The 71509-nt window shown below is 40.8% G+C and overlaps 4 protein-coding genes across 13 annotated transcripts in view; 2 read left to right on the top strand and 2 right to left on the bottom strand.

Moving 5' to 3' along the window:
• thnsl2 (threonine synthase-like 2) overlaps positions 1–744 on the bottom strand; it is a 13511-nt gene extending 12767 nt beyond the window's left edge. For both annotated transcript variants that reach the window (XM_024263278.2, XM_024263280.2), the window contains exon 1: positions 649–744. The gene's annotated coding sequence lies outside the window, so the exon portion shown is untranslated. The remainder of the gene's footprint in view (positions 1–648) is intronic.
• Positions 745–1608: 864 nt separating this feature from the next.
• On the bottom strand, positions 1609–17841 carry tbc1d13 (TBC1 domain family, member 13). Its single transcript, XM_024263270.2, has 12 exons — positions 17471–17841; positions 12598–12671; positions 12480–12520; positions 11331–11392; positions 7973–8072; positions 7174–7256; positions 5161–5320; positions 4770–4980; positions 3868–4031; positions 3111–3271; positions 2981–3038; positions 1609–2911 (listed from the first exon to the last, which is right to left on the bottom strand). Exons 1-12 carry the CDS (start codon positions 17491–17493, stop codon positions 2846–2848), a joined length of 1203 nt encoding a protein of 400 aa, XP_024119038.1. The 5' UTR covers positions 17494–17841; the 3' UTR covers positions 1609–2845.
• Positions 17842–23604: 5763 nt separating this feature from the next.
• Positions 23605–40031, top strand: zer1 (zyg-11 related, cell cycle regulator). Of its 7 annotated transcripts, none has more exons than XM_024263241.2 (17): positions 23605–23746; positions 27796–27904; positions 28850–29064; positions 29136–29286; positions 30851–31305; positions 31523–31696; positions 31770–31884; positions 32169–32315; positions 32384–32557; positions 32748–32963; positions 33440–33481; positions 33563–33682; positions 33986–34101; positions 34561–34749; positions 36789–36886; positions 36969–37071; positions 38389–40031. In XM_024263241.2, the coding sequence occupies exons 3-17, from the start codon at positions 28898–28900 to the stop codon at positions 38474–38476; spliced, it is 2355 nt and encodes a 784-aa protein (XP_024119009.1). In that variant the 5' UTR covers positions 23605–23746; positions 27796–27904; positions 28850–28897; the 3' UTR covers positions 38477–40031. The 7 variants fall into 7 exon arrangements, with proteins under 7 accessions (XP_024119009.1, XP_024119013.1, XP_024119011.1 ...); XM_024263245.2 differs by having other exon boundaries at positions 27796–27938; XM_024263243.2 differs by having other exon boundaries at positions 27743–27904.
• A 1773-nt stretch (positions 40032–41804) lies between these two features.
• On the top strand, positions 41805–65608 carry LOC112140334 (endophilin-B2). Of its 3 annotated transcripts, XM_024263238.2 has the most exons (12): positions 41806–42266; positions 44677–44818; positions 46827–46838; positions 49579–49707; positions 51483–51616; positions 51697–51789; positions 52906–52968; positions 54450–54473; positions 54548–54637; positions 60222–60322; positions 60435–60651; positions 64766–65608. In XM_024263238.2, exons 1-12 carry the CDS (start codon positions 42204–42206, stop codon positions 64871–64873), a joined length of 1176 nt encoding a protein of 391 aa, XP_024119006.1. In that variant the 5' UTR covers positions 41806–42203; the 3' UTR covers positions 64874–65608. The 3 variants fall into 3 exon arrangements, with proteins under 3 accessions (XP_024119008.1, XP_024119006.1, XP_024119007.1); XM_024263240.2 differs by lacking the exon at positions 54450–54473 and having other exon boundaries at positions 41805–42266; XM_024263239.2 differs by lacking the exon at positions 46827–46838.
• Positions 65609–71509: the final 5901 nt, after the last annotated feature.

Genomic DNA, 71509 nt, shown 5'->3' with positions numbered 1-71509 from the left:
AAACTTTGAATTAAAAGACTTTTACAATAGGTCAAAAGATGATTAGAAAGGGGTGTAGCACTTTAGTCTAAAAGAGTATTCAGTTAGTATACTTCCTGCATAGTCTAGAATACTTTATTCAAGTATTCTTTAAAAAAATAAACTTCAAATGTATTTTTTGCTGAGGGGAGAAAAGTTTGAAAGATGTTTCTTGGTGATGTTTTCTTCCTTTTAATAAAAATAGGCAAAATCGGTTGCTGGGAAAAAGAAATCAAACATCTGCAGGCTTCTCCATCATCCCCAAACCTGAACCGGTTCTGATTCTCTGTGTGATCCAAATCAGGAATGGGGCAGGGGAACCAGCTGTACTAAGACTCAAGTACTTTTCCTCAGTATGTGATACCAGATAACTGTTAGCAGATAACAGACACTCAGAGTGATCTCATGAAGACATTAAAGTCCATCTTCTAACTTCTGTTTCATAACTGAAGCTCGAACTGCTTCAGTGAACTCAGAGAAACCCGCTAAACACAAATGAACCTAAGCCTGCAGGTTAGCAAAGCGGCACGCGCGCTACGAGCTCGCGGATACGGCAAGCGAAAAGGATCAAACACGTTTATATTCACGAACAAAAAAAGTAAAAGTCTTTCGCAGAAGAAGCTAGCTTACCTCGGCTTGAGTGACAGGTCCTACGCTCTGACGCGGCCGCTCATTGGCTAGTTGCTAGTCAAGGGGGCGGGGCTTACGGCACGTGCACACGTTTGTGATTATATATTAAGTCTATGTTTGTGACAAAAAAAGAACGTCAAATGTAGAAACTATATACATATATAATATGATAATATATTAATGTATATCAATGGTAAAAAGTCATTGTTTACAGAGTAGGAAAGCATTAAAAGTACAAATATGTCAGCAACCACCCTAAAAAGCGACGTTAAAAAGTTCAAATACAACAAAACACACAATAACAGTTTAATTACTGATTTAATCATCTCAAACTATCATTTTCAGTTCACTGTGGGTTTATTTTTATTTTATTCAATGCTTGAGATGAATTCAATTCTACTACCTTTTAAGCAATTAAATTCTTAACAAACTTAACATTTTTTGTCATATTCTGTATGCAGATTAGTTAATAGGGACTATCGTATTTATAATAAACTATTTTTCAATCACCTCATAACTAATTATCTTAACTTTGACTTATCTGTTTATGTCCAGATTGATTTAATCAAGTTTGGAGTCTGTGAATTTCAAAAATGGAGTTTGTGGTTGATGCAACCTAATCTAAAACTTGCTGGTCTCAGGAACATTTATATTAATCATTTTTTATCCTTCATGAACTATTGCAGTTCTGATCCGGATCAGACTGATTTTATGACATTTTCCTGGTTGCTTCTCATTGCCAGAACTTTCCATTATCATCTGGACTGATTTTTTACTACAAAAACTCAAGCCCAACCCGACATCAAAATACTTTTACTTTGAAACAGGCGGGTTCCAGCATCTTCTCTGCGTCTCCATCAGAACCTGAACTTAGTGGGGGTGTGGACCATCAGGATGTTCTGTTTGCTTTTCCAGATAATCTCACATAGATGTAAGAAAACAGAAAAAAAAATCCCATAATGCCCTAGGGAAGCAGAGGGGTCAGCATGCACTTCTGCTTAGTTTATTTCCAGAAGGATTAAAACGTTTTTTTCTCCACCGTTGATTTTAATGCACATCATAAGCAAACATATAAAAACATTCATGGAAGTTTCACCACTTTTTTTTTTTTTTTTTACAAAATCTTACAAAATTTAAATCATGCAAATAACTGACAGAAGACGGAGACACTGAACATCTCATGCGCACGCACCAAGCTGTCAGAAATACAAACACCATACAAAGTGGAGCAGGGTTTTTTTTTTTAAGAACTTTGGGCGCATAAATACTTTCAGAAGTCTGCCTGCTTTCCTCTGCATCAAGGTTGATTCCTGAAACCGGTTCAGGTGTTTGGACTGGCCTTCATTGAGATGCTTCAATGTTGGAATCAGGAAATCCACGTTCGCCTTCGGAGCTGTTCCTTACATTTTAGTTAAAAAAAATATTCATTTTATGTTCTAATTTATAATTTGTTAATAAAAAATTCTACATTTGTTTAATCTCCAATTGTGGGAAAGTTAGATTAGAGAAAATTGGATCAATCCTGAAACAAATCCTCAACCCTTTAATACCTGAGGCGCCGGCGGTGACTCTTAAAGACAAAATCTTAAACATACTGTAACTTTTCAACCGTTAACACGATCATTCCTGCAGATTCTGAAGGAGAAAAGTGGCTTTTCTCCTTCAGAATCTGCTAGAATGATCGTGTTAGTGGTTAAAAAGTTGGAGCTCTGTGTTAAACGGTTAATTAAAACTAAATTAACTCCAGAATATGGCAGTTTCATGATTTCTCCTCCTTCAGAATCACACTTTAACTGTTTTTTCCTCCTATCAGAGGAATCCAGATCTGGATCAGACCAGAACCGGCCAGAGCTGGGGCATCAAACGGATGTCTTTGCTGGCCCTGGTGAGGAACGTCAGGTTCTTCAGACATAAACATGTGACTGCTATCGGGGGTCGCCCTCTGACCTCCGTGTGTCCACGTCCAGGTAAGGCAGACGCGTTTCACTTACAAATGAACCCTTAACGAACAGAGAAGTCTTCCTGATGGCGTCTGCTCAGGGAGTCTTGGTCCAGTCTCAGAGTCGACTGCAGAGGTTCATCTCCCCGCCCAGACGTTTCTGCACGTCCAAAAACCTGTGGGAGTCTCCATCCAACCTCTTCAGGTCACATTAACGTCTTTCACATAAACCTCCACCAGCAGCACAACCCCAGCAGGTTAGGAGGTGTCCTGCAGCTCCTTGGCTTTGGTCAGGATGGTGTGCACGTCTGAGATGGGGTAATCCTGAGGGTTCAAACACGAGGATGAGCTGCGCGTGTGAACACTCGGACTGAGGGCGGCTCTGTGACGTACCTGCAGTAACCTCATGTTCACCGTGAAGTCTCCTGCCAGCAGGTCGCTGCGGATGAGCCTGCAGACAGAGGTCAGAGGGATTCAGGTGAGCGGGAAGAGCAGAGCGGACCGGGGAAGTGCAGAGCCTCACATCAGCATGGCGCAGCACACCAGGATGAGGAAATGGAAGCGGTCCTTGTCAGAGAACAGCGTGTCCCAGATGCGGATGACGTCTGGCAGCAGGAACTCCTGCGAGAGCAGCAGGGTGAGCCAGCGGAAGGTGAAGTACTGAGGCTTGATGTTCTGCTCCTCCTGATGGGCACAGAGAGGACGGACAGCGTCAGAGAGGATCACTCACATGGGTTTCACACCTGAATGTTAGAGAACTTCAGAGATCAGAGGCCTTTTTTCTGCTCTGTGTTCAGGAATTCAGACCTTTCCTGTCAGCTGTCCGTCCCAACCACAAATGTACGCTTCTTGTTTAAGACAGTAGTCCCCAAACTTTTTCTTGTGAGGGGCACATAACTTTTTTTCTCACTGATATGGGGCCGATGTCCAGTTCTGTCTGCGATTGATGCTAGCAGTGTGTTCTCAAAGCCAGATTGAGGGAAAAAAAATCCTAATGCATCTCTGATAGTGTTTGGGGGCCGGGCCAAATGTGGAGGTGGGCCGGATCTAGCTCGCAGGCCGTAGTTTGGGGACCCCTGCTTTAAGTTGTCTCACGGTATCTTTTGACAGACGTTCCATGTCCTCTCACGCCGGGTTTACAGCATATGTGGAAGAGCTTTGGAACAGAGCGTGATCGTCGTACTATGAAGAGATTTGTGGCCGACTCAAACACACACAGGGTGGTGCAGATCCTGTATGTGACTGTAGTCTTACTGCATGCATTCTGAGGGGGGTCTCACCAGCTTGAGGAAGAGCTGAGGGTCTTTGTCCCGGAGCATGGAGTAGACGCTCTCCATCTTGTAGGTGATGCCGCACTGGGAGTCGTCCAGGCTCTTGATGAAGTTGTCTCTGTTCTCTGACATCAGGTTGGTGAAACAGAAGAAGGTGTCTGCTTCGGCGTGCTCTGTGGACCACAGCAGGATGCATCAGAAACACCTTTATGCAAACTGAACAAAAGCTGATTTTATAGAGCTGAGTTCTTACTAGGGCTGGGTTAATAAAATCTCTTTAAGCTTTACAGATCAATAATCGATTCATAAAAATATAAATCAATTTAGCACATAAAGCTGAAGTCCGCTAGCTTGATGCTAATCTTTAATAGAATTTCCCATAGGATGGGACGCTCAGTCGACCTAAATATACATTGCTGACTAAATAAACAATTTTATAAACTCATAGATAGGAATTTTACATTACAACTATTTTAAATAAATATTTTTAAAGTAACATTTGTGATTTAAAACATCATTTTTTCCTCATATTTTCTCCTTCCTCTGGAATAAAGTGTACTTCTATAGTGTGATCTCCACCTAGTGGCCAAACTGAAACGTCCTCCAGGAGAATCAGAACAATGTTTACAATGTTAATGATCTGAACATTTTAGTTAGAACTTCTCCTTTATAGTAACACTGTATGATATTAACAATCTCATTATTTCACTGATACATTTACAGTATGTGAACTGGATCAGATTAGTATAAATAGATTAAAAACATATAGTAGATTATCTATGTATTTCTAAACAAATGTGTATAAATGTGTAAACTCAAGATTGTATTGAATTGAAGAATTTAAAAAAGTTGTGCATCCAATCAAATCGTTTCTGGAAATCATAATCGATAACCACCAAGTTCTTACTGACCTTTCCACTCCGTGTTCGGGTCAGTGACGAATGTGTAGTAGATTGGCCCGACGATCTCATTCATGCCCTGGACGTAGGCGATGCCGGGGTTGAGTTTGGCGTAGATGAAGAGAATGCGCTCCACCACCTCCCAGTGGGCCTCACTGCCGCTGGGCAGAACCTCGTACTCGTTTGACGGGTACAAGTTAAGAGCCTTCCCTGGAGAGCTGACCTGCAGGAGGACACAGCTGCAGGTCAGAGTCTGGTCTTCAGCTGCAGAAGCTCTTCCAGAACCCATTTCATCTCTGAAACAATCCCGCTGGCCTGTTTCCTGAGGGGGGGCTCCAGCACCTTGGCGTGCATGCAGCCGAGTCTGAGCTTTTATTGTGAAAAACAAGCACCCGTCACTCACATTGGTGACGCCGCTGCGGTTACGGTTCACCGTCTGAGCCTTCAGGGTGGTCTGCTCCACTCGCCGACGCAGCGTCTCGTAATCGTTTTGGGGGTCCAGGATCAGTTGGCTCGGGTACTCCGTGGGGCGCTGGAAGAACGCCATGTCCGGGTACAGACGCCTGCAAACGTGAGTCGTGAGTGACTGAAGTGGCAGACACATTCAAGGTAGGTAGACCAGTGCAGCGCTCGGTGCATCAACGGGAGAAGTTAGATTACGTTGAAGATTTTGTGTTTAAGCGACACCGGCAACACCGGCGACACCTGAGGTGTTAAAGCTTAAAGACTGAAAACTTAAAACTTCTATAACATCTGTACAGGTTTTCTTTGGACCTTTGCAGCTTTTTTATCAAAAATTGATTCAAAAGAAACATACATTTGTAATGTTTGAGCTTAAATTATTATTAATAAATTCATTTTTATACTCTAAAAGTTATGGGAGGGGCCATCTGCTGCAACAGCTCCACCCACTAAATTTAAATACAATGGAACAAATATACACAGAACTAGAAAAGTTGCATTACTGACAATAATGCTAGTGGGAATGCTTTTTGCTGAAAGTAGTTGCTGAAGATGCTGAAGCTAAAATGGTGACGCAATTTACTTTAGTTGCTGAAAATGCAAAAGCTATTTGCAAAATGTTAAATTTTCTAAAGACTGGAAACTTTTATAACAGAACTATAGAAAAGTGCTGAAGTTGACCTAAATTTCTGAAAAAAATTGCAGCAAAGTTGCTTTAAAATCCCTAATACATGATAATTTTGCAAACATTTTTAGTGTTGCTTAAATATGAGCTAAACTACAAATTAGCCCCAAATAAACTAGCTCGTTGGCTAAATATTTGCTGAACTCCAAAATAGCCAAAAATTCCTCAGTAAACCAAATTTGTCTAAACGTTAGCCTGTTGCTAAAATAGAAACTAAACTCTAAACTATCTTATAAAAACCTCAGTAGAAAATAAATAAGCTCAAACAATAGCATGTTGCTAAAATATTAGCTAAACTCCAAAGTAGCATTAAAACCTCAGTAGAGGCCAAATTAGCCAAAAAAGAAATGAAACCTAACACATTGATTGAATACTAGCTAAACTCTAAAATAGCCAAAAATTCCTCAGTAAACCAAATTTTTCAAAATGTTAGCATGTTGCTAAAATAAAAGCTAAACTCCAAATCTTCGGAAAATAACAATAAAAGATAAAAACATAGTCCATGAATATATTTAAAGGTTTGTTGATAATCTTCTTAAAATGTTGAGATTCGAAGACTTTCTCATTCATTTCCTATGGGGCATATTTAGCTCTATATTTCAAAAACTATCAAGTTTATAAAAACCAAAAATACAAGGAGGAATGTCCTGAACAAGCTGAACATTTTGATATCAAGATTGTTGAAATCACTGAAAGTGTGATTGAGTTTTACTTCCTGAAAAAGTACAGAAAGGAGCAGAAGAATCTCTACAGTGTGAATGATTAGTAAACATTCACTCATGCATTCATTCATCTTCCAGACCGCTTCTTCCCTTTCGGGGTCGCGGGGGTGCCGGAGCCTATCCCGGCTGCTGACGGGCGAAGGCGGGGTTCACCCTGGACAGGTCGCCAGTCTGTCTCAGGGCCTCAATCACACACTCAGTCACTCTCAGACACATCTAGGGGCAATTTAGAGTCACCAATTAACCTATGAAGCATGTTTTTGGACGGTGGGAGGAAGCCGGAGTCCCCGGTGAAAACCCACGCATGCACGGGGAGAACATGCAAACTCCACACAGAAAGGTCCCAGCCGGGAGTCGAACCGGGGCCTTCTCGCTGTGAGGCGAGAGCGCTAACCACTGCGCCACCGTGCAGCCCAACATTCACTCAATAAAAAGGAAATAAATATGGAATTACATGAATATAAATATAGAGATTTCTTCTCCACAGTTCTTATTGTTTTTGGCTCAGTCCTTCATGATTATCACAGAAACTGATCTTCCTCTTCACCTGACATCTTTGTCGATCTGCAGAAGGATCTCATTATCTTTGAAGTAGGTGTTCCACCTGCTGTCTGGATTTGGGTTCAGAGGCTGAAAAGAAAACCACAGTAAAGTGAGACACATGAGAGCTTCAGCAGAGGAACTACTCCAATACTTGCACAAAACAGTGTTTGTAAAAACAAGCATTTTTTGGAGAAAAAAAAGTTTTGCGCTTAGAGGAGGTGGTTTTTGTTAAGTTAAAGCTAGCTTGATGCTAACGTTTGATAGAATTTCCTATAGGACGGCTAACTTTAACACCCGATCGACCTAAACATACATTCTGACTAAATTAACATCTTTATAAACTCACACACATAAATTTTCTAAACTCTTTTAAGGAAACATTTTTAAAGTAGTATCTGTGGTCTGAAATATTGTTTTCTTCCTTATACTGTTGTCTCATTATTTCACTGATACATTTACAGTATGTGAACTGGATCAGATTAATATCAATAGATTCAAATCATATAGTAGATTGTTACTGTATTCTTAAACAAATGTGTAAACTCTAAATTGAATTGAAGAATCGAAAGAATAAAAAATATCTGAATCAAAACGATTCAGGCTCTTGTGAATCGAATTGTTTCTGGAAATTCTAACTGATACCAGCTCTATCTTTTAGTTCCATTGTTCATACAACTTTCCAGCCCCTTTTTTATCCATTGACTTGATGTTCATCTGATGGGGATGGGGGTTTCAGGGGTTGCTGTCTGCTCCACAGGGCTTTTCTGGATAAAACCTGACAAAGATGCAGGAAAAAGACTCACGTGATCCTCCATGGTCACATCTTCTCTGGAAAGACCCAGGTTAGCTTTGGCGATGCCCGGCTGGATGATCATCTCTTTCAGGAACTGAGAGTACAGATCTCTGAGGACAGACATCAAACACAGAGCAGAGGACCGTTTCAAGAAGCAGGTTTTGTCAAAACTCTGAGTTATTGAACCCAGAGTTAAGAAAACTCTGGTTTCAGAAACAGAAGTAACTGTGAAAGTGAGTGAGACCAAACCCATTTCACAAAGTGGGTTGAGATTATCTCTGAGTTCATCCCTATGGCAACTGAGTCAGTGAATGAAACCTGGTCTGGAGCAGGTTTTCTACATGAAACTTAGAGTTCTCTGCAGTCTCCGCCCCTTTTTAAAGTGAAGGAAGTTCAAATATGAGTTCCTCATTGACATTTAGAGAACATTTACATTAGAGACGTCACGTTTCCACCACGCAGAAACCAAAACGACATGTTCATTCATAGAGGATCATGAAGACGAGGAGGCTGATTAATCCAGAGGGAATGTTATTTATGTCGGGAGAAGATTTTGAGGACACGAGTCGACTGACTGATGTTTCCCAATTCATTTTTTGAGCAATACCGTATTTCCAGAAATGAAGAATTTAAATGGCAATCTATTTTTTTTCTCTTTTTAAACTCTTAACAACAGAAATCTTTAAACCCAAAACACTGGAGATGTCTGTCAAAACATCTACCATGCTTAGGGCGACATATCAAACGTTGCGGTGGTTAGCGCGCCTTCCTTCCATGGCAAATGTTGGGGTTCACTTTAGCATCAAGCTAGCCGACTATGGTGAAGTTTTATTACGGTAAAAAAAACTGTCAGTGATAATTTAACTCTTGAGAATGAAAGTTAAATAAAAACTTATTTTAACATATTCCAGGCAGCTCCAATGTTTCTTTTTTGCGTGCAGTGACATCTGTGTGTGTGTGGGGGGGGGTTAAGGAAAACGGTCATTCATGCGATTACAGAGATTACTGGTTAAAATATTAACAGATCAAGAACCATTCCTAACTTAACAAGTGACAAATGAACCTTCCTGATATTATTATTTATTCATTATTTGAAATGATTCAAATGTAGACGTACGCATTAACTCTGCAGATATTTTCTCTCTGTTTTACCGCTGCAGCTGTGTTGATCTTTTTGTGTAAATTGTGCCTGAGTTGGTATATGTTTGTAGGAACACATCAATTTCTGTCACTGTAAAATATGAAGCCCTATTGGTGTTTGTTCTTGTTGCCATGGTGAATCCTGCTGGCTTTGCTCCATTTTTTATGGTTGCGATGCTCGCACCTGATTCTGAGTCCAACTACTCAGAGTTGATTGAACAAACTCTTTTTCAGCTGTTCTGAAACCGATAACTCTGAGCTTGTGAACTCTGAGTCAGTCAACTCTGAGTGCAGGTTAGAACTCTGAATTTGTTAAACCTGCTTCTTGAGCCTCAGTAACTCAACACTGTTACTGTGGTGAAAACTCTGAGACCAAAACGTTCTCCCTGATGTTTTTCAAACCCACGATCAGATGGACGTTTGGCCTCTTCTGGTTTATTACAATCAAGACTCTTTCAGCCTTCGTCACTGACAGAAACTTTGTCCTTCCTCTATTTTTGTAATCAAGACCACGTCAACAACAGCAAGTGAACTTTCCTGCTTTGTTTGGCTGAGATCCAAACACCTAAACCTGAAGTAAGATCAGGAACCACAACTCTACAAGCTGGAGTTGAAGAGCAAATGAAGAAAAACCCAAACTGTCTGCAGCCTAATACCGACCTTCTGGGTTTGAGGAGGCAATCCGTTTCATCATTTAATCAATATCCCTGATATCTGACCGTTTGAAGCCTAAGTAGTAATGTCAAAACGACAACTGTTAACTAGCGTGAGTTTAATTTTATTTAGTAATGTCCTAAATGTGTAATAGTTTACTAGGGGGCCACATTTGTGCTTACTGGTTAACTAGTAAAACTCTAAGAAGGCCACTAGTAAACTAGTCACATGCAAATTTTCTTCAAGTTTACTAGTTAGGCTTCTTTAAAGCTCCCTAGTTACCTTGTGCAACCAAAATATCACACTAGTGTACTGGTAACATGCAAAATACTAATTAGTTGACTAGTGAGACGTATACAAGTCTTACTACTTAACTAGTGAGAGAAAAATGCACTAATTAACTAGTGCAGTGCAAAAAGCCAACTGGTTAATTAGTTCACATTTTTAAATCACACTAGCTAACTAGTATTGTCTTAAAATGTGGAATAGTTTACTAGTGGGCCACATTTGTGCGTACTTGTTAACTAGTGACATTTCAAAAAGGCCACTAGTTAACTAGTCACATGGAAATTTTCCACAAGTTTAATAATAATGCTCCTGTAAAGCTCACTAGTTCACTAGTGGGACCAAAATATCACACTAGTTTACTAGTGTCATGAAATGTGCTAACTAGTTGGCTAGTGAGACATACTTCAGTCTTACCAGTTAACTAGTGAGAGGAAAAAATGCACAAGTTAACTTGTGCAGTGCAAAAAGCCCATTGGTTAATTAGCTCACATTTTTGTCTCACACTAGTTAACTAGTTGTCCTTTTACTACTTAGGCTAAAACAGCCTGAAATCAAGAATATGGATTTAATGATAAAACAGTTGCCATAGGGCCTTTATACCACCGACCTATCAGAACTCAGCGATCAGATCTATCCCCCTCCCTTCTAAACAGCAGTTGGTGGGGCCTCCAGCAGAAGATCAGAGAGAGCGATCCATCATAAAAGAATGATGAACTCTCCGTCTCTTCTTGACCATTTGATTCTCTTTCATTTTACTGTATTGGAATAAGCTTAAAGCACACGTACATTTATTTCAAAAATTGGATTCTACACCAACGTTTATATTCAACAGTAGAAGAGAAAAATGATGGCGGCACACCAAAGTCCTAATGATAGAAAATGTTTGATCTGACTTTCTTGTATTTTTGATTTAGGTAAACTTGCTACAGCAGGACGATCTTTTAGACACTCAAATTATTTCACAGCAAGTGACACAGCAATCGTATCTGCTGCTGTCAAGACTAAACCAAGTTAAAGTTATAATAATTCAATTGTTGTAAATATCTAAATGGTACATTTTATAAATAAATGGCTTAACCCCTTGATGCCAGAATGTATTTCCAGCTATGAAAATATAAATTTCACTTCTGTTTTGGCTTTTGAGAAGATCCTAAATTAATGGACACAAAAACAGATGACTGACAAAGAAATTATCTTCATTTTCTGAGGAAACAGTATGAAGTTTCTGTTGGTTTTCCAAACCAAACAAGAGCTCAGAAGGTGTCGAGGTTCAGAGGGAGCTTTACCTCTGCTTCTTGAGGAACGACTCCCATAGCGTCTGATCCAGAGGAAGGTAGTTGAGCAGGATCTGGGAAGCAGCAGATGACACAAAACACAGGAACTCCTTCAGTTGTCATTGTAACACAAACTCAACTGCCCTCCATCAGCAGGATTTCTCTATGCTAGAATGAGAGCAGCCTCACAGTTTTCATGCAGGAAGCAGCCAGAGCCAAAGGCTGCTGTGTTCAGCTGTCAGACTGAGCAGATGCTACGCTGCGTTCACACGGCTAATGTGTGTCCACCACCTCTTAGGATGTGCGTCGAATTCACTGCTGGATGCTTGTCCAAAAATGTGTTCAGAAACTTCATAAAGCATGTGGGAGGGGTTACTTTCAAGAACTTTTATAGTCTCATCGTCTACATAACTCACGAGTCAAAGTCAAGGCCCGAGGGCCGGATCTGGGTAATTCTATCCGGTCCTCCACATCATTTTATTTTATTGCTATTAATGACCCGATTTTATCTTGGGCTCATTTCTAACTTGTATAATTTCAACAAAATATATTTTTATGGAGAGTAAAATATTAAAAGTTATTTAAGGTTTAAGTTGATTTATTCTGGAATAATATTCCTTTTTATTATTCATAATTACGTTAAAAAGTTACAGTTTTAAAGTTTTAATAATATGCATTTTGCTAGCTTTTTGGACTATTATGGCATTTACTAAGATTTTTTAGGCTGTTTTGGAGTTTAGCTAATATTTCAGCTAAATGCTAACTGTTTTGGCTACCCTAAGTTTCTTTTTGTTTTTTTAGGCTGATTTTGCAGGTGATGCTATAAATCTAGTTTTGAATGGCGTACGATGTGAACACCATTCAAATGATTTCAGGAGGAGAGAAAGTCTTCCACCTGAACATCTGCATTTATGAGGACAACAACTCATGAAACAACAGCAAAGTATAACATGAGCGTTCTCCAAGTGTCCGTTAGAGCGATGTAGGTCAGAACAGTTTGCTTTTGGGCTTAAAAGAGTTCAGAGCAGAATCTCAGAACATCCATGAAACCTAAATGAGCTGACTGTCAAACTTTCAAACACCGAAAGGAAGAAGACATGCGAGTCACATTATCAAACACTTGTGAGATCCACGTCACCCAGCGCAGCAGCAGAAACTAACCTTCCAGCAGAGCGCCCGGATCCCTCCTTCAAACGGGATCCCTGAGTCCATGAGAGCACAACGGTCAGTCAAACTCACACAGACACGGGTTCACTCAGCGACAGAGAGGGGACGTTACCGTTGAAACACAGCTCCCTCAGCGTCTCCAAGTTGATGTGTTTTTCACTCAGAGCTGCTTTGAATTCCTGGATTCTAGGAAACAACACAGTGAAAGCACAATGAGAAGCTCAGCCGATGACCAACAGTCCATGAGGGAAGTTCTCCCACGCTGAAAATCTGAAAGAATAGTTTGATAGAACAGACTTCTGCTCAGCCTGTGCACCACCCAGACATGAAACAGAACTTTTCAGGTAACTGTAATGCTACATTCACTCTGGGTATGTGCTGCACATTCAAGAACATGCTATGTGCTAATTTGTGAATCCGCCATTACCTGGTGGTGTTCACACGGGACCACCGGAGAAGCAGGGAACGACTTCACGTGTCCGCCATTTATAGATGGAAGAGGCTCATCTTGGTTCAGCACAAACCACAATTATTCATTTCTCTTCCACAACCAATTTTCAAACGGATGGCACTAGAGTTGACACGATTAGTCGACTAATCGACGACTAATCGACTATTACCCGTGTACCTCTCTGTCTGTCTTGTTCTGGATTGGACTGAAAAACAAGAATTTCCCCTGTGGGATTCATAAAGTAATTTTGAATCTTGTATTAAAATAGTCAACGACTAATTTAATAGTCGATTAATCATTACTTTATATTATATAGAGTCAGAGTGAAGTAAAGTTGAAAGTTATAATGGCATTCTGCTAGCTTTATGGACTATTTTGGTATTTATTAAGATTTGAAAGACTATTTTGGAGTTTAGCTATTTCAGCTACATGCTAGCAGTTTTGGCTAATTTAGGATTATTTTCAGTTTGTTAGGCTAATTTGGCATTTAGCTAATATTTTAATTAGCTATCAACTTCAGTGTTTTCAGATATCAATTTCAGTATCTTCAGCAGCCAAATTCATCTTACAGCATTCACACTAGCATCATCACAGGTAATGCTGTATATCTAGTTTTGGTTAGTTTAAAGCTGATGATGGTTAAGATGTGTGCTTTACAACCAGTTTGCCCACGACCTGATTAGTTGACTAATTGGAAAAAAATAATCGGTGATAAGTCGACTATTAAATTAATCGTTTGTGGCAGCACTAGTTGGCCCTTCTGTGCTATGACAAGGACTCTGTCCACACACCACCACCAAATCTGAGCTCCTGATTGGTTGGACGAATGGATGGATGGGGAAAAAAAAGTCACCAATGATTAGCATCAGTGTTTCAAGTGTTTAACTCTTTAAAGGATTTTTATTTCTCATCCTTAACTTCAGAAAATCGTTTTTGGATGTAAAACAATCTGTAAAAATCCTGATGGTTGGTTGAGTTCAGACTTCCATGAGGGTGCTCAAAGGAGGCTGGTGAAGATAAAAGTTAAAACTGCTGCACAGCCCTTATCAGCGGCCTGATGAAAGAGTGTCCATCCAACCTAAGAGTGGATAGTCGAGAGTTCAAACCCAAACAGTTCCCAAAGCCTCCCTGCTTTACTTTACTCTCAGTTTTAAGGGGTTTGAATGGGGCGTTAGACCACCACATGATTCCTCAGAGCGGGGGAGCCTGCAGCTCACCACTCCCCCATGAGGATGGCTCAAATGCGTACAACACATTTCCCACAGCCAGGTGTGTCACAACTGAGACTTTAAGGTCCCATTAAGTAGGGGTGTTGCGGATCACAAAACTCACGGTTCGGATCGTGTCACGGTTTTAGGGTCACGGTTCGGATCACTTTTCGGATCAGTAAAAAGTTAAAAAAAAAAACACAAAAAAAAACACCACCAACAACAACAACAACATGAAAGCTAAATTAATTTTTGGAAACGTTTCAAATCATATATTCAAAATGAATATAAAGTACTTCCCTTACACAAAAGTTCAAAACTTTTGCTCACTGAGGCCTATTTATTAAAACAAAAAATCTTTAAAGTTTGAACACAAGCAAAATGCTAAAACTTGTAGTTTCTGAATACATACAAATCTACAAAAACAGAGAAAAGAATGCTTAAAAATAGTTTTGAAAATACCAAATCTATCTGGTGTTCACTTGAAATACAAATGTTCTGATCCCACTCGCCAAATGGGGACATTTAAATATTTAAAATAATAATAATTATCTGTAAAACGTGGCACTGTTGCACCCGCTTTTCCTGGTGATCTTTTTGGCTTGCCATAAAATCATGTCCATTACGGATGTATTCTTTGAATCCAGAAATTGAAACGTGTACTGATGCTTTTATTCAGGTCTTAACATTAAATAAACCTGATATCTATCCATCCGCGTCAAGTTGAGTAAAGTTTGTGACGGAAGCTGCAGGGTTTTTCCTGGCTTAAAATAAGGTGGTGGTGTCTCGTGGGGACTTCAGATTTGTATACCTTAACAAGTTTATTTTATTATTATTATTATGTAACTTTATTGAACATTCTTTCAATTTACATATTTTACTATAGATCACCTCATTATAAAACAGAAATGTAACTAACAAGCCTAATTTTGATACACAATAAAACAACAAATTATTCTAGTTTGAAGCTCCATACAAAAGCTTCAGAAGAAACCCTCAAATTCATGGCCCCGCCCCCTTGTCCGTTTACGAGCACTCTCTCCTTTCCGCGCGGCAATAGACAGACTGTCTCCTTTTTTCTTTTTTCACGGAGGTTCTCCTCTAAATCAGGTGTTTAAACTCCTGATTTTAAAGCGTGTCTTCTCTCCCTTAAACTCTGTGGGTCTGACGGTAACAAACAGCTGTGGAAGAATAGTCCAGTCGGACCGAACCATTTTCAATTAAGAGGAAGGGGGGTCCACAGACGATGTTTCCAAAACAAAATATATAATTATTGTTACCTTGACATTAAAATCAAAATATTTGCGATTATATATTGGTTATTGGTTTACTGAAATTATTTTTTCTGTTGTATCATTTTGTCATCATTCGGGTCTCCGTGGACTCTCTCAGTCTGGGCTCCTAGAATCAGCCACATCCCCCCTTTTCCAGGAGCTGGTGGCGGCCGACACCAAATTCTCTATGCAGGAAAAGCTCTGAAAGCTCCGCCCACACGCAGCGGGAGATTCAGGAACAGACTTTAAGAAATAACCGTGAAGCTGTTACTTCAGCGCTGGTCAAAACAAAGAGGATTTACAGGAATTTGACAGAATTTCATTGATGTGAACGGACAATGATTAAAATTATGAGAGCCCAAGGTGTGTGCGCTCGCTGGGGGTGGGGGTCGGAGTGGTCCGCGGTACACACGTGTCCCGAACCGTGGCTTCTGATCCGTACGGACCACGGATAATCCGTGATCCGCAACACCCCTACCATTAAGTCTGACTGCAGATACTGTTTAAAGCCCCACTCCAATCATCTTCTGATCAGTGGTCTCTTCATTTGGATTACCATATTTTTAGACAAAAATTAAAAAACCTGTGTTGTTTTCAAGGACGTAGTTTCTGCAGAGCAGCAGGAGTTAATTAAAAATTCACCTCTGAGTTGTGGGTGGGACCGTTGGCATGGAGTCACCCCAGGATCCCACAGCAACCGTTACAGGTGTGATGCGGGAGCGGTCTAGCTGCGACGGATGACTCTCATTGGCTACGGGATGGCTGCAGCCACAGGTTCTGCTGCCGACTTTGTGAAACCCTGAACTCACATAGGATCACGCAATAATCCGCCATTTATTATGATTTAGAATGACGCTAATAGCCCCAATTTTACAAAAAGTTCTGCAAGTCGGCTCCAGTGTCCGGCGAAAATCTGAATCCAACGAAACGGATTCAGAGCGCCTAAGACGCCAGATCGCAGAGATCAGATATGATATGAAAGGTACATAAAGACTCTAGTGATCGCATCGGAGCTGTAACCCTTGCTGTGGGAGCCCAGGGTATGCCTACACTCATTTCCCATCATCCCTTTGTTTACATGCTCTCCCACTAGCCTACAGCCCTACACACCTCCAATCTAACATTATTGATGCTACAGAAATGTCGAGCAATATTGGAGCTTTCCAGCCACTTCATTCCAGATTTCAGCTCCGACGAGGAAAACTAAGACGTTCATGGATCTATTTGTGTGTAAGTGGATACATCAGAATGGAGCGGAACAGGGAGCTTGTGCTGTTTTTAAATACTACATGCTTTTTTTAAACTGCATTTATTTCATCTGCTCCTGATTCATCATGGTTTAGATAAAGAAATACTTACAAATAATTGTAATTGTCCTTAGATAAGTCCTCCATTGTGACAAAACTGCTATAAGAACACGTTAAAAACACAATTTTCATTGGATTGACCTGGACAGACAGTTCACCTCAGACTATTTCATGAATGACAAAAGATATTAAACTAAAAAACTAAACTAAACTAAAACTAAACAAACGAAGACAAGTCCTCTCCATGTTTTCTAGAAGCAAATGCTCCCATCAAACATGATTAATGCTGCTAAACATGTATTAAAACGTCAAAACAGCTTCCAATGATTCTTGATCTGATCCCTCAGGAATCTTCCCGGTTTATAAGGAGCAGATAAATGAAGGATTTGAACGAATGTGTCTGTCAGTGATGGTCGGACCTCTAGGCTGCTCCGTGTCCGGGGATGAGCCTGCACAGGCCGGACACAGCTGCAGCTAACGGTCAGCTGACCTGCTAACGCGTCAGCTAGCAGCCGGCTAACTGGACCCCGTCCTCTCTAAAGCAACATTTGACATTTCTAACCCAACCTTCCGGTATTCATTGTAGGTTTGATTCTAAACATGTCGCGTTGAAGCAGAATTCAGTCTGCGGTCCGGTCACCGAGCTGTCTCTCTGTCTTCACTTAGCGTTAGCATTAGCGATGCTAACGCGGCAGAATCCGGTGGAAACCGCGTCCGCTTTGGCCGCTGCGGCGGCGGCTCTCACCTGTTTCTGTACGCGGTCGACATGTCTGCACAGGTGACAGGTGACTCCCGAAACGGCTTCCACGGGGAACGAATCACTGGCCAGAGGAAGTCCTGCAGCCTCTTCCGCCGTCAGCGTGCATGTCCGCCCGCAGCTCCGCCGGCTGCTTCCCCCTCCACCCCGCCGCGGCGGCACCGCGTAGAAACGCACCGATGCGGGAAAACAACACGATTTACTACCAGGATCCTGAACTTTAGTTTAAATAGAAATACTTTGAAAATTACAGACTCCCTTTGGAATCAGATGACGTGGCCTTAATATGCGGAGAATATTTAAAATATAGGTTTTTTTTCCTGATTCAAATTCAACACTAAATATGAATGTTTCAGAACAAAATTTCAATTTAATTACCGCAATAAAAAAATTAAAATGTTTAGTATTTATTTATTTAGTAGTTTATTTGTTTGTTTATCTATCTCAGGGTAGTCAAACACAAGGGACCAAAATCCAAAACACACCTTAGGTCGAACAGGATAAACATTTAATGAACATTCTAAAACTACATTTTTAAAACTTTAAAACCGTAACTTTTTAACATAATTATGAACTAGAAATTACCTGCAATAATACTAGTGTGAATGCTGTAAGATGAATTTGGCCGCTGAAGATGATAGTGCTGATAGCTGAAGATGCTGAAATTGATAGCTAAAAATGCTCCAGCTGATAGCAAAAAACGTTGAAGCTGATTACCTGCTAAAATATTAGCCAAATACCAAACTAGTTTAAAAATATTTAAAAAAAGAAAAAGAAAAAAATAGGCTAGTCAAAACAGCTATCATGCAGCTGAAAAAATAGCTTAACTTCAAAATAATCCAAAAAAAAAGAAAAAATGGCTAAATTAGCCAAAACAGCTTGCGTATAAATGTTAGTCTAACTCCAAAAACTTTTTTAAAAAGCCTTAATTAGCCAAAACAGTTAGCAAACTCCAAATAGCCTTAAAAACAATCTTAGTAAATGCAAAAATAGCCCAAAAAGCTAACAGAATGCCCATTTTTAAAACCTTGAAACCACAACTTTTGAACTTAATTATGAATAATAAAAAGGCAGGAATATTATTCCAGAATAAATCAACTTAAACCTTAAATTACTTTCATTATTTTACTCTCCATACAAATATATTTTGTCAAAATTATAAAAGTTAGAAATTAGTGCAAGATAACATTGTGCCATTAATAAGAATAAAGTAAAATGATCTGGAAGGCCGGATAGAATTACCTGGAGGGCCGGATCCGGCCCCCAGGCCTTGACTTTGACGTGTGATATATCTCATGTCAGCATTAAATCCACATTTCTGCTCATGAATGCAGGTCATTCTTAAGAGGTAACAAAAAACATATTTGCTTGGTTTAATTTTGTCAACATTTCCTCAAATAAGACCAGCAGATTTTTAAACTGTTAGTTATTAGAAAAAAAACACAGTTCATTTAACTACACTAGAGTAAAATAAATAAATGTTTTTTTTTTTAAGTAGCCTAACCTGCAAAACTGAATTGTGATTTAGTAACAACTTAAAGTATTTATATGAATGGAGAAATCAGGAGCTCATTGTGCTCTCTGCTGCCATCTTCCATTCACATCCATGTAGCGGCCATTTGGTGTAACTGCAGGTAAATTTCACCTGGGTTCTAAGCGCCTTGTGAGCTGTTACGAAAAATAAATTAAAAGCAAAAATCAAGTGTGATGATGTGCAGAAACATATATGTCCTTCCTCTTCTAAAATGTTCCCTAATTTAAAATAGACACTCTGATCTGACTATATTTTAATTCAAATGCAGAACTTGCAACATATTTCATTTAAAGGTCATATCTCCGCTTTGTCTATGACCGATTTTCCTTTATTCTTTTGGATGTAAAAAATGTGAACAATATTTTGTAAATTTTATTTTAGTTGTTGTTTTTCTGTGTAAAATATGAGCTGCAAATCTCAGAATATCCAGAGAGTTTTCCTCATCTTCTAATGATAATACTCGTCTTTTAGGGTACAGAAACAAAAGATCTGACAGTCACCGTGCTGACTGAGGAGAAGATCAGAATGCTGAGGGGGGTCAGTGTGATGGGGTTGTCAGCAGATATGTCTGGACATGTCAGTTTACTGTTTTTTAGACAGTAATGCAGCTTCAGATTTTTATTTCTGCTCTGTACTTTCCTCACAGACAGAGGGTGAGGGTCAGAGGGCCAAGCAGCATACAGTCAATGATCTTACCTCAAAATGAAGAGCCTGCATGGGAGAGTCTTTGATTGATGGATCAATTCATGTCTAAAGAGCAGAGTGTGAATTATTCTATGAACATTCATCAGTTTCTACTTTTCTGTCTGTTTAGATTAGAAATAATAGTAATAACTGGTTTGGCTAACTAAAGTGCTTTAAAGAAATGTGGAAAAAAAAAGAGCTCGCACCACACTATTAAAGGTTACGAAAGTAACATAAAATGGTGTCATGGATTCAAATCCTGACGTCCTCCTGCTTAAACCAGCACATGTCCAGGACCATCTAAAGTTCTCCAGAGATCATCTGGATGATCCAGAGGAGGATTGGTAGAAGGTCACGTGGTCAGATGAGACCAAAATGAAACTATTTGGTATAAGTTGTGTGGAAGAAGAAGAATTTACATCTCAAGAATATCATATACCCATTGTGCAGCATGGGGGTAGAAGCATCATGCTTTGAGGCTGCTTTTCTGCAAAAGATACAGGACGACTGATCCTTATTGAGGAAAATGTGAATGGATCCATGTGTGATGAGATTTTGGACAAAGACCTCCTTCCATCAGTGAGAGCATTGAGGATGAAACAGGTCTGGATCTTCCAGGTTCTGGAGTGATCTAGTCAGTCTCTGGACCTCAATTGGCGGACTTAGCTCCCGTAGAAAAGTGGGAAGAGGAACCCGAACCCCCATCCTCCTCCTCCTGCTCCAAGGATCGCCATAAAGCAAAAGAAACTGTCACGAACTCGAACGCGAGCCCAAATCCTTCAGCCAGAGTCTGCTGGAAAAGATAAAAAGACTCTGTCAAAAAATAAAGGTACGTGATTCATTTGGCGATGACGAAAGAATAAAAAAGTCAGAGCCAAGGCTAAAAAAATAAGAGCAAGTCTTACATGCAACAAACCACGTGCTGAGAAGACGACGCCAGAGGAAATGAGGAACCCCCTCCTGGAGGAAACCCTTTCAGGAGGTCCTCCAGAAGTCAAATCCTGCCTTCTGAAGATAAAATCTGCATCTCAAAAAACGAAAACATTAAAAACAAGTCTCAAAAGCACAAAATCCAAAAACCACGTGCTGAGAAGACGACGCCAGAGGTCTCAGAAATGCAGTCTGAGGAGGAGGAGGAACCACAAGCGGAGGATGCAACTGTAAAAATGAAAACTAAAAAACTCAAGTCTTTTGCTCCACACTTACCGGCCCATATATAACGAGCGCTAGCGGTCTATGGTGATGTCAGCTACCCACCGATCCGTTTATACACACTGACCGAGGAGTCTAACAGTTTGTGTAAATCTCAATTTGTCTGTAGATTTGAATAAAATCACAACCACATATCAGACATGCATTGCATTTCCTATATAACTTATTTATTTTGTAAAAAGTTTGAAATGTTGTTCATTTGTTACACTCTGCACAAAAAACATTTTTACCATGAACTGGAAATTATTTTTCTGATGATTGTTTTTTTCTTTTTTAAAATCAAACCAAAATGTATCATTTTATGTGTCTGCTAAACCATGTCTCATTGTTTAATATCATTCCAATATGGCGTCACTCTGACGTCCTAACCCATTTTTTTAGGCTAATTAGTCATTTAGCTAATATAGCTTCAGTGTTTTCAGCTATCAGCTTCAGCTTTTTTTATTTATCCATTTCAGCATCTTCATCTATCAGGACTAGCATTTTCAGCGGCCAAATTCAGCTTACAGCATTCACACTAGCATTATCACAGGTAATGCAATATATTTAGCTCATAATTATTAAAAAGTTACGATTTAAAGTTTTAATTTTTGGTTTTTTCAAGGGTTCAATAAATGTTAATCCTGTTCTTCCCGTGACCTAAAGTGCGTTTTAGATTTTGACCCCTTGTGTTATTGAGTTTGACACCCCTGGGCTACGGTAACCCAATGACCCGGTACGAGATACAGCGGGTTAAGAGACGGATTGATGGATGGATGGATGCATGGATGGATGGATGAAAATGACAGACTGAAGTCTACTGACCAATACTGAGGAGATCCATGATGATCAGTGGCGGGCCGTGCATTTCACACCTAGGCCTTCAGTAGTGCTCCATCTGAATCAATCCAACCCTCAATAACTATTTTATGGCAATAAAACTTCTAGTGCAGGTACAACTGCCACACACACACCAAAAGCATCAACAATAACCTGATAAAATTTCAATATTATGTAGGGAGATAGTAAAATTTTACTCACCAAAAATCCAGATTATTTAAACACAAAATCCATCCTTTCTATCCTCAAGAAGATTTCAATCACTCTGTCATGCAGAATCCATGCGTTTCGCAGATGGAAAGTGTTCCGTGGCTGTGATAAGCTGGAAAAGGCTGCATGCGGGAAATGTTCTGATATTCCTGAAACATCTGATGGTCGTGATCTTGAAATCTGGTCTGCGTCTGGAAAATATTGTCAGTAGTGCGCGCGAGGATTTTGCGCTGCACCTCTCCGTGTGCTCGGAGCGCCCGCGGTGCGTTCAGGGGCCTCGTAGATTTCAGCTTCACTCCGGCTCAACGGAGTCATGGAACTCCTTTACCCGTGCCAGACAAAACTGTGCCACAACTTTACCCAGACATTCATTTTCCACCAAAAATCAGACGATGAGACGCTTTCCACTGGTAACATCTTCAAACCTGACACGCCGCTCCTCGACACCTGTGTCCGTCACATAACGCAGAACCAGAGCGAGCTGCGCTGCGGTCCTCGCGTCTGTCTCATCCACCATAACAGACACAAACAGTGCTTTAATAACTTCCCTTCTGATCTCCTCCGATCGCACTGATTGGGTTGTTTTGTCCACCAAACACATTAATGGACAGGTGGAAGAATAAATCTGTGTCGCTCTCCGCGATGAGTTTCCTCTGTTTGTGGATCCAGCGCTTTGATCGCTAACCCGAAATGAAGGTACCGCTCGTTGTTGGGACTCAAAGTGGCGTTCAACTCCTTCTCCCGGTTGTGACAGGCTTGCTAGCTTCAGAGTTGCCCGACTTTGCTTAACAATGTCCAGCTTTTCTTGAAAATGGCTTTGGCAGTAAAGCTATTAAATCCACTCGATACATTTGCTGGTGCAGCTCCCTGAGTCGCTAGATTCAGTTTGCTAGCTCTGCCTTGTACACTCTCCGACTATCCAATCAAAGCGCGTGAAAATCCTGACGTTTCCGTGCGCCTGCTAGAGGGCCTTGGTGTCGCCTACTCCAAATCTGATTGGTTGAAGCAACAGTTTGGTCGACAATTATTTTATGCTACAGGGCCCGCAGAACTGATTGTGAAGGCCTCCGGGCAGATTTCTTTGACCCTAGCAACAAATGGTGCTGCAATGTGATTGGTTAATGCTTAAATAGGAAAATACACGTCTGGAAGCAGCGCAACCAGGGAGACAGCAATGAAAGGACGAAGACAGAGCATTTGGAATTATAGAATACGTATTCACGGAAATAAATAATAATTAATATCAGTCTGTGATTCAGATATTTTTAGGCCAGCAGAGAAGGCCCTGACGGCCCGCCACTGATGATGATAATGTGATTTTTATGAGTCAGAGGTCAGACAGCAGTGATTTTTTAAAGCTAAATGAATGATCTGTTATTGAAAAAAAGATTTTATAAAAAGTTTGAGCGAAGTGTAAGTGAGCTTTAAAACAAACATTTCCATGATGGTTCTCAGGTGGATTCTGCTGCACCTGCATCCCAGTTTGCACAGCTTCCATTAGACATTTCTGTCATTTCTCCTCCATGTCAAATGTTTGGAAGAATATTTATTTGGTTTTATTTTATATAATGTAAACCAATGATTACTACTTCATTTTTTTATCCAGGAGGAACAAAAAGAGGCGGTCAGATTGGAGGAAAAGCACGAGGAGGGGTGGAAAGTGGGAGGGGCTCACTGGGGTTAGAAGGAGGAGCCTGTTTGTTGACATCAGGTAAAATCGAAAATCAGATGAGCGGCTGCAGGCGATAATCATTTTGTTTTTTAATTGCTGGCCGTCATCGGGACTCGGCCTCGGGACAGGTGAGGTAAGTTACCCGCTGACGAGGCGCCGAGCGCCCGCTCCACGCCGGCCTCTGAGCAGACAGAGCCGGGGAAAGTCACCGCTAGCATGGCGCTAACCCGACAGTGAGGTGACCGGTGACAGCGCATCGGGGGTTCGGCTGTAGTCTGGACGACTATTGCAGCTCGTTTAGGTTGAGGTCCGGATCGGGTTTTGGTTCGGTCCCGCAGCGCAGACGGTCGGTTCGGGGTGTCCGGCGGCTGCCTGTCGTAAATGTTTGAGAAACCACATCCATGGTGCAGCTAGCTAGCTCGCTAACCGAATATATCAGCTCATCCGGTTCTGTTTGTGCCGCTAGCCAAAAAAGTACCAAAACCAGCCGAGAAATGGACCGGGACGGGTCCACCAACTACGGCCTAGCTCCAGTTTAACATTTGTTAGCAACTTTTAAAGAAGTTATCGTTAAGTTGCTAGCGCTGTTGGCTAGCAGGACAGCTAGCAGGAGCAAAGGTGAGCAGTCAGGTCTGCGGAGGTGCGATGGGTCCGTGTCTGCATGAAGGCCGTGGGGTCTGTGGGAAGAAAACCCCGGAATGTCCACGCTGTTTCTGAAATGACAACGTTTTACTGGAAGTTCTTTTCAATGCTGAAAATCCCGTCCACGCGCGTCAGGTAAACATGTAAACAAACCTGCGCGTCGGTGTTCTCACCTGTCCTCCCCGTGGTTAGTGGAGAGGTCAGACCCAACTTCCAGATCAATCCTAATTCAATCTCATCAGGGATCCATGTTTAGATTGATTAATTCAAATAAAACAGAAACATGATCCGTGCGTGTTTTAGGGCAGAATATTCTGTATCAGAAACAAACAAAACTTAAGCAATTCACAATTTAAAATCTAAGAAATGATTACATTTATCCAGGATTAAGGTCTAATATGACTATTGATGGAAGTTTTAGCTGATTTCTCTGTAACAAGTTTTCTATCCTAGATGATCTAACTATCCTGTCTAGGTCTCTTATAAATTGTTTCGATTTATTTTTGACTTGAACGTCTGTAAATACAAAATTAAGTTTTCAGTCAAAAAAACAATTTAAATGCACATCCTCATTTTTAACATTTCTGTTTCTGTTCTTTTTCTTCATCCTCAAGTTAAGGATCATCTGTTTAACCCACAAGCTGGAAGGTTATTTCTTCCTCCTTTTTGTGCTGAAATGTACATTTCTGATCCGTTTTTATACTTTTTTTTATTATTTCTTCCTGAAAACTGTTTAAACAACAGTAACATTCTAATCACGTGTCGGCCATCGACAACTACTTTATTCAAATGTTATAAGCAGCTAGTTAGTGGTCAAGAACCAGGTCAGGTTTGATCACTGTTGGGTCACATCGGGGAGAATTTATTTGTTGAACTGTTCAAAAATAACCAGAATTCAGAGACGGATCAGGTCAGGAGATTCAACAGTAAAATCTTTGTCATGAAGGAGGAGCTGTAATGAAAACACAAAGAAATGGAATCAAAGATCTCTGAATTGATTGATGGAGGATATGTATAAAGAAAATGAAGATTAAAATGGTGTTTTTGAGTATTCAAATCAAGGTAAATCAGGAGCAGACTAAAAATGACTCATAACTTGCTTTAAAATTCTCTGGGTAAATCCCAGTCTCCCAGCTCTGCTCCATTCTGATCATCCACTGTCAGACCAGTAGATCCATGAACGTCTTTGTTTTCCTCGTCTGAGCTGGAATCTGGATCAGAACTGATAGAAATGATGGCGCTCGCCGTTTTGTTGCCTTGCTAATGTTAGCTTGGGGGTGTGAGTGGCTTTAAGCTAGTGGGAGAGAGTGTAAACAAAGGGATGATGGGATATCAGTGCAGGCTTACTCCATGCCAACAGTCCCGCCCACAACTCAGAGGTGAATTTCTAATGAACTCCTGCTGCTCTGCAGAAAATATGTCCTAGAAAACATTTTTTTTAAATTTAGGCTATAAAGATCATATTCATGAGATCATATTTTAAAATGGATTAAGATCAGAGTGGGACTTTAAACAATACCTGCAGTCGGACCAATAGCAAAGGGGGGAGTTATTACTGCTCACTGAGTGACTGGAGCCGTCCAGTCATGTTTGGGCCATCATGATCAAGAGTTGATTATGTTAATCAGTTTAGGATTAGTCTCTGCTCCTATTTGTCAAACAGTGGAGAAATGTGTTGAGATTTCTATGGATAAGATTTTATCAGAAGTCACTTAATTATGGCCCGCAGCATCAGGTACTGATGGCAAGGACCATATTATTTCTTTTAATCTTTCTTTTTTAATGTGTTCTCTTCATTGAATAAGTTATTTAAACCGTGTGAAGGTTGGACTTGATAAATTAGGAAATCTCGCAAAAACAATCAGAAAAGTTTTTAATCATTTTTACAAATATCTTCAAAGGAAAATAGATCCTCTTATGTCATGAATCAGAATCATGTTTAATGAAGGAAGGTTTAAATGGATTAGCTGGTAAAGACCAGCCGTGGACGTGGAGCAGATTGTGCAGAGACCTCAGAAGGAAGTTGTTGGCTGAGATCGGCCTCAGACGCTCACCTGAACAGTGGGTGAGGGGAGTGTTTGTTTTGGATACAGGTGTGGTTCCTGCCACACAAATAGAAACTGAAACCTTCACAGAACAAACTTGCTTCAGAGCTTGTCCAGCACTCTTCTTTCTGTCTCCGCCATGTGAACACACTGCTGAGTCAGCGTGTAGAGTTCATAAGTCTGTGAGTATTTACTCATACCTTCACAGAGCTTTTCTAGCTTATTTGGTAATGTGGGTTAATTTAAGATTTTTGTTTTCTGCTGTAAAAATATTTAAAAACAATCTCACATTTTTTCTTATTATTGGTGTTTTGGCATTTTGCATTTCTGTTGTAGTGCTGCCACAAACGATTATTTTAATAGTCGACTAATCATTGATTATTTTTTCCGATTACTTGACTAATCGGGTCATGCACTAAGTGGATGTAAAGCACACATCTATCATCAGCTTTAAACTAACTAAAAATAAAGACAATGAAAATAAAAGTTTATTAAGCTTTTGATGAATCGTGGAGCCTCTGAACTTCATGAGTTTCTGGTATTAAAGCAAGATTAAATCAAATGAGAGAGATCAGGAATATACTTTTCATCAAAGTCATTTTGACAGGTGACCTTTGACCCTACACCATCCATCAATCTTGTTTTGACAGGTGCCCCGCCCCTCAAGGTGATGTAATAATTTATCATCATTTTTGTATATAAAGGGTATATGGGGTCAAAGGTCACCTGTCAAAGTGAGTTTGATGGAAAGTATATTCCTGATCTCTCTAATGAGGTCAGCATCTGAAAAAAGGGACTATTTTTCAGAAATGATTAAGTTTTGGTCTTACTGACTCTAATATGACAAAAGTACTTTTTTTGGTGCTGAACGTTCACAACTTTGTTCAACTTTACTACACTCTGACTCCATATAATATAAAGTAACGACTAATCGACTATTAAATTAGTCATCAACTAGTCGAACTAGTCCACGATTAGTCGAATAGTCGACCAATCGTGGCCCCCCTATTCTGTTGTCTCAAATATGCAATTGTTTTTCTCGTGAAAGCATTCACAGTAGACTTTATTTATGATTCTGCTGTTTTTAGCAACAAAAAAACTGTTGCTTTCTAGGACATAGTTTCTGCAGAGCAGTAGGATTTAATCAGAAATTCTCAGTTTACACTCTCCTGCTAGCTTACAGCCCCTCACACCCCAAACCTAACATTCATGGTACAAGTAAAATGCCGAGCAATATCAGAGCTTTCCAGTCGTACAGTTCTGATCCAGATTCCAGCTCAGATGAGTAAAACAAAGACGTTCATGGATCTGTTTGTCTACAAGTGGATGATCAGAATGGAGCGGAGCAGGGAGCTCGTGGCTACAGACATAGCATGTGCACAGCTGGGCTGGAATATGAACCTCTGAGTGTCAGGAACCTGTTTGCTTCTTTGCTATTCCAGCAGAAACTGTAACCCTGGCACAGGCTCTAATCCTGTGGTGCATCCTGTGGCAGGTCAGATCCAGAGCGGGTTTCCTCTGATGGTCCTCTTGTTGGCATTTGTCGTCGTTCCTGCTCATTCCAGCCGAGTCTACTGGAGTAACCTGGAGGGGAGAAGACCGTAGTAAGACCTGGAACTGATGTCCCACACAGTCGGGGTGTCTGTCTCAAAGTTTCTCATGTTCTGAACCAACCAGTTATATCACTAGAGATGACTTGTTAGCTTGTTGCGTACGCAGAGTTGTTCTTCATATTGGAATGGTACATATGTCAGTTTACTAAAATTGTACAAACAGATCTGGAAAAACTAGAATGTAATTTTTCACTAGTAAATTATTGCTGTCAGCTGATAAAGGAGAACTTCTAGAAAACATTTGAAGAAGATCTGAGTGAGTTTACTCTCAATAATGAACGTTTAGACTGATCTTGTCGTCTATTCAAAGTCAATGACAGCTTTAGACTTCACACTGTTTCCATGTTTTCTGTCAGGACCATCAGATCTTTATGTTTATGGAGGATGATGGTGGTATTTGTTTGTGTGTTAGACCTCAGATCAGACCAGACAACCTGCTGATAATCAGATTACTAAGTGGAGAAAAATAAACTAACCAGGATTCTCTCAGTAGTGAAGATGGAAGAGTCCATCAGCAGTGAATCTCCGTCCGGTGGACGGACCTGGAAATATGTCGTATGAAAGACCGCCTGCCCGCTGTCGCGTTGAGTCCTTCTGATAGAGGCATGCATTGCATTTCCTAAATAATTTATAGAAAAGTTTGAAATGCTGTTAATTTGTTCCACTTTGTACAAAAACATCATTACGATGACCAGGGAATGATTTTTCTGATGACCAGAGTTTTTCCCTTTTTAAAATCGAACCAAAATGAATCATTTTATGGTAATTTTACCGTGTCTGCTAAACCATGTCTCGTTGTTTTCAGACCATTCCAATATGGCGCCGCTCTTTACGTATCTTTGAATATAGTAATAAACCTGCATATCATCTCTAGTGATGAATCTCATGAACATTTGGTCTTAATTTTTATTCTTTGTTTCTTTCGTGTCCTCAAAGGTTTCCCTTTGCTGCCGGTTTTGAGCCGGCGAGGACGAGAAGGGGAGCATGGCGACCAAAGCGGGTGACGACCCCGACAGCCTCATGACCCTGACCACCGTCTTCTGCCTCAGGAACCTCAGGAGGACCATGTGCTATCAGGGTCTCCAGAACAAGCTGTGTCTGCGCTCCGACATCTTCCTCCCGAGCGAAATCTGCGACAAGCTGGTCAACACGTACGTGTGCCGGCCTGCACGCCGGAGCGCCGCTGCAGCTTCCAGAATGACCGTGCTCCTGTCTTCTGCAGGTACATGGAGCTGGTCCACACAGACAGTAACTTTGAACCCGAGGAGAGCTTCTTCCAGCTCTTCTCTGACCCCCGGAGCACCAGACTGACCCGAGTGCAGCTGAGGGAGGACTTTGTGCGGGACCGAGACCTGGAGGCCATAAGCAAGCAGGTCAGAGTCTGCAGGGGGGGTCGGACACGGTCGTTTGTCAGGAAAACATCTCTGATAGTTCACCTGCTTCAGTGCAGCACAGGTGAGCTGGTGCCAGATCAAACAAAGAGCTGACCTCTCTTTAATAAACGGGTAAGGAAAGCAAACAGGGCTGTCAATCACAAGGCCACACCTTCACCTTAGTGCAGCTTGAAGCCGGTTAGTTTTGTTAATAATAGAGCTTCAATCTGGAAGTCTGACGTCTCCGTCTTGGAGTCATCAAGATGTTTTTATTCCCAGAATATGTCCAGTATAAGTAGAAAGTATTTTATTTTCCCCAAAGTTAAAATCTCAACAAAACTTTGGTTGTGGTTGTAGACTTAACCTATTGGAAATCTGATGAAGATTGGTCAAACAAAAATGTTCTTTTCCCACATTGAGCCAAAATGTGAAAATGGCTGTAGGTCACATGTGTCAAAGTCAAGGCCCGGGGGCCAGATCCGGCCCTCCATGTAATTCTATCCGGCCCTCCAGATCATTTTATTTTATTGTTATTAATGGCTCGATGTTATCTTGCTCTAATTTCTAACTTGTATAATTTTGATAAAATATATTTTTATGGAGAGTAAAATATTGAAAGTTATTTAAGGTTTAAGTTGATTTATTCTGGAATAATATTCCTGTCTGTTTTTATTCATAATTATGTTAAACAGTTACAGTTTAAAAGTGTTAAAATTTGGCATTCTGCTAGATTTTTTGGCATTTACTAACATTTTTTAGGCTATTTTGAAGTTTAGCTATTATTTCAACAACATGCTAGCTGTTTTAACTGAGTTATTTATTTATTTTTTTAGGCTAATTTGGCATTTAGCTAATATATTAGCTGGCTTTCAGCTTCAACATTTTCAGCTATCAATTTCAGTAACGTCAGCGGCCAAATTCAGATTATTAATTAAATGAACGCACCATGCAGAGGCCTGAACCGTCTAAAATAAGAAAAATAGAATGAATGTGCTTTAACTTGCAGGTTTCTAAAAGTGTGATTGCAAGATTGTTAAATCTAGCGTTTGAAGGGTTCATTAACCTGAACGAGTTCTTCAAAAATGAACTGAAAAAAGCCGGTCCTTCCAGAAACATTTCAGTGTGATGACAGGATGAATGAGGCCAAGAGGCTCTATTTAAACGACAGTCAGCGCTGCAGCTCAAGTTTTCTCAAAGGCAAATATGTATTTCACTGCTAATCGCTACAACATTGCTCTTTTTTCAGAGCGTTGTACACATCACTCTGATCCATAAACTGGTTTATCACTTTTTAAATCCACTCTCAGCAGCCAATCAGAATGGAGTATTTACTCGTACCATGATATAATTACTATGAATGCATTAATACGGGTTGATTAATCGTTAACGCGTTAATGTTCACAGTCCTAATTTATATCTGTGTTTGTTGAAAAGAGCATGAAGGCCAAACATCTACATCAAGAATCCACCTTGTGAGAGCCTGCAGCTGACGTCACTTCATCTCCAGTAATGTTTATGAAGCATGACCCCCTCCCTCGTTGAATACCTGCTGGTGTTTCTGCAGGACTTGATCGAGCTCCACCTCACCTACTGCAACGGGCTGTCCTCCCGCAGCCTGAAGACGCTGGCCTGCTTCAGGGACACCCTGGTCTCTCTGTGTCTGTTCGGCTGCAGCAACATCTTCTACAAGAAGGGGGGGGCTCCGCTCGCCTGCAACGAGAGCACTGAGGATGAGGAGGAGGAGAGCCCCGCCTCCAGACAGGCCCTAGAAACAGACTTCAGCTTCCAGGGGTTCAACCGCCTCCGGCTGCTGAACCTGGGGGGGCTCCCGGACGAGGTGGACGCCGAGGCGCTCCTCAGACCCCTCAGGTGCGTCACCTCCCTGGACCTGTCCAACGTGCACCTGCTGGGGACGGCCTTCCTGACGCAGTGGAAGGACAGACTGGCGTCTCTGGTTCTGTACAACGTGGACCTCTCTGAGGAGCTGATCAGCACCGTGCTGGAGCTGGTTCATCTCAGGTGAGGGGCGGAGCCTGTGGCAGTAGAAAGATGAGACATTTTTGCCGACACACGATCTGCATCAGATTAAAATGGAGCAGAGAGGATCTCTGCAGCTTCTGACACGCTGGTTTTTACAGTCTGGTGATGCTCTGTGATTCCGATCCTCTGTGTTGCAGCTTTAACGGTGTAGCGGCTGCAGCATTCTCACACACAGGATGTTCTTTGGTTTCCTCAGACATCTGGACATCTCACAGGAGAGCATGAGGGTCACCAAGTTCAAGATGACCAGGAAGATCCTGACGGCCATCGTGCAGCGTCTGCTCCATCTGGTTTCTCTGGACATCTCTGGCCACATCATGCTGGACAACTGCACCGTCCCACACTTTGAGGAGGCCATGGGGCGTCCCAGGTGGCTGTGAGGATGAGGGGTGAAGGGCGACCTTTGGATGAGTCTGAGCTGAACTTCTTTCTCAATCTTGCAGCACTGAGCCGTGCAAGAGCAGCATCTACCCCTTCAGGGAGCTGAAGAGGCCGCTGCAGTTTCTGGGCCTGTACGACACCACGCTGTGCAACGTGACGCACATCCCCGCCTACAAGGTACGCCAAAACATTTTTGGAAGGCAAAAAAAAAAGTTTTTTTTAAAAGCAAAAATATTTTTGGAAGCAACAAAAAAAAAGTTTGTAAGCGCAAAAATAATTTTTTGGAAGCAAAAAAATAGTTTTTGAAAGAAAATATTAACTATTTTTATTAGCATTTTATGAATTTTTATTCTTATTTCTTCACATTTTGTTTGCAATTTAGAAAATTTTGATCTTAAAACTGTGACTTTTGCCTGCAATATAGTGGCACAAAAATCAGTCCATACTTTTCTGCTTCTCAGGTGACCGGGTCAAAAAATGAGGAGCAGGTTCTGAACGCCATCGAGGCGTACACAGAGTTTCGTCCCGAGCTGGCCCACAGAGCCATCAACCAGCTGTTCGACATCGCCAGGATCCAGCACTGCAACCAGCTGCTGCGCGCCCTGCAGGTATGCACTCGGGTGGGGGGGTTGGGTTCTGCTGTGGCGCCGCTCTCACGGTCCCGCCTCTGTCTCAGCTCGTGATCGCAGCTCTGAAGTGCCACAAATACGACAAAAGCATCCAGGTGACGGGCAGCGCGGCTCTGTTCTACCTGACCAACACCGAGTATCGCAGCGACCAGAGCGTGCTGCTCCGCCGAGAGGTGATCCACGTGGTTCTGAACGGGATGGAGCAGTACCAGGAGGTCACAGTGAGTCAGGCTGGGGGGGTCAAAAGAGGTCCTTTCATAACATTTAAACCAAGCTGAACCGATCCTCACTCTGCACTTAAACTGCTTCACTCTCACACACACTGGGTCTAGAGTTCATACAGTGGGAGGGGGTCAGGGGGGTCGGGTGATGAATTACAAAAATACTAACTATAACACCCCTCACCACCAGGTCCAGAGGAACTGCTGCTTGACTCTGTGTAACTTCAGCATCCCAGAGGAGCTGGAGTTCCAGTACCGGCGTGTCAACCAGCTGCTGCTGAAGATCCTGGAGCCGGCCCGGCAGGACGAGTCCATCCAGAGGATTGCCGTCCACCTGTGCAACGCTCTGGTCTGCCAGGTGGACAACCACCACAAGGAGGCCGTGGGGAAGATGGGATTCGTCAAGGTAGTTTCCAGGAATGAGTTCAGTCCAAATCCCATTCGTTGGCTGGATGTGTGAAACCTGTCTTCAGCATTTGTCTCATCCCCGTCGGTATAGAGAAGATCCAGACACGTTTTGGTGGTGTACTCTATCGCCAGATACTTAGAATCAAAGGACTTGGAATCAAATCCAGGCTAAAAAGTAACCTGATCGGGACATCCATCTTAAAGATTCTGATCTTTTTGTTTCCTGAAGAATCAGAACATTTTCTTTAGATTTCAGTTGCTTTGCCTTTTTTTTAGTCCAGTGTCTGTCCGACTAAAAAGAACCAGTTCCTGCTCTATAAGCTACACCTGAGTGACTCTGGTCATAGTGGGTCGGTGTTGAAGAGCAAACCTCCGTAGATCTCCGGGTTAGGGTTACGTTTCCGCCACAGATACTTTTGGAAAAATCAGCATTTTGGTTCCCCGTTGAAACGAAAACATGCGTCTTGGTTTCAGACGATGCTGAACTTGATCCAGAAGAAGCTGCTGGACAGAATGGTGAGTCTGAACCTACACGACTGACAGCATGTCAGCTAAGGTCCGGCCTCCTGCTTTTGTGAAGAAACTGTTTGCTTGCAGTGTGATCAGGTGATGGAGTTTTCCTGGAGCGCTCTGTGGAACATCACCGATGAGACGCCAGACAACTGTCAGATGTTCCTCAACTGTCGCGGCATGACCCTCTTCCTGGACTGTCTACAGGTGAGCCCACTCTGCTTTGTCGTAGCACCCTCCATAGGATGCAGTAGGTCGAGGCAGAGGTGAGTATAATAAATTAAGCACCATCCATTTTTTTAAATGACAGTTTTCAGTACATGGTGACGTTCTTGGTCCTTCTCTCTGAACGAATCTTTTCTGAAGGATGTGACAGTGTTGGTACGGTTTGGTTCAGATATTAGTTCAGCACGTGACTTCAGGGCTCTAGTTGTGATTAATCACTGCAGTGTGAGAGATTCTTCTGGAAGTGTGAACGTCTCTTCTCTTTGTGGCGTCTTCTCCCTGCAGGAGTTTCCGGACAAGCAGGAGCTTCACCGCAATATGCTGGGGCTGCTGGGAAACGTGGCTGAGGTCAAGGCTCTGCGGCCACAGCTGCTCACGCCACAGTTCATCTCTGTCTTCAGGTCAGCTGTCAGCAGGGGGCGCTGTCTCTGCTGTCTACAGTGGAGCCTCTGAAACACAGTTCCCTGTAAACTGTTTACAGGCTGTAGTCAAAACCTGTTACTGGACCTACAGATGTACTTTGTAGTCTGATTACTCATCACCTGTAAGGAATGGGGACCTCAGTGCGTCCAGTCTGGACTCCAGAGGTGGTCACAGCCGCCGACGGTATTAAGTCGCAGACGGGGTCTGAGTCACAGACTGCAGCCCGTTCTTCTGTCCTGGTTGAGTCCTCACAGTAGGCCATGAACGAGGGACTGAAGGAGGCTTAGTTTGATCAAGTGTTGGATCCATTCCTGTGCAGAGATTAAACTCCTGATCTATTTTAAAATCATTCCCAGTTATGATTATTTGAAGTTCAGATTGTTTATGTAAAGTAAAACAAAGTCTGAGTTGTTACCCTCCTCGTCTCTCTGACGCAGCAACCTGCTGGACAGTAAGGCAGACGGCATCGAGGTCTCGTACAACGCGTGCGGCGTCCTGTCACACATCATGTTCGACGGCTCTGAGGTTTGGGCCATGCAGGAGCCGCGCAGGGAGCTGGTCATGGAGAAGATGTGGGAGGCCATCCGGAGCTGGGACGTCAGCTCACGCCGCAACATCAACTACAGGTCGGCTCGGGTCAGACGTCTGATTTCACTGAACTGTTCTGACCAATCAGAGAGCTGAAGTCTGGACCACAGACCTCCACTGAGGAGGCGCTGTAACAGACAGCAGTTTCTTTAATGCCTTTGCTTCACAAAAGGAATTTAGGAACCAGAACTTTTCAGAGATTTAGGACTTTACTGAAATATTCTCAGCTGAGAACAAAATCTACAAACACTTCAGAGTGTTGTCGTGCACGTTTATCAGTCTGAAAGGTTTAAAGATGAAACCATTTCAGTGAAAATAAGAAATATAGGAAATATATAAAAAACTAAATAGTCCTTAGTTGCAGCTGCTCTATTTTTGACAAACCTGCTCTGTCGGCTAACCTCCAATCTGAAACTTCCTTTTTTAAAGCTTTGAAAAACCTTATTTAAGAGGCAGAGGCGAGTTCTTCTCAAAGTAACGTCATGCTCGCTGTAAAGAAATGTGCTTTCATTTAAGAACACTTCTAAACATGTCGATTATTGTTTGGAATTTAGAAAAAACCTAACAGAGTGTAAAGTACATTTGTAAATCCTGATTTAATAATTATTTTAAAATGTTCTTCAATGACCAAGTGTCCTCTGTGCAGTTAAGAGAGCATTAGAACAAACAGAGCAAGATTTGAAACATCAATGGATACATTTTGGTCAACATCAGCCCTGTGTGATTCTGTGAGCTACTTTCAGCAGACACTCTCTTACAAATTCGCCGTCACTGAAGGGCTTTCTATGCCGGTGTTGTGCCGAGGTACATCCCCTGCCAGAATTAGTGTCCCCGCGCTCTGGTATTGTTGATTTGTTTCTTAACACTCATGTTTTATCCCTAAACTGTGTTAAAAGTAGGTGGATGATTACAATATACTTTATTCTGGGGCTTTGGTGAATTTACTGTCATATTTGCATATTTTTTTTCACATATTCTACGTAAAACAATAACAGCTTTTTGTGTTAAGACAAAAGACTTTAGTTTGGCTAGTTTAGGATCAGAAGTATGATTTATGAAAGTGATTTGTTATGGTTACATGTTCTGTCAGGCTGGATCAGCTCCGACCCGACAGAATCTCTGTCCCGCTCTCGATGTTTTACATAGAATATGTGGAGAAAAAAATTAAAATATGACAATAAACTCCCAGAAGCTCCAGAATAAAGAATATTGTTATTTTCACCTTCTTTTAACACTTTTTTTGGGAGAAAATATGAGCGTTATGAACCAAATCAGCGATGCCAGAGAGCAGGTAAACACATTCTGGGAGGCTGAAAGTACCTCGGCACAACACTGGCTCATTTCCAAAGCCACAACGTAACTCGCTTCTGTCACAGCTTCACTGGATTTTGCTATTTTTGTTCACATTCTCTGCTGTGCAGCGTAGCCTGGTTGTAGTTGTGTGAGTTCATTGTTGCACTCCTTACTGGTAAATTTGTCATAGTTTTTATGATTTGTAACGTAGTGAGGATTTATATTGAAATCTCTGACCGGTGGATTAATCAGGCACATGACTTTATCCAGCCCATTTGGTACGACAAAGTAAGCATTTGTCCACCTAGCTTGAAAACGTCTTTTCTCCTCGCCAACGCTTGTTTTTCCTCAAAGGAAGCTGCTCTGAATCTCTCTCTGAATCCTGCTCATCCTCCCGCTCTGACTCCATGTCTACTGCCGTCATCACCATTCTTCCTCTGCGTAGAAGCAGTGACAGAAGATGTCTACTCTCTAGTGGTGAAATGAATGCACTACAATTGACACCTGGGTGTAATTACCTTTTTGTTCCTGCAGATGTCGCCTGAAACCACAAAACCAAAACATTTTTTTTTATTTTAAAGCTGGTTTAATATCCATTATGATTTATTGATGGCCATAAAAACTTTTCCCTTTGAGAACCTCCGTTCTAAAGTTCTAAACCATTCGTGGAGGTTTGCTGAGCTGCAGCTCCCCCACACATGCACTATGACCCCCTCTCTGTGGAAAAGTGGAGGTTGGGGGGGTAAAGGAAGCGGCGGCTCTGAAGCTCTGGTCTGTCCCTCAGGTCGTTCGAGCCCATCCTGCGCCTGCTGCCACAGGGCATCTCCCCCGTCAGCCAGCACTGGGCCACCTGGGCGCTCTTCAACCTGGTGTCCGTCTACCGTGAGTGGAAACGCTTCTCGTTGTTGTGGTTTTCCGCATTCTGCCACTCAGAATGAATTCCAATCCTTCTCTTTTCTTGCAGCAAGCAAATACTGCCCGCTGCTCATCAAGGAGGGGGGAATAACTCTGCTGGAGAAAGTTCTGGAGCTGGAAAGTTCTCATCCAGAGACCAAGGACATGGCCAGGTGAGGCTGATTCCTGCACTGCAGTGTTCCTCTGCAGTAGTGGGGTCACAAACGAGTATTCTAATAGTCGACTAATCACCAATAATTTTTCCAATTAATCGACTAATCGATCGTGGGGAAACGACGTAAAGCACACTTCTTAACGATCATTAGCTTTAAACTAAGTAAAAACTAGATATATAGCATTACCTGTGATGATGCTCGTGTGAAGCTGAATTTGGTTGCTAAAGATGCTAGTGCTCATAGCTGAAATGCTAAAGTTGATAGCTAAAAACACTGTAGCTGACAGCCAGCTAAAATATTAGTTAAATGCCAAATTAGCCTAAAAAAACAGAAAAAAAACCAAATTAGCCAAAATAGCTAGCATGCAGCTGAAATTTTAAACTCCAAAATAGCCTAAAAAAAACCTTAATAAATGCCAAAATAGTCTAGCAGAATGTCATTATAACTTTCAACTTTACAACACTCTGACTCCATATGATATAAAGTAACGACTAATGGTGTCAGCCCTCCTCTGCAGAGTGTGTTTTGGGGGGCCGTGGTGGACCTCCACAGAATCAATCACCCTCTCGTGCCCCTTCGCTTCGCTCCTCGCTCTGGTTGTCGAGGTCCGACACTCGGAGTGCAGACAGTTGATCAGCTGATCATCATCAGGTCTTCTTAGTGCAGGAGCAAACAGTGCAGGTTCCCCCAAACACTCACTGCACTGCAGCCAGGAGTGATTGGTGACTCCTACCGGGCTGGACAACCCGTCCTTTTACCCTCTCTTTTAGTTTTAATTTGAAAAATTAATGATACGCAGGTATTTTCAGGTTTGTTTGTTTTTTTTTTTCCCTTTAATGTTGAGTTTCACACGGACGTGCAGGAGAACCTAAACCAGGTCCTCCACGAGGGGGCGGAACTAGTTTTTGTAGCGTAAGAATACGTACACATGACCGTAAGAATACTCCCTCTTGCACGGAGAAGAGGTCTCAGGAGGAGTAGAGGAGCGGGCGTGGAGAGTGTCCTGGTCGTGGAACCTTCACTGTGTGTGGAGTTTGACATACACTCATTTTAAACTATTCTGTCACTTGGTCTGAGGTTCTATTCTCCGTATTTTACTGAGTGTCTGTTGTACTGATTTAACTGACTTTACTGTTTTATTGATTTATCTATTTGATGATAGTGTCAGCTCTGTGTTCCCACTGGCAAAGGAAGTTAAATAAAATAACTTTGAATACTTTGACACCCCTACTAAAACCCTTTCTTTTGACGTTTTCTGTGCGTGTGTTTCTGTGCACGGACCTGAACTCGGTGCTGCTCTGTCTGTCTCTGCAGGAAGGTCATGGAACAGTGTGAAAGTTTCCATGACGACCCGATGGAGACCAACAACGGACAGGAGGTCAACTACGGACACAGAGGCTGACCTGCAGGAGGCGCCTTTCCACCGTGTTCACCCCCCCACCAACCTGGAGGGGGCTGCATCTGCGTCCCTCCTCTTCCTCCCCACTTGTGTAGAGCAGAAGCATTTCTGACCTTCATCCGTCTCTTCAGCTGTGGGCTTCATGTGTGTGGGGGGGGTCACTTCTGCTGCACGCCAGCGTCTCTGCCGTGGGGGGGGGCGGGTTGGGTCGACTCTTTTCTCAGTGTGTGTGTGTGTGTGTCTGTCTGGGACGTTTGGACTGACCCCCCCCAAAAAACAAATGTGGGACACGTGCACGCTCCTGCTGGTGCAGCAGATGTTTGTAAATATTCCTCTCCTCCTTTTACTGTTTTCTAAACTGTGAAGTGTGTGGCTCGTGCACGCTGTCCTCCATCAGCAGCTGGAGGGGGCGCTCTGGATCCGGGCCGGCGGCGGGCGCTCTGGAGGTCATGAACTCTGCACGTACAGACGCTCTTCAGCTCCGCCCGGTTCCCTGCAGCCTCGGACACGCCGACGTCTTCCTGACTTTGCTGATTCAGTTTGACGGCTCAGGACGCACGTTCCCCTCAAACGTGCACGAAGGGACGATGAAGATGTTGGTGAGCGGCTCGCTAATATCCAGCAGTGGACGCCGCAGAAGCTCAGAATCTCAACTCCATCCACTGACGGACAAGAACAGGCCACGCCTCCCTGAGGCAGAGGGACGCTCTGACCAGAAGCATTTCTGTCCGATTTGAAATCGGGGGGGTCCAGTGGGTCGGCCTTGTGGACTGAGACGACCCACATGTTCTGAAGCTGGTTTGAACTTCCGGGGAGTTTGAGCAGAGACGGCGTCTCCAGATTTTACTATTTATTCTAAGTTTGTGTTGAGAGATTTTTAAGGTTTGTGAAGGTCGGCCCTCGTCTTCATCGTTCTGAGGTTTCTGCAGACTTCAGAACCCGTCCACACCCCCAAAGATCTTCAGAGCCCAGAACAACAGAACCTTCCAGCATCAGAACTTTAAGACTGGGCACTGAACAAAGCAGCTGCAGAGGAGGCGGAGCAATGAAAGTTAGCCCCGCCACCTCCTCTAAACGGCAGGAGGGGTAGAGCTCCACCAGTTCTGGGGATGTTGGGTCTGCTCCAGACCTTCTATCTGGACTTTCCTGGAGGTGAACCAGGTCAGCTGTTGGACCAGACCGGTCAGCCGGCTCGGTTTTTCTCCCTACGGGTTCTGCTGGTGGGGAGGGGTGTTTCCAGGAGTGGGCGGGGCTTGATTCAACACTCGCATAGACAGAACACGGAGCTGCAGCTCTTGGATTCTGAGGCGTTTCCCGACAAACATCTGCAGAGGACAATTGTTCAACATTCAAGATGTTTGTGCTGACAGCTCATCACCTCATCCGCTCTTTTTATATTTCTCCAGCTCTCAGTTTTGATCTTCATGCTGCTGATCAGTTCAACTCAATGGAGGAAGAACTTTGAACCCCAACCATCGAGAAGCTCCATTTTTTTGTTTTCAGTAATTCAATGACATAAATGTAAAAGAGAATAAGCAATAAACCCAGAGAAGCCTGAGTCCACGTTTGTGTTTCCACAGGGTAAAGCGGTCAGACTCCAGCTGTCAGTTCATGGATTCAGGAAGCAGAAACGAGCTTCTCTGGAGTCTGAAAGCAGCTTCATCCTCTGGAAGAAGCAGGTTAATCAAAGAGACGACAGCTGGGGCCAGTTCAGTCTGATAATACCATACAAGACCAAACTAAAACTACAGATTCTAATGAATATTGGGATTTTCTGACTGACTACCGCTAGCTTTAGCCCTCGTGCTCTCTCATGGAGTTCAGATGACCCACCCTTACATTGATGTGTGATCCCTCCCATGACAAAGGTGGACAGGATTTGATGTCTGCCACAGACATCAGTAAAGATAAACAAATTCTATAAAAAACACGTTCAGTACGCTGTCTTGAGGGGTCCAGATGACCCCACCTCAATGTAAATCCCTACAATAGCACAAGGGTCAACATAACAGGCTGGAAATATTTATAGATGCAGATTAAAATCTTAGCCAGCAGACAGAATCTAATCCAAATGTGTCAAAGTCAAGGCCTGGGGGCCGGATCCGGCCCTCCAGGTAATTTTATTTTATTGTTATTAATGACCCGATGGTATCATGCGCTCATTTTTATTTTTATTATTCATAATTATGTTACAAAGTTACGAGTTTAAAGTTTTTTTTTTTTTTTACGTTTTTTACATTTACATGCTAACTGTTTTGGCTAAATTACATTTTTTAAGGTTTTTTAGGGCTGTTTTAGAGTTATGCTAATATTTACATGCTAGCTGTTTTGGCTCATTTAGGCTTTATTCAGTTTTCTAGGCTGTTTGGAAGTTCAGCTACAGACCTCATTTTCCTGGGGGATTCAGAACCACGGACAGCTCCTTTCTCCTTCACTGGTTGATGGAAATAAAAGTGTTCAATATTGGATCTTCCTGCTCTTCTTAAGGAAAATGTGAGAGAACAATGAGAGGAGGGTTTCATTTACATTTGATATGAAAGATCTACAACATGCTGGAACGTTTTTGTATTGAGGCAAAAAAGAGCACCTGCAGACATCACTGTTCTGCTGAGTAATGTTTTCCTTATCTCACGAGCTTCTACACAAATAACATTTGAGCCAATATTATATTTGATGGCCTTAAACCAGGGGTCACCAACCTAAAAGACAAATACTTTATAGATTAAAAACATAAAAGGGAAAAAAACTTAGAGATAAAAAAAATGAAAGAAAAACTTCAGAGGTTAAAAACATTAAAGAGAAAAACATCAGATATTAAAAAAATAAAACATAAAATAAAAACACTTCAGAGGTAAAAACAAAACACGAAAACATCAAAGGTTAAAAAATTAAACAGAAAAAACTTCAAAGGTAAAAACATAAATGCTTAAACCACACAAGCTAAAAGACAAGAACATGTATCACATAAAACAATCACTTCAACCCCAAATAAAAACGGGTTCAGCTAAAATACTTAACAAAATAAAAGGTTTTTAGAGCTAGAATAGCAGATCTTGCTTGTGGTTTAGATCATGATTTTAGTTCAAGTTCAAGTTTTTACTGCCTATCTTGTTTTCTATGCAAAATACAAATTGAAACAATTATATGTTTCTGTACTTTTCCCTACAGGTGACTATAACAGTCTGGATATTCACTTAAAGCTCTATTAAAGCTAATAACTTCAAAAGAACTCCCAAAACTCAAACATAGAGTTTATTATGTTTTTGGAGAATCAATTCGTCCAAGTTAAGAAAAACTTTGAAGTTACATTGAATCAAAGAACGCTGGAGCTCTGGTGTTAAAAGGTAAAACTCCAAATGAATCAGAACAGATGATGGACAGGAAATGACCCCGCCCCCCTCGGAGGTCGTGAATTATAAATGAAACAGTAAACCTCTGATAACCAGAGTGTTGGTGGATTCATTGAGGCTGTAAAGTTAACGCCTCCGGTGGTCTTCAGAAGAGCAGAGGTTCTGGTTCTTCCTGGTTTGGGTCACATTCAGGAGAAGGCGGTGGGCGCTTGTCACTGTCCCCCCTCCCCTCCCGGGCGGGCGGTGCTGCGGTCCCTTTAAGCGCAGGTCGCTCAGAGGATTTCCGAGCGACGTTCGGAGGATTTCGGCTCTGCTGCCTCATCTTCAGCCCCTCTGACCGCGAGGATTCCTCCGCGAGCTGCGTGAACCGAACCCCCGTCATGGACTTCAACGTGAAGAAGCTGGCCTCGGATGCGGGGGTGTTCTTCACGCGCGCCGTCCAGGTGAGCCCCCGGCCCCGGGCGCGCGCCCCCGCAGCTGCACCGTGAGATGACGGGATTTGTTGACGGTTCGCAACCGCAGGATGAGCCCCCACCCCACCACCCCCCGCAGGAGCACCTGCTTAGGGAGGGGGCGTCATCTCTGGGGGGGTTCTGCGTGGTTTTCGTGGTTGAGTCGCGCGGCTGTAAGCCGATCAAGGCTCGTGCAGCCTTCATCCATTATTGATGGCTGCGATGGAGCCCGTTAGTCACGTGACAGGGCAGACAACAAGCTTCTTCAACTTACATGCTCTTCCTCCTCACAGTCTTCTTCACTATCATGGTGTTTCTTTTGGTCATCTCTGTCTTCATCATATTTAATCAAAGTTTATCCTCCTCATCATCATTATCCTCTTCTTTGTGTCCTAGAAAATATGAGTCAGTTTTCTGTTAAAAATTCTAAAGTTTCTCTTCAGGTCTCTGAAGGGATGTCTGGGAAACAAACCTTAAAGAAACAAAGTAAACCAGAACAATAAAGTAGCTGCTGGTGGTTAGGTTTGAGTTCGACGGGAAGAGAAGAATGAAAATGTCCAGAGTTGAGATCTGTACTACAAAATTACAATTATTTTAACTAAAATAACAATTTAACTATGTATTTTTTCTCTGATTATCCAGTTATTTAAGATTATTATTTATTAATCACAATTTTAGTCTTTTTACATCCATTTAAAAGGACCATACCATGATTTTCTTCAGTTTTTCAGAGTAAACAATATCCCTCTAAATCAGGAGTCTCAGACTCAACCTCACAACAGACCCCAAAAACCCCAAAACACACCTTAGGCCCTGGGCCGAACAGGATAAACATTTATTGAACACTCTAAAAATACATTTTTAAACTTTAAAACTGTAAGTTTTTTTTAAGTTTAATTATGAACTAGATAATTACCTGTGATAATGCTAGTGTGGATGCTGTAAGATGAATTTGGTCCCTGAAGATGCTGAAATTGATAGCTGAAAACGGTAAACCTGATAACTAGCTAAATATTAGATAAATGCCAAATTAGACCATAAAACTTAAAAAAATAACACCAAGGTTATTCAAAACAGCTAGCATGTAGCTGAAATATTAGCTAAACTCCAAAATAACCTAAAAAATCTTAGTAAATGCCAAAATAGTTCAAAAATCTAGCAGAATGCCAATTTTAAAAACTTTAAAACCATATTTTTTAACATAATTATAAATAATAAAACGGCAGGAAAATTATTCCAGAATGAATCAACTTAAACCTTAAATAACTTTCAATGTTTTACTCTACATAACAAGTAATGAAAAGTCTGAACAGTGAAATAGTTCCCGTCTAAATCTGAATAAGTGTGTTTATACTACTGTTGGCGCTGAAAGTCGATCATATCTGGATACAGTCACCTGATTGAGGATCCTCTCGTTCAGCTTTTGAGGTAATCAGAAACCAAGCAGAGGTTTCCTTCTCTCTTCAGACGCTGCAGGTGTGAACGCCGCTGTGACCTCATTGACGAGCTGGCGTCACTTTAACTCTGTCTGCTCTAGTGTTGTCTCTCCTGTGTTTCTCTTTCTGCAGATAAACACATTTTTTTCCATTTCTGCTTATAAGAAATGACGTTTCATTGACACTCCAGCAGGTGGAACTAAAATACATGTTTGAGTTCTTGAACTAAGGAAGATATTTTTTATCATTTCTATTCATTCTGCCAATAGTTTTGGTTGGTTCATTTTAAAAATATTGTATTTCAAAGAATGTTCAGACATCGTTTGTGGAAGCTTAAATATGGAGACGCATCCATTTGACCTAAAGCAGGGGGCGGCGACCTTTAACAGTAAAAGAGCCATTTGGGCTCGTTTTGGTGTTTTTGACATGTTCTTGTGGTGATTTGTCTGATGACGGAGGACATATATGCAGAAAATTAAGATTAAAGTTGAATTTCTGTATTTCTTTAATCAAATTGATTAAAAAAAAACAAAAGTTTGTAATTGTTTCATACAAGCTACAACCAATAGGCCACAAACTTCCTGCTGTGCTCCATTCTGATACATCCACTTGTAGACAAATAGATCCATGAATGTCTTCGTTTTCCTTATCTGAGCTGGAATCTGGATCAGAACTGTACTAGGCTCACTACCCGCCAGCGGTCCCGCCCACAACTCAGAGGTTAATTTCTGATTAACTCCTGCTGCTCTGCAGAAAATATGTCCTAGAAAAGCAACACCATTTTTAAAATTTAAGCTAAAAACACTGTAATCATAGTAAAAAAAAAAACCACTGGGAACATTTTAAAAATGGATCAAAAGATGATCGGAATGGTCCTTTCTGGTTTTTATTGTGGTTCCTCTGGGCTGCACGGGAATGTTACTGTTTCTGGAAACCACCGTCTGACTTTTCTTCATGTGTCTCAGTTCACAGAGGAGAAGTTGGGCCAGGCGGAGAAGACGGAGCTGGATCCTCATTTAGAGAACCTGATAACTAGAGCAGACGGCACCAAGAACTGGACGGAGAAGATCTTGAGACAGACAGAAATTCTCCTGCAGCCCAACCCCAGTAAGTCCCTCCGAGTTCCTCTAGTGACGGAGTTGCATGAATGCTGGAATCTCCAAAACTTCACTGATGCTTTCTGGATTTATTTCTGCCTGTATACTGGACCACACTAAGGTGTATTTCCACCATTGGAGCTTCATCTGAAGCACTTCATATTTTCCTAATTTCAGATGAAAATCCAGAGTCTTTCTCCTACTCTCTCTGATCACTGTAGCTGTAGCTGTCCAGTAGTGCTGCCACAAACGATTATTTTAATAGTCGACTAATCATCAATTAATTTCTCTGATAAGTCGACTAATTGGGTCATGGGCAAACTGGATGTAAAACACATCTTAACCATCATTAGCTTTAAACTGACTAAAAACTAGATATATAGAATTACCTGTGATAATGCTAGTGTGAATGCTGTAAGCTGAATTTGGCCACTGAGAATGGTAGTGCTGATAGCTGAAGATGCTGAAATTGATAGCTGAAATCGTTAAAGCTAATAGCTGAAAATGATGAAACTGAAAACTGAAATTTCTGAAGTTGATAGCTGAAATTGCTAAGGCTAATAGTTGAAAATGTTGAAGATGATAGCCAGCTAAAATATTAGTTAAATGCCAAATTAGCCTAAGAACTGAAAAAGTCTAAGTTTGCCAAAACAGCTAAAATATGAGCTAAATTCCAAAATAGTCTAAACAAATAAAAAAAGCCTAAATTAGTCAAAACAGCTAGCATGTAACAAACATATTAGCTAAACTCCAAAATAGCACAAAAAACAAACAAAAAAGCCTAAATTAGCCAGAATAGCTAGCATGTAGCTGAAATATTAGCTAAACTTCAAAATAGCCTAATAAATAGAAAACGCCTAAATTAGCCAAAATAGCTAGCTTGTAGTTGAAATATTAGCTAAACTCTAAAATAAAATAAAAAACACAACAATAAATGCCAAAATAGTTCAAAAGCTACCAAAATACCATTATAACTTTCAATTTGACTACACTCTGACTCCATATGATATAAAGTGACGACTAATCAACTATTAAATTAGGCGTCGACTGTTTTAATAGTCTATTAGTCGACTAATCGTGGCAGCTCTACTGTTCAGTAGTCTGGAAGATCCTCCTGATCTTCTAAAGTCTGTTTCATCTCCTCCCTAAAAGCCACATAGCACTCTTCCTTTTTCAACTGCCATCACTTGGTCCTCTGCTCTCTTCTCATTCATCTTCCTCACCACCAGAGTCATCCTCTGCTGTCTGGCTACACTCCTCCCTGCTATGACTTTACAGTTACTGATCTCTTTCAGATTATATCGTCCACCAAAGACCTCATCGACTTGTGTTCTCTTCTCTCCACTCTTATTTACCTCCCTATGCTCCTCTCTTCTCTGGAAAAATATCTTCACCACTGTTTCACCAAAGTCCACCAACATCTGTTCCTCTGCCTTCCTGGGCTGAACACCAAACTTCTCCATCACCTCCTCTGTTTCCCTCCTCCATGTCTACTCCAATCCCTCTCTGGACCATGGGTGCCTAAGTGGGCCGGTGGGCCGGAGAGTGTTTAGTTAAAACCCTTCCCCGCTGATTCTCTATGATGTTCCAAACTCCGTGGGTGTAATATACTTTCGACAAGCAAAAAAAAAAAGAAAAATGTATTTGGCCCACAGACCAGATTCCACACGCCGCTTTTCTCCTTCAGAATCTATTGGAATTACATTGATTGTGTTAACAATTAAAACGTTGCAGTAAATCAAAGAGCATAAACACCAGAGCTCCAGTGTTAAAGGGTTAACATAAACCCTCTGCATTTATCCATACTTGGGACACACATAGGAAAGCGTTGGGGGCACCCCCTGGTTTTACTGGTTCAGGAAGAAGATTTTTGACATGAGTTTGCTAAAAGCCGTAAAAACTGCTCCGTTTTGTTCTTCTGCATCACAGATTGACCTACTTCTATAGCAAACCGAAAAGATTCTGAATGTGTGACTCTTGGTTTTTTTGTTTGTTTGTTTTGTTCTTGCATGCTTCAGTCGACCACACAGGTGAGTTATCCTCCATTTCCTCTGACTCTGGCGAAGCTGAGAAAACCTGTAGCTTCACGCTCTAAAACATTCCCTTGTTTCTGTAGCTTCTTTTCAGAAATAACCAGATGATTTTATGCATAACTGTAAGATCTGGTGTAGAAAAGGAGAAAAATCAGAAACTCTCATTGTGTGAATGCTTTACAGCATTAGTACTTCTTCTGCTCCTTTCTGTACGTTTTTTGGCATGAAAAAAACTCAATCACACTTGCAGCGATTTATCTTTGTATCAAAACTTTCATCTCGTTCAGGAAATTACTGCTTGTGCTTTTGGTATTCATAAACTTTATAGTTTTTTTTAAATATTGAGCAAAATATCTCCCATAGGAAATGAATGAGAAATTGCTCAGATTCTTCAACTTTGTGCACTTTGAAGCTTGTGAATTTCTGCAAACTTTCAGCTAGAGACACCATTCAAACTTTAAAATGGTCAGTAACTACTGGAATTTTAGGTTAATTTGGCCTTTAGCTTTTATTTTAACAACACGCTAGCTGTTTTTGGCAAATTTAGACATGTTTCCAGTTTTCGGCTAATTTGGAGTCAAGCTAGCATTTTAGTACTTTGCTAACTGTTTTTGGCTAATTTAGACAGGTTTACATTTTTTTTGTCTAATTTGAAGCTTAGCCTACATTTTATAATCATGGTAGTTTTTTTTTTGACTAATTTAAAAAACGTGTTTAGAGCTTTTTGGCTACTTTGGAGTTTAGCTGACATTTTAACATTAAGCTAGCTGTTTTTTTTGGTTAAGTTAGACATGTTTCCAGTTTTTTTTTTGGCTAATTTGACATTTTGCTATGATTTTTGCAAGCTTTCAGCATTTTCAGCTAACTGCTCTGACTTTTTTAATGCAGGTGTATATTCTGTAGGCAGCATTCACACCTGCGTTATAATCGGTAAAGCTATATAGATATATTTTATATAGTTTATTTTGACTTTCATGTTGCACAAAAGAATATGAAGATGTGGAGAAATGTCATGTTTTGTCTGGTTGAGTTTTAGGTCTCCGTGAACCAAAAACATTAATTGTGGAGCCAGGTTTAAAGAAAAAAAAATGTAAATATAACTTTAATAGCAACATTTTTAAATAGATTTTTTAAAATCTGTATTTCTTATATTGTTTTTTTCTTTTGGGACAGAAAGTCTGTTCTTGAAAGTGAGTTTCAGCATTTTGATTATTTCTTGTTCCACTTTTGTTCTGTTTATAACACATATGTTAAAGGAAAATAGGAATTTGACAAATTCTTGTATGGAATCAAGACTTATTAAATCTGATGCCAGATGATTTGGGAATTCTACGCCGTGACCTTGATGTTCCAGCTCTGAATGTCTGACTTCATCATTTCTACCAGGAGCTTTGACAGTTCTTGCTTGTCCACGGTATCTTCGGATCTTCTGGGTTTGTGTCACCACAACAGGTCCTCCTCCTCCTCCTCCTCCTCCTCCTCGGCATGTCTTTGTAATGTGAGCAGCGCGTGCTCACACGCTGTCCTGCTGAAAAATGCATGGACATCCCTTTAATGGCTCGCACTCGGGCTCTGGACCAGCTGCTCGTCGGTCTGGAGGATTCCTATTCTGCCTATAACATTTAGATGTTTCTGCTGCTTTGCTCCTCAGAGCTGACATGTGTTGAAACCACGGAGAACCTGTTCAGCATTAGTTACATGTGAGATCAGACGGATTATTTCTGTTAGAAACAGCAAAAATCTCCCGAGTGAACCGGCTAGAGTGAGGATCGTCCTGTCGGTTCTCTGCATTTTCATACATTTATCATAAATAAGGTTGTTTTTGTCTTCAGTCATTTAGAAAACAGTGTTTATGTTTTATAAGGATAAACAATTTGCCTGTTTGTTTGTTGGCCAATCAGAATAAGAAACCTTTTATAATGGGCGGGGCATCTCCTAAGATGTCATGTTTTATTTAACATAAGAGTTCCACAGTTTTATCATTTGCTAGTTAACTATAAACGCTTCTTTTCATCCAAATTTATTTTAAAAAATAAATTTTAAAAAATGTAATTTCAATTCATTATTATTTGTAAATATATGTTCATATATTTTACATTTTGTTACCTTTATATATATTTTAAGATAATTATTTTTTATTATTTATAATAAATGTAATATTTAAAAATAATAAATTGGACATTAAGTGGACAGAGAGCACAGAGGAGTTCAGTGAAGATTTGAGCTTTCAGTCGAATCTTTTACGTGTTTCAACTTTTAAGATTCAGAAAAAACAGATGCACTGACCTCAGAAGCTATTAGACCGTTTTTTATCTGCTCTGTTATTTACAATTGTTCTCAAGATATTTATTATAATTTCAAATCTATTCATTTGAACATTTGAAATTATTCTGATTTTTTTTTGGTGGTATTTTTATAAAGGGTCATAGGATCGTGTCTTTTGCACTAAGCAGACTTCATATAATTTGTTTAAGGATGAGGAAATATTATTCTTTTTAGGTTTAGAGCAAAGTGTTCAATTTAAGATTCTTTAGATCACGTTTCTCCTGAAATGAATCGGCCCTCCCTTCTGTCTTCTGTTATCATTTAGATTTCAGGATTCATGTGTTCAGAAAATGTTCTTCCCGATGAAACTGGTCCGGTTCTGATCCGGTCCAACTCTCTTCCTCCAAACCTGAGTCAGAGATGCCCGTCGTTTTAGCAGGTGTTTAAGTTCTAAGCTGCTTCTATCATTCAGGCGCTCGAATCGAGGAGTTCATCTACGACAAACTGGACAAGAAGCTGCCGTCCCGGATGACCAACGCGGAGCTGCTGGGTCAGTACATGCTGGACGCGGCCAAGGAGTTCGGAGCAGACTCTCCGTACGGTGAGCAGGAAGCATCCAGAACATTTGGAAGTGTCCCGATGTTGCTCCTCAGGTTTCAGGTGATTTCTGAGGGTTCTGTGTCTTACGGCCATCATTGAGCTGAATCAGAATTATTTCTGAGAGCGCCGTAACTTCAACTGTTAAGCCTCACGCCAGCAGGTTGGAGCTGCTGCAGAAGCTGTCTGTCATTTTGGCAAGCCTTCTTCACCAGTCCTCAAATCAGCCTTCCTGATACAGTCCTAGAAGTCTCTGCATATTTTCTGCAGGCATACCTGGAGGGTTCTCATCATCAGCCAAGAAGAACAGCAGGAAATGCTGATGGCAGCAGTCAGGATCACTTCCAGAAAACCGTTTAGACACACAGACAGCATGAAGAAATGACGCATCGTCATGGATTCCTGCAATGATTTGGGATTTTGCTCATACGATTCCGTAACCGTCAGGGAAATCCCACCAGCAGCCCTTCATGCTCTGTTTTCTTAATGCATGCTTTTTCTATCCGACCTCTCTCAGAAAAAACAAAAAAGTTTCTGTGTCTGGTTCACCTCTAATGAACACTAGGTTTAACAAAGGAAGAGCACTCAGGGCTCACATGTTCCTGTGGAATAACTTCCTGTCAGCGTAAAGAAGACCCTCTAATGTTCCTCCTTTATGGATCCTTATGAACACTGGAGAAGCAGAGAGTTTCAAGGCTGATAGTAAAGAAATAGAATATCAACTTTTTAATTACAAGCAATGATCTGATTCTAAAAAAATATATAAATCTTTTTTTTAACTGTTAAAACAGCTTTACTGTCAGAATTTATCACTTTTATACCTTATACCAGGGGTGTCAAAATCCAAAACACACCTTAGTTCGCGGGCCGAACAGGATAAACATTTATTGAACACTAAAACTAAAGTTTTTAAACATTCTAAAACCGTAACTTTTTTTTACAAAATAACAAACTACAGTTTACCTGCAATAATTCTAGTGTGAATGCTGTTAGCTGAATGTGCCCGCTAAAGATGCTAGTGCTGATAGCTGAAGATGCTGAAATTCATATCAAACGCTAAAGCTGATAGCCTGTGAAAATATTGGCTAAATCCCAAATTAGCCTAAAAAAACTTAAGTTAGCCAAAACAGCTTGCATGTAGCTGAAAAAATAGCTAAATTTCAAAATATTCTACAAAAACTGAAAAAAGCTTAAATTAGTGAAAACAGCTAACGTGTATATATTAGCCTAACTCCAAAACAGCTAAAAAAATAAAAATAAACAAAAAGGCCTAAATTAGCCGAACAGCTAGCATGTAACTGAAATATTAGCTAAACGCTAAAATATGCTAAAACATGTCAATAAATGCCAAAATATTCCAAAAAGTTAGAAGAATACCAATTTTGAAAACTTTAAAACCATAACTGTTTAACATAGTTATGAATAATTCAAATTGAGGAATATTATTCCAGAATAAATCAACTTAAACCTTAAATAACTTTCAATATTTTACTATTGAATTTTACTCTCCATTAAAATATATTTTGCCAAAATTATGCAAGTTAGAAATTATAGCAAAAATAAAATTGGGCTATTAATAATAAATAAAATGATCTGGAGTGACTTGTGCACATGTGCCTTATCCAGTTAAATTCATTAGTTGTTTTGAAAATACTTTTAAAAACCAAACTCATTTAAGATTAAACTCTAAGAATAGAATGCAGTCTTCAGCCTTCCCTCCTCCTCCTCATCTTCATCCTCAGAGCCTGTGTGAATGACTGTTTATCTGACTGACCACAGGCAGCACCTTGATCACCGTTGGGGAGTACCAGAGGAGGCTGGGGGGGGCCGAGCGAGAGTTCATGCAGACCTCAGCGGCCGCTTTCCTTTCTCCTCTACGCAACTTCCTGGAGGGAGACTGGAGGACCATCTCGGTAAGGCTCTGCGGGCGTCCATGTGAGCCCAGTTGCTCGTGCACGTGAGCTTCTCTCCTCACACCTGGTTTCTGTGGCAGAAAGAGAAGCGGCTTCTGGAGAACCGACGGCTGGATCTCGACATCTGCAAAGCTCGCTTGAAGAAAGCCAAGCAGGCCGAGGCAAAAGCTGCGGTGAGTCCAGCCTCCACGTCTGTGTTCCTGTTTACGAGAACTGGACTGAGTGACTCCTCCCCCTGGTGTTCCAAACAGGAAGTTCCCGCTGGTTCCAAGAAGCCAAAATCCCATAGAGTTCTATAGAGAAATAAACTACTATTACTCATTCTACAAGTCAGAATAAACATTCTCTCTCTGATACATTTTTTTAACATGTTCTTGATTATCCTTTTTTTTTGTAATACAAGTATTAACGGACCAATCAGAAGCATCGATAAAGCATGCGGTCTTACGTAAAACGTTCTCAACGTTTGACAGATTCTTCCGAACCTGCTATCAAGAGGAAGGGGCGTGGCCTTCCAACAAGCTCACTCCTGATTGATGAGAGTGGTTGCCATAGAAACAATGACTCGGACCAATTTCGACCAATCGGTGCTCACTGATGATTTTTGGTTCTAATATGGCAGCGTCCGTACTGTGGAAAAATGGCGACTAAATTGACTTCATTTTGTTGATGCTGGAAGTAAAGTATAGTACGTCACTCACTCAGTCCAGTTCTCTTACACAGTCAATGGTTGCTTTCCTCCTCCCCCTCTCTGGGTCAGAAACAAATCCATTATTGACGCTGAATTTACACTGACTAACCAGTAGGGGGGGGGAATTCTTCACAGTTTTTCATTGTTTCCAGGCAGTTTCAGTGAAGCAGATTCCAACAGAATCTGACCACAGAAAAAGAATATGGCGCTCAAAAATTATTATCCGGAAGTCCCTCCCCCTGCCGATGCCGCAAAAAAAATATAAAAATTTGCGCCTGAAATCATTGGCCGGAAGTCCTTTAATGGAACCTCAAGTTTTAAGCTTTCAACCTTTTTTCCCTTTGACCTACCTTAACTACTTACGTAATCAGATAATTTTCAGAAGTTTGCATGAAAGCCCTTCAAGCTAAAACAAACCCAGCATAGAGGTGTTTCAACCACAAGTTTTGGTTCTCATATGTGGGCGGGGTTAATTATGTCATGGTTAGAACAAAGATGGACGGATCAGCCTCTCCTCTCACATAAAGATGAATCAAACTGAATGTCCTCTCGGACATTCTCTGTCTTTGATCACACCATTTCTTCTTCCTCTTTCTAGGCAGCCCCAGATTTTCAGGAGACCAGGCCTCGAAATTACGTCCTTTCTGCCAGCGCCTCCGCGGTAAGCAGCGTCACGGGGACTGATCCGTTCACTTCCTGCTGGTTCTGCTGCTGCTCAATGCTCCACATCTAATATTCTATTCGCCAGTTAATACAAAATATTTAACACAGTGTAACTTTTCTACCATTAACACGATAATTCCAGTAGATTAGAAGTGGCATGGGATGCTTTTCTCCTTCAGAATCTTCTGGAATTATCATGTTGGTAGTTGAAAAGTTACAGTAAATCAAAGAACATAAACATCAAGCAACAGATCATGAAACAAATGTCAGGAGAATTGGGCTGAGAACATCTAAACCACAAGTCTCAAAGTCAAGGCCCGGGGGCCGGATCCGGTCCTCCAGATCATTTTATTTTATTAATGGCCCGATGTTATCTTACGCTTACTTCTAATTTTGACAAAATATATCTTTAAGGAGAGTAAAATATTGAAAGTCATTTACGGTTCAAGTTGGTTTATTCTGGAATAATATCCCTGCCTTTTTATTATTCATATCTGTGTTAAAAAGTTACGGTTTTAAAGTTTTAAAAATTTTCATCATGCTATCTTTTGGGACTATTTTTAAGGTTGTTTTGGAGTTAAGCTAATATTTCAGCTTCATGGTAGCTGTTTTGGCTAATTTAGACTTTTTTCCATTTTTTAGGTTATTTTGGAGTTGTTACTTTTTCCGCTACATGCTAGCTTTTTTGCTAATTTAGGCTTTTAAAAGTTTTTAGGCCGTTTTAAAGTTAGCAATATTTTCAGCTACATGCTAGCTTAACCCCCTTGTGCGATTGAGTTTGACACCCCTGTTCTAAACTGATGGTGTACACTGACATCAGGTCTGATTTATTATGAAGAGACGTCTAAGGAGGCCGGTCTCAGAGGTCTTTGAATGAATGTTCTTAAAGACTATCTTCCTTCCGCTCAAGCTGCAAAAGTTTTTCAGGTTTCATCATCAACAGGTTGAAAGAAGCTGCTGCCCAACAGTCTCAGAATTGTGTGTTTGTGTCGGTCTGCAGTGAGAGTTGTGTTTTTTTTGGTGATGCTGAGCTTGTTTCCTGAACGACTTCAGAGCGGCTGGGAGAGCTGGGACGTGGCGCCTGATTCCTCTGCCGGCGCGCAGATGAAGGTCGGACTCTTCCTTCCAGCAGAGGATAGCCTGAGTGTGGCTGTGTGTTTGTGGTAGAGCAGATGTTGTGTAGCAGCTGCACCCACCATTCCCTCACAGTCAATTTCTAGTCACGAGTTATCAAGTTTGGAAACATAAAAACAGCCAGAAACAAAGTATCTGTTCCATCCTCACCGTGACGTTGAGATAGAAACGGCGATGTTTCAGAATCTGGATCACTTCTTCCTGTTTCAGAAGTTTGACAGAAGACGGTCAAAGAGACAGGAAGTTCTGATGCACTGTACTGGTCTGGTTTGACGGTTTGACAGCTGAATGTTTGGTGTTGTGGTAATCTGCGTTTCTGGTCTCCTCCCCTCTGCTGCCTCTCAGCTGCTCAGTGAGGAAGTGGACAAAGTGAGTATCCTGTCTCTGCCATGCGCGTTTGTGCGTCTTTTCCGGCTGTTTCCTGAATGCCTGTTTCCTCCCAGGCGGAGCACGAGCTTCGAGTGGCTCAGACGGAGTTTGACCGGCAGGCGGAGGTGACCAGGCTTCTCCTGGAGGGCATCAGCAGCACGCACGTGAGTGCTGGCCGCCTCACTCAAATAGAGCTGCCACAAATGATTAGTTCAATAGCCGACAATTGCAGATTAGTTTTTTCAATTAGTCGAGTAATTGGGTCATACGTAAACTGGATGCAAAACACATCTTAACCATCACTAGCTTTAAACTAACTAAAAACAAAGACAAGTAGGATGATAGTTTATTAAACTATCAATGAATCGTGCAGCTTCTTTCCTTCATTAGTTTCTGGTATTAAAACAAGATTAAACCAAATGAGGTTAGGATGTAAAACAAGGACCTACTTCTCACTAAAGATAAAGTTTTGGTCTCACTGACACAAATATAACAAAAGTGCATTTTAACTGTGTTCACTTTCACTGCACTATGGCCCGATCCGAATACTCCCCTTCTCCCTCTCCCTTAGCCCTTCCCCTTTGTTTCTCCCTCCGTGCTTGCTCCAAACGAAGGGTGATGGAAAAAAATAGTGTCTAATGTTTCAGACGTGACTTCCGTTCAATGACTTCATCAACATCGCCGGTCTGCTAGCACTAGCACTGCGCTTCCAGCGGTTGAATATCCAGAACAACAGCGTTTTTATAACTTTAAAAAGGTCATGCTACAACATAAAGTCATTACTTACATTTAAATGTAAACATCTGTGGTTCAGAGCGCACCAAAGCGAAGAAAAGCGCTTCTTCGCGCAACGCGGTTTACTCTCGCAATAGCAGACTTTGGACCCCTCTGTTCGGAGTGAGAAACTTAAAAAATAATAATTCCGGACACGACTTCGACTTCAACTGCCACTCCAAATCAAAGCTGAGGGCTAAGGGAGAGGAGAAGGGGAGTATTCCGATCGGGCCTATGACTCTATAAACTGCACTATGACCCTATATACTACACTATGACCCTATATACTACTCTAAAACCCTATATACTACACTATGACCCTATATACTACACTATGACTCTATAAACTACTCTATGACCCTATGAACTACACTGTAACCCTATATACTACACTATGACCTTATATACTACTCTATGACCCTATATACTACACCATGACTCTATATACTACTCTACGACCCTATCTACTACACTATGACCCTATATACTACACTATGACCTTATATACAACTATATACCTAAATACATGACACTATGACATCTATACTTCACTATGACTCTATATACTGCACTATGACCCTATATACTACACTATGACTCTATATACTACACCATGACTGTATAAACTACTCCATGACCCTATATACTACACTATGGCCCTATATACTACAGTATGACTCTATAAACTACACTATGACCCTATATACTACACTATAACTCTAAATACAACACTATGACTCTATATACTACAGTATGACTCTAAAAACTACACTATGACCCTATATACTACAGTATGACTCTATAAACTACACTATTACCCTATAAACTACACTATGACTCTATATACTACACTATGATTCCATAAACTACTTTATGACCCTATATACTACACTATAACCCTATATACTACACTATGACCGTATATACTACTCTATGACCGTATATACTACACCATGACCCTATATACTACTCTATGACCCTATCTACTACACTATGACCCTATATACTACACTATGACTCTATAAACCACTCTATGACCCTATATACTACACTATGACCCTATATACAACTATATACATCTACTCTATGACCTTATATACAACTATATACCTAAATACATGACACCATGACCCTCTATACTACACTATGACTCTATAAACTGCACTATGACTCTATATACTACAGTATGACTCTATATACTACAGTATGACTCTATAAACTACACTATGACCCTATATACTACACTATGACTCTATAAACCACTCTATGACCCTATATACTACACTATGACCCTATATACAACTACTCTATGACCTTATATACAACTATATACCTAAATACATGACACCATGACCCTCTATACTACACTATGACTCTATATACTACAGTATGACTCTATATACTACAGTATGACTCTATAAACTACACTATTACCCCATATACTACACTATGACTCTATATGCTACACTATGACTGTATAAACTTCTCCATGACCCTATAAACTACACTATGACCCTATATACTACACTATGAATCTATATGCTACACTATGACTGTATAAACTTCTCCATGACCCTATAAACTACTCTATGACCCTATATACAACTATATACCTAAATACATGACACTATTACTCTCTACACTACACTATGACTCTATATAATACAGTATGACTCTATAAACTACACTATGACCTTATATACTAAGCTATAACTCTATATACTACAACTACACCATGAATGTATAAACTACTCCATGACCCTATATACTACAGTATGACTCTATAAACTACACTATGACTCTATATACTACAGTATGACTCTATAAACTACACTATGACCCTATACACTACACTATGACTCTATATAATACATTATAACTCTATAAACTACATTATGACTCTATATACTACAGTATGGCTCAATAGAATTCCAAACTGTATGAGGCTCTTGCTCGATGCAGGAAAGTTAGCATTTCTACTTGTCTTGCAGAAAGACATGACACTATGACCCTCTATACTACAGTATGACTCTATAAAGTACACTATGACTCTATATACTACAGTATGGCTGTATAAACTACACTATGACCCTATATACTACACTATGACTCTATATGCTACACTATGACTGTATAAACTTCTCCATGACCCTATAAACTACACTATGACCCTATATACTACAATATGAGTCTAGATACTACAGTATTACTCTATAAACTACATTATGACCCTACATACTACACTATAACTCTATATACTACACTATGACTGTATAAACTACTCCATGACCCTATATACTACACTATGACTCTATATACTACAGTATGACTCTATAAACTACACTATGACCCTATATACTACACTATGACTCTATATAATACACTATGACTCTATAAACTACATTATGACTCTATATACTACAGTATGGCTCAATAGAATTCCAAACTCTTTGAGGCTCTTGCTCGATGCAGGAAAGTTAGCATTTCTACTTGTCTTGCAGAAAGACATGACACTATGACCCTCTATACTACAGTATGACTCTATAAACTACACTATGACTCTATATACTACAGTATGACTGTATAAACTACACTATGACCCTATATACTACACTATGACTCTATATGCTACACTATGACTGTATAAACTTCTCCATGACCCTATAAACTACACTATGACCCTATATACTACAATATGAGTCTAGATACTACAGTATTACTCTATAAACTACATTATGACCCTACATACTACACTATAACTCTATATACTACACTATGACTGTATAAACTACTCCATGACCCTATATACTACACTATGACTCTATATACTACAGTATGACTCTATAAACTACACTATGACCCTATATACTACACTATGACTCTATATAATACACTATGACTCTATAAACTACATTATGACTCTATATACTACAGTATGGCTCAATAGAATTCCAAACTGTATGAGGCTCTTGCTCGATGCAGGAAAGTTAGCATTTCTACTTGTCTTGCAGAAAGACATGACACTATGACCCTCTATACTACACTATGACTGTATATACTACACCATGACTCTATATACTATAGTATGACTCTATAAACTACACTATGACCCTATATACTACACTATGACTCTATATGCTACACTATGACTGTATAAACGTCTCCATGACCCTATAAACAACACTATGACTCTATATACTACACTATGAATCTATATGCTACACTATGACTTCATAAACTTCTCCATGACCCTATAAACTACTCTATGACCCTATATACAACTATATACCTAAATACATGACACTATGACCCACTACACTACGCTATGACTCTATATACTACAACATGACTCTATAAACTACACTATGACCCTATATACTACACTATAACTCTATATACTACAGTATGACTCTATAAACTGTACTATGACCTTATATACTACACTTTAACTCTATATACTACACTATGAATGTATAAACTACTCCATGACCCTATATACTACAGTATGACTCTATAAACTACACTATGAGTCTATATACTACAGTATGACTCTATAAACTACACTATGACCCTATATACTATAATATGACTCTATATAATACACTATGACTCTATAAACTACATTATGACTCTATATACTACAGTATGGCTCAATAGAATTCCAAACTGTATGAGGCTCTTGCTCGATGCAGGAAAGTTAGCATTTCTACTTGTCTTGCAGAAAGACATGACACTATGACCCTCTATACTACGCTATGACTGTATATACTACATTATGACTGTATATACTACACTATGACTTTATATACTACAGTATGACTCTATAAACTACACTATGACCCTATATACTACACTATGACTCTTTTTGCTACACTGTGACTGTATAAACTTCTCCATGACCCTATAAACTACACTATGACCCTATATACTACACTATGACTCTATACAATACATTATAACTCTATAAACTACATTATAACTCTATATACTACAGTATGGCTCAATAGAATTCCAAACTGTATGAGGCTCTTGCTCGATGCAGGAAAGTTAGCATTTCTACTTGTCTTGCAGAAAGACTTGATCTCTTTTGAGTTCAGTTGTTTTTTCAGCAGAGAAATTTCACTCTGTTGGGGTAGAAGTTGCAGGGATGCATAGAAAACATTTAGCTAGCCTTGACGGTGTGGGAAAACGCCCCTCATTTTTACTCTACCATTATAGAGCATCCTCTTTTTTTTGCTCTCTGTTTGCCCTAATGTTAGCTTAGCTAACCTAGACAATGATCCCTCTTCAGCGTTATCATCCTCAGTCACAACGTGCTTTCTCTTCATGTGTTCATGCACTCTTCTATTTTTTTACGTTAGCATGTTGTTATAGTACCTGAGTCTTCCTATAACTTCCTGTGACATCACTACTGCTTTGGTTTAGCACCACTGAACATGTGTGTCAGAGAATTGCAGACACGGCATTTGAAGGTGTGCATCGCAGTTTCGAGAGAGAAAAAAAACAACGATAAGAGGAAAAAACAAAGAAACGACTAATCGACTATTAAATTAGTGGTAGAATATTTCAATAGTCAACCGAGCTGTTGACTAATGATGGCAGCCCTAATCGCAGAACTAAGATACCTTCAGCTGTGTGTATATGTAAATATTAAAGAAAAATTGTATTTTCTGCAGAAATGTGAGTGAATGTCAGAATCTGACAATCTCTGAAGATGTTACAGAAAAGATTAAATAATTTTTAAAAATTACTTGAACTAGCTGAAGGAGCTGCAGAAAAATAATTCATGTCAAATCTGTTAAAGATTCGTGGCTTCAGGTCTGTGCTCCTACAGAGCGTCTTTAGCCGCCTCAGACAAATCCTGACGGCAGACTGTTTCCATGCAGGGTCTGATGTCAGAATAGCTGTTGTCTTCATTTTAGTTGAGCTAAAGTCTGATTCCTCTCACCCTTAGCTTCCTCTTTGTCCCCACAGCTCAACCACCTGCGCTGTCTGCAGGACTTTGCAGAAGCTCAGACCACATACTTCACTCAGTGTCATCACTACATGCAGGAGCTTCAGCGGGAGCTCCACAGGTGACGATGAACCTCCTGTAGTCCCTCAGACTGTAGGATCATCCCTTCCTTTGAATCAAATGTCGAGTCCCTTACAGGTTCTGGTGTCCTTCATTTGTTTTCTAAATGTCAGATGTGCCAACGCTGTTGGCGCCCCCCACTCATCTGTTGCAAGCTCCAACCCCGCCTTTCCATCTGAACGTTCGTCTCCCGGAGCCAGCTTCTCCTCATGTGATCCAAATCCCGGACCCCTGTCGATGGAGCCGCCGGCCACCGGCACTCGAAAGGCTAAGGTCCTGTATGACTACGACGCCCACGATGCCAGTGAGCTTTCCCTCCTAGCCGATGAGGTACGGCAAGACTTACAAAAACACTGTGTCACTGTAGGAAACTGGATGATGTTAATGATGATTGCAAAAAGTCCTGAAAGTCCACAGTGTACAAAGCTCTGTCGTGTTGGGAACATCTTGATTCCTCTGTCTGAAAAATGTCTATGCCCCAAACAAACAACATTAGCTGACTGGGGTCCACCTCTTTCTACTCAGCAGTTTAGACTGAAAGTTATGGCTCGTGGTGTGATAGGATCACTGGTCCCTGTGAACCCAGACCTCATCTTCCACTCCTAAATATGATGTAAAATGTTGGAGTTCCTCACAGGACCACTAGTGGGTGTTGTCAGAAAGAAGTGATTTTCCATTAACACTTCAATGATTTCACACCACTATTAAACAGGAGTACAGTCAGCTGCCAAAAACTTTTCCAATGTTATTTTTTTCCCTTATTTATGAGAAATTTGAGGGATTTTTAAATTATTGTTTTGATATTTTATTATCTCAGATTTGTGCATTAACGCTATCATAACTCTTCAACCATTTACGCTAATAATGTAATTCTAATGACTTATGAAGCTAATCATTTGTAATGATACAGTAGTTCAAAGACTGGAGCTAAAGCTCTGGTGTTAAAGACTTAACTGAGGAGTGCCTTTTAAATGGGTACATGGGTTGATCTATTGGTGGAATCCGTGAAACTTTCTGGTTGTGTCCAAATTCCCCCCCTAACTCCTAAAAAACTATATGGTGCGAGACTTTATTGTGGCCCGGATTTAAAAGGCAATTCTTACCTAAAGCTCATTACTTTTCTTTTGTTTTTCCAAACGCAGGATATGACGTCACTGATTTCTTAAAGTCGAAATTGAATCAACTCCAACATTTCAAGACATTTATTTATGACTCCATTGTGTTCCGATTATGAAAATGTTGATGGTTTATTAAAAAAATGCATTTAAAGATGTTTTTTTGTTGGAAATTGTTCAACCACAATGCATTGTGGTCTATATTCACTAAACGCAAAGACTTCTGGGAAATTTCTTGTGCGCTAGATTTTGGAATTAGTAGATTCCGAATGGTGAACACACTATATAGTGATTAGGGTGGGAATTCAGACATAGTCTTTATTTTTTTTTCTGCTTAATCAGCCATTTTCAGCATGTTGTTGAGGTGGGCGGAGTTAACTCCTATCAGTATGCCCCTCCCACTTCAGGTTTTAGAATTGCGTGATGTCAGAGATGATCACGTTCATGGTGGGGGTCTGTTTCTCACTTCCACTTCAGAAAGTCAGTTCTGTTTGTTTAATCAGAGCCAGCTTTTTCAGGTGTGATGAAGGTATGTCATGACATCTTCAGAGAGTTGTTGGTTTTTTTATGGAAGCTTGTTTTGGTTGTGACCCAGATGGGGTTGCTGTTGTAAACAGATTCCCATGATGCTTTCCACAGGAGATGCATGCAGTTCTGTGTCTTGTGGAGTGAGAAAGAGGAGTTTCTTGGACACTCACACCAGCGAACACAGTCCTTAGTGTTTGGTAGACTACAGTCACATGCCACCACAGGGTGAACTAAAAGCAAGTTTTTCAGCTAAATTGGTAGGTTGATGGCCACCAAGGTTTTAATCCTTGTGCTAACTTATGCGGTCCAGATGAAACATAAATCATAAAAAAAAAAAAATGACCCCACTCCCAACGTCAGCATGCCTAGGATTGCACAAGGGAAGGGTCACGAAACATTTAGAAGTTACATAGTGGAAGTCCAACGACAGGCGGATTGATAGGAGGATAACCAAGGTCTCCAAAATTGTCTGATGATCAGTCGATTTCACACTGCCCCCGTGCTGCCACCCCCCTCCCACCATCCGATGTTAGAAATTGAACAGTACCGGTAACATCCAACTTTAAACTAGGGCTGGGTATCTGTTAAAATTTCCAGAAACTATATGATTTGATTCACAAAAGCCAGAATCGATTAGATTCCGATTTTTTTTTTATATTCTTTTGATTTTATAATTAAATTAAATTTTGAGTTTACACATTTATACACATTTGCTTAGAAATACATAAATAATCTACTATATGATTTGAATATATTGATATTAATCTGATCCAGTTCACATACTGTAAATGTATTAGTAAAATACTGAGATTGTTAATATCATCCAGTGTTACATGGATTCTCTAAAGGAGAAGTTCTAACTAAAATGTTCAGATCATTAACATTGGAAACATTGTTCTGCTTCTCCTGGTGGACATTTCAGTTTGGCCACTAGGTGGTGATCGCGCTAAAGCATTACACCTTATTCCAGAAGTATAAGACAAACAGTATAAGAAAAAAAACTTATTAAGACCACAAATGGTTAATTTAAAATTCATTCATTCATTCATTCATTCATCTTCCAGACCGCTTCTTCCCTTTCGGGGTCGCGGGGGTGCCGGAGCCTATCCCGGCTACTGAAGGGCGAAGGCGGGGTACACCCTGGACAGGTCTCCAGTCTGTCTCAGGGCCTCAATCACACACCCATTCACTCTCACATTCACACCTAGGGGGAATTTAGAGTCACCAATTAACCTATGAAGCATGTTTTCGGACGGTGGGAGGAAGCCGGAGTCCCCGGTGAAAACCCACGCATGCACGGGGAGAACATGCAAACTCCACACAGAAAGGTCCCAGCCGGGAGTTGAACTGGGGCCTTCTCGCTGTGAGGCAAGAGCGCTAACCACCGCGCCACCGTGCAGCCCTTAATTTAAAATATTTCCTTAAAAGAGTTTGGAAAATTCATGTCTGTGAGTTTATGAAAATGTTTATTTAGTCACCAATGTATGTTTAGGTTGACCGAGTGTTAGCAATAGCCGTCCTATAGGAAATTCCATTAAACATTAGCATCAAGCTAGCAGATGTTAGCTTCATGTGCTAAATCAATTTATATCTTTTGTGAGTCCATTATTGACCTATTAAGCGTAAATGGATTCAAATGGATTAATCTATTTTTTTAATTTTTTTTTTTTTTTTTCAACCGAGCCCTACTTTAAACCAACAAAAAGACTATAAGGCCCAATCCGAATTGTCATGGCAAAGTTGTCAATCGACAGCTGCACGAGTTGTGTGCATCTCAAGGTGTTGTGGTAGCATCTGCATGGTCCGACATTCACCAGTGCTGCTGCACTTTGTCAATTGCTGACATAGCTGAGCAACGGGTGGGAGTGTTGACCAAAGAACTTCCTAGAGTTGACCATTCTTTTGCCAGTCCACTAACACATACCTTTAATTTTGAAAACTGCCGGCTATTTTGAAATTGAGGACACAATATTCGGATGCTACATAAGAATACATTCACACTAATGTAGAAATAAGTTTTAAAATTATGAAGTTGAAGTTCTATGTCAATAAGATCATTTACCAGGATTGACAAGTCAGCACAATGGCAGCCATCTTGGATTTTTTTGCTGGATAACGTGCTTTTCTTTTAACATTTGCCTGGAATGCCATTGGTGCCAATTTTATGTACTTGTATTACCAAATGAAAGATTCTTGTAAAAGGTTTTGGTAATCTGCCCTACTAAGAGGGGGAAAATATCTTTTTAATGTCTCGATGATGCTAGAGCCGGCAGCGTCCACACCCAGCAGCGTCTCTCTGTCTGCCAGCATATCGAGTGAGTGAGCTCCGCCACGGCAGCGAAAGTCATGAAAACGTCACGTGCTTGAAGCTGAGTTCCTGATTGGCAGATGCGATGTTGCGATCTGTCAAACTTCAGGTATTTAGATTTCGTCCAATTCGTGCCTCGCTGCTGAAATCACACGCGGGGCATCAATTCGCCTCAGAGCGCGCCTGTACCATTAACTTAACATTGGAGCTGGCCGCCTCTGCCGCGCGAATCGCGTTGGGTGTGAATGAATCTTAAAACAGGCTTTAGTTGAGCCAAGTCATGTGACCTGAGGGTTTGTTCATCTTTTCTGGGTTTAAGCCGCCATCTCCCGCTCTGAGGACGGACATTGTCCTACTGCAGTGTTCTTGACCTGACCAGGAGGTGAAAACCTTCTCCAGCCTTGTCAGATGTTGCTGTGCACCTCCACTGAGTGTGATGAACGGTGCATGTCCAGTTCTGGTATGATGAAACCCTTCCTCTCTCCTCCTGCAGCTGATCACCGTCTACACCGTCCCAGGAATGGACCCTGACTGGTTGGTTGGAGAACGAGGGAACGAGAAGGGCAAAGTCCCCGTCACTTACCTGGAGCTTCTGAGCTAATAGATAACCCCCCCCCCCCAAGCACACACACACATACACACACACATGCACCCTCACGTGCACACACAGAGGACAGCTCTGTCCCAGTGAACAGGTTCTCTGGTTGTTGGTGTGTCGACTTCGGCTCAGGTCTGAGCAGAAACCGCTGCATGGGAATGAGTTTTCTGGACTTTCTGGACTCGGTGGACTCAGAGGTTTATCATCGCGTCCCTGCAGTGTTGATTATCAGGAAGGTTTCCTCAGACGTGGGTGGATGACATGGAGAACTGCTGCTAACAGACACTGTGGGCAGAACTGTCGTTGCCGATCCCCTCATGGTCCACAGTCGGGGCTTTTTAGGATCATTCATGACACAAAAATATTTAAAAAATGTTTTCCCCGCGCCTGATGTTTGTCTCTTTGTTCACATGACGACCAAACAAACCCGTTCAGCTCTGCACCTCATCAGATCCACCAAGATTTGTTTGTGAAAACTGAACTCTTCACCCGTGGGGTCCTGGGAAAAGTGGCTGAAGCTGCTCTGTGCGTGTGCATGTGTGTGTGCATGTGTGACCTTCAGTTTGTTTACCGTGTTGTGCTCTTCTGTTGCATACATGTTGTTGTTGTGTTTTGACATTTTTTTGACTTGAAACTTTTCCGTGTCCTCGTTCCAGTTTCGGCACACTGGTGGTTTGATGTGGAGCCGGCATGCATGTGTTTCTCTGTGACTGTCTAATAAACACATACAGCCCATCAGGACGCCCTTCTGAGTCTTTCTTACATACATTCATTCATCTGAGCTCATGCAGAGGCCTGTGTGTGTGTGTGTGTGTGGTGGGCGGAGTTAAAGGTGGTTTCCAGGTGAAATGTGGCCAGGATGAAATCTTCATATCTAAACTGTTGAGGCTCTGATTGACTACTGCTGCACACTGAGGACCCAAGACCAAACACCTGGACATGCCCCCCTCTCCTCCCTCATCTCAGGTGTTCTCAGACTCGTGACATGTCCAGAGGTCAGTCGTTTCTCTGACAGGGTGGGTGTTTGATCAGGGCTCTGCAACCTGCTGCTCTGGAGCCACATGTGGCTCTTTCACCCCCATAGACCCTTTTCATGGTGATGTCAGACGACTTGGCGACACGCCGTACATGTGTATAGTGACTTCTGGTTTAAGGGTAACTGAACGCTGTTCAACTCAATTTTACATAAATAATAAGTTCATTTTATAAAATTCCTACCTAAATGTATTGGCTTTACTCTTAGTTCACAAATTAAAATACAAAAGTATAATATCCTCCACTATCTGAGGTTTTATTGAAAATATCTTTCATTTGAGCAGATATTATTCTGACGGGTTCTATTTTAGCTGATGTTATCAAATCACAAACACACACATGCCTCCACAGAATGCGAGTGCATCACAAACAAAAAACGACACACTCCAACAACCTTTGTAAAAGAAAACACACACATGACATGCCTCCATGGTATGTCCATAAGGCTCCTCTTCTACTTAACCCGTTGGTGGCAGTAGAGTCTAACTACACACAAATCTGGAAAAGTTAAGAGAGTCTCAGAACCCACTCGAGGACTTGTGGATGATTTGTGAGTGACGGCGGTTTTGTGAGTGTGTATCTGTTGATTGATGCATGTTATTCAAAGATTTGTAAACGTAGAAGCCATTTTAGATTTATTGTTACTTTTAAGCTGGTGAAATTTCATGTTGTATATGTTTATGTTGTGTTCTGTATTTGTATGTTTTTGCTGCTCGTGTGTACATGGGAATACACAGTTGGAATTACATGCACTTACAAATGGTATTGGTAGAATCATATTAGGGGAAAAAGTATCTCTGGTGTTGAGAAGTGTTCAGTCCACCTTCAGTCTCTGGTCGGATGGACGGACAAACGGACGGTCAGATGGATGCAAGGATGGATGGATGGAGTGCAGCCAGTACAAAAAACATAAAATGTTAAAAGCTAAAAAAAAAAGTATCTTAACACCAGGAGGGGGGGGGGCACTTTAATTATGTTTAGATTTCTACCTGCAACTACAAAAAGGCCATTAAAAATATTACAGTTAATCAAATTAGAAACAAAAAAGCAAAAATAAAAAAAGTAAATTAAATTTGTTATTTATTGCTTATGTTATTGTTTATATAATTATTATTTGGCTCCAAATAATTTATTTTCATTCTACATCTCATGTGAGAAAGGTCTTTTGTTCTGATTTGTTTTTTTTTGCCACTAATTTTTGCAGCTAAAAAAAAACTTTATTTAACTGTTATATGTTTTAACTTTATTAAACAGTTATAGACAAAGGTGTTCTAAAACAGTATAATAACAAATCGAGTCCAAGCAAATAGTTACATTGCTAAAAATTAATTCAAATAAGTCATAAAGGGATAATAAAGAAACTGAATATGTAGAGTATAACACTTCGCTAGTTTGGTTGGTTTTAAATATGTTTATTTACGTAACTGTTGTGGAAAAATGATATAAACTTTTTATTATTTCTATAAAAGTGTAAGTATTTCTCTCATCCTGCATTTATGAAGGTAAAAAGTTCTGAATTTTGTCTTCCTGTTTTGTCTCGGCTATAGCTAGATTAGAGGTTTTTGGCTGAAATCCACCAATAACGATTATGAAACGGTGTGTAGTCTTTTATTCTTACATCACTCAAAACATGACTACCTACTGCTGTATTTACTGCTTCGGCATGATCCTGTGTGACTCAGGGTGTCTTTTATTTTCTAAGGAAGTTGTAAATGTTTGCCAAAAGTTATAAAATGCTTTCTATTTCAAAAGAAAATGAATACTTATTAAAAAAAAAAAAACAATTGATTTGTATTTATTATAATTGTGACATTAAATACAAAGGCTTTGAGTGGCTCTTTGAATGTTAAAGGTTGCAGACGTGAGCCAGGGTGAGTAGAGATGGAGCTCCCCAGCACTAAGAAATATGACCAGGAGGGGGAGAAAGAGGGACAGGGATCTGCCAAACTTTGACAGGAGGATCCTGGTGGATTTCCAAGAAACATGACAGGAGTTTCATCAAAGGTGCAGGTTTGCCGCCCTCAGCTGAGAACGGCTGACGCACCTATGCAGCTATTTTTAGAGCCGGGACTCCCAGGTGATTACGCACAGGGTTTTCCCTCAGTGGAAAAAAGACATGTAGGATCCAGAGGGGTAATACCTTCCACCCCCACATACTCACATAGTTTCAGCTGAGAGCGGGGGTTTTCCAAGGAACTGAGAGGTTTTTAATAGAGCAATAATACAAATTTTAATGAGTATAAATCAGATATTTTGAGGTTATAGAGTTATTCAAGAAGATCCCTGCAGGAACATTTTCTTCATGTCTGATCAAAAGCCTCACGTGGCTCTTTAGTTCTAAAGAAAAATGCATTCAAATAAATAATTAGTTATTTCAGTTTTGCCATGTCTGTTTCGATTTTGAATAAACCATAGAGCAAAATGATGTAAGCGAAATTCTGTAGAAATGTTTTTGAAATTTGTGTTTTTATTGTAATGTTAGTCAGATAAAAGTCTCCACAATTCTCAGTTTTTTGGAAAATTACTCGAAAGTGGTTAAAGTTTTAAACGAATCCAGTTTAAAACAATTACAAATGATTTAGAATTATGCGTTTTGTGCCTCATCTTATTAAATAAGAAGATCCATTTATTTTTAATGTTTTTTGGGGGAGTCAAATATTTGAATTCTACTTCAATGTTGTTCATATTTTAAAGTAAAAGGGGAAAAATGATGGTGGTGCACCAAAATCCTAATTTTAAAAAGCATCAGGTTTGACTGTCTTGGATTTTATTTTGAAATTACTCTGTTGAAGCAGCAGAATTTTAGTTGGTGTATTTTAGTTTGAAAGGAACCTGTGTTTGCTGCTGTCAAAAGTAAAAGAAAGGGAAACACTGATAAAAACACACATTCAACATTCAGTATTGTAATATTTCAAATCTTTATTTTTTAAATGATCACAAGCATCAAAATAATACTGTGGGACTTTCCAGCTCTTACTGGATTTTGATCTGTCAGAAACTGGACCAAACGGCTCTTTTAGTGGTAGCAGTTGCAGACCTCTGCATTAGGAGCAGCTTGTGTCTCCATATGTCCAGCTATTTAAAAAGTAACTGTAAAGCACGTGTCAGACGGAAGGCCCAGGGGCCGGATCCGGCCCTCCAGATCATTTTATTTTACTGTCATTAATGGACCGATGTTATCTCGCGCTAATTTCTAACTTGTATAATTTTGACAAAATATAATTTTATGGAGATTAAAATATTGAAAGTTATTGAAGGTTTAAGTTGATTTATTTGAGTTTAGCTAATATTTCAGCTACATCCTAACTGTTTGGGCTAATTTAGGCTTTTTTCAGTTTTTTAGGATATTATGAAGTTTAGCTATTTTTCAGCTACACGCTAGCTTTTTGTTTGTTTTTTTTAGACTAATTTGGCATTTAGTTAATATTTTGGCTGACTATCAGCTTCAGTGATTTTAGCTATCAATTTCAGCATCTTCAGCAGCCAAATTCTGCTTACGAATTCACACTTATCGCAGGTAATGCTGTATATCTAGATCATAATTATGTTAAAATTTACAGTTTTAAGAGTTTAAAAAATGTAGTTTTAGTGTTGAATAAAAGTTTATTCGTTCGTGACCTAAGGTGTGTTTTGGATTTTGGCCCCCTGTCCGACTGAGTTTGACACTCCTGCTGTAAAGTAAGAAGTGACAGTAGTAAAAGGGGAAAAACAAGTAAACAAAAATATTAAACTCCAAATTAGCCAAAAAACAGAAAAAAACCTAAATTAGCTAACATAGCTGAATTATAAGCTAAATGCCAAATTAGCCTAAAAAATGGTAAAAGTGACTCATTATTAAACCAATAAATATTCTCTCCTCTCCCGTCATAGTTCAGACTGCGGAAGGCTGGAATAAAAAGTCACGATCTACGTTGGTGTCAATCAGCATTTCTGATAGTGTGTGGGGGGCCGGGCCAAATGTGGAGTTGGGCCTGATCTGGGTTTGGGGACCCCTGGTCTATGTAAAAACTTTCTCCCCTGGCCATCTCCTCGGGGGATCTCCTCTGGAGGAGCCTCTCTTCCTCTTGAGGCTTTTGGAACTTGGAATGCCACCAGGAGATGTCTGAGGTTCCTTTTCATTCTCTGTTGTGAAAGTGATTTATGGAGCTCTCAGTAGAAATAGCTCAACAGACCCAGAGGGCAGACCCAGGTTAAATTAAGTAACAAGACCGTCTGCTTATCCCCTTCATCAGTAGCTAAATAAAGGTGCTTGTTTTTTTTTTTTAGCTACTTTTGCTGTTTAATTAGGAGAGAGACAGGCCTGAACATCTGCAGATGAAAGCAGCAGATGTCTGTTCCAAATAATGACGCAGACGTGTAACAGCACGTCTCTCGTAATCCAGATGCAACAAGAGGGAAGTAACTTTCATTTGTGCCGCACCTTTCACTGATGTAATCCACAAACTGTTTACAGTATCTGACGAGCAGGTGCAGACGCAGGGCAGGCTCCTCTGTTTTGACAGGGGTTTTGGTTTCAGGGGAGGTTCTGACTCTATAATCTATCACAGGTTCTTCTACCTGAGGCCACACCCCCTCCTGCTGTTATGAAGAAAATGACATATTTACTTTGAAAAGTGACGTGTCATCTTGTTCAGACTGACTTAAGTTAACGTGAAGCTCTCCAAAAAATGTAATAGAATAGAATAGAATTAGAATTAGAATAGTCTTTATTTGTCATTGCACCTGTACAATGAAATTTAAAAGCAATCCCCATTGCTTGGTGCAGAAGCAATAACAATAAAATATAGAAGAGAAGTTTAAGAGTGTAAAAGTATAAAACAAAGACCTAGTGCTTCATTTAAAAGATATTCCTATTAAAATACATAAATATAAATACTACAGTACTAAAAGATAAAACAATAAAACCAAGCACACATCTCCCATTCTGCATACATCATACATATTATTGCACAGAAACCTTTAAGTTGAATTTAAAGAGACTATTGCTCTTGGATAAAAACTGTTTTTGAACCGATTGGTTCTGCACTTCATTGTCCGGTATCTTTTCCCAGAAGGCAACAGTTCAAACAGTTCATGTCCTGGGTGTGATGGATCCTTGATGATGTTTTTAGCCTTTTTGTTGCAGCGTTCTTTGTATAAATCATTCAGGGAGGGGAGAGGGCATCCAATTATGAATGCTTTCAGCCCTCTGTCCTCTGAAATCCACAATCAGCTCCTTTGTTTTTGCAGCATTGAGGATCAGGTTGTTGTCTTTACACCACCTGGTCAGCTGCTCCACCTCCACCCTGTATGCAGACTCATGTCTGTCTGAAATGAGTCCCACCACTGTGGTGTCATCTGCAAATGTGATTATGGTGTTGGTTGGGTGGGACGGGGTGCAGTCGTGTGTGTAAAGGGTGTATAAAAGAGGGCTCAGAACGCAGCCCTGCGGGGAGCCAGTGCTAAGGCTGATGTTTCCAGAAATATGGGAGCCAACTCGCACCCTCTGAGGGCGATTTGTTAAAAAATCAAGGATCCAGCAGCAGATGGAAGAAGAAAAACCCAGTTCTATAACTTGGCCACCAGTCTGTGGGGAAGAATTGTATTAAATGCAGAGCTGAAATC

The sequence above is a fragment of the Oryzias melastigma genome, linkage group LG12, assembly GCF_002922805.2.
Source record: "Oryzias melastigma strain HK-1 linkage group LG12, ASM292280v2, whole genome shotgun sequence".
NCBI lineage: Eukaryota > Metazoa > Chordata > Actinopteri > Beloniformes > Adrianichthyidae > Oryzias > Oryzias melastigma.
Note: the sequence above shows the minus strand (reverse complement) of the source record. Positions and strands in the feature narration are given on the sequence as shown.

Bases quoted from the DNA above. Each gene is read 5' to 3' on its own strand.
- zer1 (XM_024263249.2), top strand. From the start codon at position 28,898: ATGGCGACCAAAGCGGGTGACGACCCCGACAGCCTCATGACCCTGACC. The intron at 34,102-34,560 runs GTCAGCTGTCAG...TCTCTGACGCAG, and splicing joins CAGTTCATCTCTGTCTTCAG to CAACCTGCTGGACAGTAAGG. The intron at 34,750-36,788 runs GTCGGCTCGGGT...TCTGTCCCTCAG, and splicing joins CGCCGCAACATCAACTACAG to GTCGTTCGAGCCCATCCTGC.
- tbc1d13 (XM_024263270.2), bottom strand. From the start codon at position 17,493: ATGTCGACCGCGTACAGAAACAG. The intron at 12,672-17,470 runs GTGAGAGCCGCC...GTTGTTTCCTAG, and splicing joins TCGACCGCGTACAGAAACAG to AATCCAGGAATTCAAAGCAG. The intron at 8,073-11,330 runs GTAAAGCTCCCT...GTCTGTCCTCAG, and splicing joins TCGTTCCTCAAGAAGCAGAG to AGATCTGTACTCTCAGTTCC.
- LOC112140334 (XM_024263238.2), top strand. From the start codon at position 42,204: ATGGACTTCAACGTGAAGAAGCTGGCCTCGGATGCGGGGGTGTTCTTC. The intron at 51,790-52,905 runs GTGAGTCCAGCC...TCCTCTTTCTAG, and splicing joins AGGCCGAGGCAAAAGCTGCG to GCAGCCCCAGATTTTCAGGA. The intron at 52,969-54,449 runs GTAAGCAGCGTC...GCTGCCTCTCAG, and splicing joins TTTCTGCCAGCGCCTCCGCG to CTGCTCAGTGAGGAAGTGGA.